Source organism: Capricornis sumatraensis, chromosome 1, assembly GCF_032405125.1.
Source record: "Capricornis sumatraensis isolate serow.1 chromosome 1, serow.2, whole genome shotgun sequence".
Classification (NCBI taxonomy): domain Eukaryota; kingdom Metazoa; phylum Chordata; class Mammalia; order Artiodactyla; family Bovidae; genus Capricornis; species Capricornis sumatraensis.
The window spans coordinates 177,033,789-177,105,877 of record NC_091069.1 but is presented as its reverse complement, the minus strand read 5'-3'; the positions used below and the strand labels follow the sequence as shown (position 1 = coordinate 177,105,877).

Below are 72,089 nucleotides of genomic sequence, written 5' to 3'. Positions count from 1 at the left end.
TTTTCTGTATTTTTTCTTTTTTTGAAGTGTAGTTGATGTACAATATTATATAAGTTACAGATATATAGTGATTCACAATTTAAAGGTTATTCTCTGCCTCTATTTATTATAAAGTATGAGCTATATTCCCCATGTTATACAATATATTCTTGTAGCTTATTTTATACCTTAGTTTGTAACTCTTAATCTCCCTCCCCTGTGCTGATGTTTCTCCTTCTCTTCCCCTACTGGGAATCACTGGCTTGTTCTCTGTATCTGTGAGTCTGCTTCTTTTTTGTTTTATTCTCTAGTTTGTTGCAGTTTTTAGATTCCACATATGAATGCTATCATATAGTATTGGTCTTTCTCTGATGATGTAACTTAGCATAATGTCCTCCAAGTCCATCCATATTGCTGAAAATGCAAAATTTCGTTCCTTTTAATGATCGAGTAGCATTCCATTGTGTGTGTGTCTATCACGTCTTCTTTATCCATTTATCTGTTGATATGCACTTAGATTGCTTCTATGTCTTGACAACTGTAAATGATGCTGCTATGAATATCAGGGTACATGCATCTTTTCTAAAGTATTTATGTTTTTTTGGATGTAAACCCAGGAGTGGAATTCCTGGGGCATATGGTATTCTATTTTCAGGGTTTTTTTTGAGAAAGCTTCATTTTGTTTTCTACAGTGGCTGCACCAGTTTACATTCCCACGAAGAGTGAGTACAGGTTCCTTTTTCGCCACATCCTTGCCAATATTTGTTATTCGTGTTCTTTTTGATGATGGACATTCTGACAGGTGTGAGGTGGTTTCTCATTCTGGTTTTGATTTGCAGTTCCTGCATGATTATTGATGTTGAGTATCTTAGGTGTCTGTTGGCCATCTGCATGTCCTCTTTGGAAAAATATCTGTTCATTTCTTCTGCGCATTTTTAAATCAAGTTACTAGATATTAATCCCTTATCAGTCATATCATTTGCAAATCTTTTCTCCCATTCAGTAGGTTGTCTTTTAGTTTTATCAATTATCTCCTTTGCTGTGCTCCTTACTTAGGTTCCAGTTTTTTATTTTTGCTTGTATTTCCTTTGCTTTAGGAGATGGATCCAAAAAAAACAGGATTTTCTATATTGTATTTTGAGTTTGTTCTTTCACATTTATGTATTTAAACTGACCAGAATTTTTTTGAGTGGGGTGTAAGGTAGAGGTCTTATTGTTTATATTAATTATAGACAATGCGTGTGCTTTCTAAACTCACACAGGAGCTATACATTTTGATTCTATAGGATTTTATCTAGTATCTACTGTGGGCCTCTCTAGAAGTAGGTTTTGTATAGAAACAAAAAGGGAAACTATAGATTGCTAAAATTTTGAATCATTAATTAGGAATTTACTGGTAAGGAGACCATCACATATTTTCTAGCTTCCTGATTCATTGTTTTCACTTATAGAGGTTTATAGAGGATCCATGGGCTGTTGGGGATTCCCAAACTCATGTTCTTTAGGATGTATGTGGGAAACTCTGCTATGTCATGGTGAGCCCGTGATTTTGTTCACATTCTGTTTTACTTATCTTCCTCCACAGAGATGTGCTGTAGTCCAGAAATTTTTCCTAAGATCTTAAAATCACCCTCTACTTTTTCACAAGTAGGATAGATATTTACAAACAGGTATGTTACCTATATGGCTATCAGTTCAGCTCAGTTCAGTCGCTCAGTTGTGTCCAACTCTTTGCGACCCCATGAATCACAGCACGCCAGGCCTCCCTGTCCATCACCAACTCCCGGAGTTCACTCAAACTCACATCCATATATGGCTATAATCATGGTTAAAACCAGTGGAGCCACATTTGGTTCATCAGGTCAAAACAGTTGTCTCTCCATGAGCCTACTACTACTGCTACCGTAGAAAAACCACTCAAAGCGGATGGCCTGTCATGTTTGGATTTTTAGAACAGAGGTTTTAGGGGAGTTCTGTCTCATTCAATATAAAAAACTCCTGGGAATTCCCTGGCAGTCCAGTGGTTAAGACTTGGTGCCCTCATTGCCAGGGCCCAGGTTTGATCCCTGGTCAGAGAACTAAGATCCCATAAGCTGCATGGCACAGCCAAAACAAAATACACACACATACATCTTATTCCTTTTATCTTTCAGTCACTAATTTGTATGTTTAAGCAGAGGCTTCTGGAAGGCCTTTACAGCCAGATTACTAATGCAGCAAAAATGGCACACACACACACACAAATATATATGATATATTATGTATTAATATATGAACAAAGGGGAAGAAAACATCTTAAATAAGACAGATGGCTATAAAATAAAAAATATTTTTTTCCCTGGCCCACTCTCTAGGGTTAATCATAATCAATAATATCTTATGTGTCCTTTCAGAAATTATTTTAAAATATATATAAGCAAAAAAAACCTCCTCTTTTATAACACAAATGGAATCACACCATTAATCTTGCCGACAAATACAATATCTCTGATATCATTTACCAGAAACGATTCCTTTTTAAATTCCTTTAAAAGTCACTGGACTTCAGTTTGTGCATCTGTATACTGTGGGGAGGGCTGAGAAGGCCACTAAAGATCTTTTTTTCCAGGCTCTGATGCTCAAGGGACCTAAATGGGTGAATAAATATTATGGGCATACATTTAAAATATTTTTAAAAATAACCAACAAAAAGGAACTGAGGTAGGAATTTCCCTGGTGGTGCAGTGGTTAACTCCATGCTTCTGCTGCAGGGTTTGTGGGTTTGATCCCTGGTCAAAGGAATCCTGCATGTCATGTAATGAGGACAAAAAAAAGGAACAAAGGCACTACAGATCAATAAATACTTGAAAAAGAAGGGTTACTTTGATATTTAATAAAGTATATAGTGCAGAGAAGAAATGACTAATACGATGCCTGCTTTCACTTTTCACTTTCCTGCACTGGAGAAGGAAATGGCAACCCACTCCAGTGTTCTTGCCTGGAGAATCCCAGGGACGGGGGTGCCTGGTGGGCTGCCGTCTATGGGGTCGCACAGAGTCGAACACGACTGAAGGGACTCAACTGCTGCAGCAGCAGCAGCAGTTAAGTAGTAAGCAAGTTCTAGAGCATACTTTAACAAAGTAAACAAACATGTGATTCTGGTATGAACCAAGGAAATAACAAAATCAAGTTATATCAAAATAAAGCCAGTGTGATCTTTTTTATGTATTAAACATTTACTTTTGGTTGCACTGGGTCTTTGTTGCCGTGCAGGCTTTCCTCCAGTTGCAGGAGCAGGGGCTGCACCTGCTTGTGTTTCCTGGGCTTCCCTTGTCGCAGAGCACGGGCTCTAGAGCTCTCCGTCTTCCGTGGCTGCAGCTCGCAGGCTCTAGAGCGCTGGCTCAGTAGTCGAGGCACTGGGCTTAGTTGCTCTGCAGCATGTGGAGTCCTCTTGGACCAGGGATCGAATATGTGTCCCCTGCACTGGCAGGCAGAGTCTTATCGACTGTACCACCAGGGAGATCTACAAGGTGATCCTGATAGTTAAAGTTTCATGTGTGAAACTCAGTGTCTGTTAAGCATTGTGTCAGTTGGAAATCCAGAATGTATCTTATCTGATAATAGGTTATCATGAGGAGCTTGGTCAACTGACCCAAGACCAGATTCCTTTAAGAAGAAATAAAGCTAAACCTAGCTGTGTGGACCAAAGGACTCTGAGCCATTTTCTTTCAGCAGCTCATCTACTTGCCAGCACCCACTCTGGCAGTTACACCCCAATAATATACTGGAGAAATTTTTTCCCAGGTAAATAATTGTCATTAGGATGATAGCCAAAAAAAAAAAAGTGGTAAAATACACATGTAAAAACATGTTCACACTCAAAATAAACATGTTCACATTTCATGGGTATACAATTATAAACTGTGTCAATGACACAGTTTATCTTTGAGGAATCTCTTTAGAAATTTAGAATAGCTGCCCCTGAGTTCCATAAGATTTACTACTACCTGGAAATGGCAACCCACTCCAGTACTCTTGCCTAGAAAATCCCATGGTTGGAGGAGCCTGGTGTCCATGGGGTCGCAAAGAGTCAGACACGACTGAGTGACTTCACTTTCACTTTCACCCCTCTCAGGGCTTCCCAGGTGTCACTAGTGGTAAAGAACCCACCTGCCAACGCAAGAGACATAAGAGAGGCCGGTTTAATTCCTGGGTCAGGAAGATCCCCTGGAGGAGGGCATGGCAATCCACTCCAGTATTCTTGCCTGGAGAATCCCATGGACAGAGGAGCCTGGCAGGCTATGGCCCATAGCCATGCAGAGTCAGACATGACCGAAGCGACTTAGCACGCACACACACCCTTCTCAACCAAACCACTACAGATGCATTTTTAAATTTTTTAATTTTATATTAGAGTACCGTTGACTAACAGTGTTGTTAGTTTCATGTGTGCAGCAAAGTGATTCAGTTATACATATAGTAGTATCTATTCTTTTTCAAATTCATTCCCCATTTAGGTTATTCCAGAGTATTGAGCAGAGTTCCCTGTGCTGTACAGTAGGCCTGTGTTGGTTGTCTATTTTAAATATAATAGTGTGTATACAGTTACTTTATTTTTAGTATCTATAGTTGAATCAGTGACCTGCAAGGTACCCAGGAGAGTAGGCATTAGTTAATATAGTGTTTTCACAGGTTACGCTTCATCTTGCAAACTGGAATTTGACATCTCTGTGTATGCTCCCTCTCTGCTCCAACCTAGGAAGTCACAGCTCCATCAAGGAGCTCATTATTTTATTAAAATTTAAACTCTTGATGAGTCTTTAAGATTCTTGCACAGTTTCTTTCTGGAGCAAACAATGGATTTTCCCATTTTGCTTAATTTGAGCTCGGGTGGTGGGGGCAGTGGGGGCAAAAAGCTCAGTTGTTTCTAAAGAGCCTTTCAAAGTGAAGCAACTTCAATGCCAAGTACTTCTGAGAAGTATAATTTGAATTGTTCCTCTTTAGTGGTTTGTGAAATTTTCTTTTTCATGTATTTGAGAAGCATTCGGATCCCAGCATTTTCTCCCAGTCTCCAGTTTTGATCACCTTCTATAGATTACCAAGTCTAGAGGCATCCCTGAGGGGACAGCGCCTCATCAGGGGAACTAGGAGGGTCCATGCCCATTGTGGAGATAAACACAGTAGACTGTCAGAGATGGGATGGGTTAATACTCAAACCTTACAACTGTCACAGGTAAGGTGTCAGGGAAACAGACCAAGAGGGAGCTTAACCCACAGGAATTTTCTAAAGACGCCCTCAGGATTAACGTCCACAGAAGGGGGGATGCAGCAGGATTGGGAGAGGTTGGCATGGGTTGAGGGTGTGACCAAGGCCTCAGCTGATCCTAAAACAGGAAGTTCGGAGCTGAGATAACCTTTTCCATTGGAAAGGTGTGACCTTGGGGAAGCAGGTCTCTTCAGCTTTGGCTACTCTCCAGAGAGATACTTCTCTTGTCCTAATTCCATTCTACCAACCACCCTTCTGATTACACTATGGTTTCTTCTGTTTGTTTAATGACCCCTGGTCTCCTGCACTGCAGGCAGATTCTTTACAGTCTGAGCCACCAGGGAAGCCCACTGTTACTCGTCTATCATTCCAAAAGAAAATTTGAGAACTTCCCTGGTGGTGCAGTGGATAGGAAATCTGCCAGGCAGTGCAGGGGAAATGGGTTTGATCCCTGGTCTGGGAAGATTCCACGTGCTGTGGGGCAACTAAGCTCTTGAGCCGCAGCTACCAAGCCTGAGTGCTGCAAATACTGAAGTTCACCCACCTGGAGCCTGTGCCCTGCCACAAGAGGAGCCAGCGCAGTAAGAAGCCCACACACCGCAACAAAGGCCCGACCGCCGATCGCTGCAATTCGAGAAAGCCCTCACACAGCAGCAAAGATCCAGCACAGCCAAAAATAAAACAAGTTGTTAAAAAAAGGTTTGAGGTGGCAATGGAGAATAAGTGAAACTTTAAAATTATTATATTAGGTATTTTCAACTGCAAATTGGCACTTGCCAAGAGCATTGCCAATGACTGAACAAGGCCTTTGCCATCTGCCTCCATGGAGATTGAACCCTGTGCTGCTATAGCTATTGACCTTCAACAACCCCCGGGGGAGTTCAGGGTGGAGTGAGGCACTCTGTGCTCCAGGGGATCTGATGGGACAGGTCTTTAGATAGTTGGGAGTTTTTAGGAACAGATTTGATGATCTCAATCCTTGCATCTCCTCATATCTAGTTCAGTTGGATGTGACTGAGTGACTGAACAACATGCAACACATATACGCATAGTTATGGAAAAGGAATAGAGGAAAAAATACCAAAAAGTGAATGACAGAAATTTTCTCATAACAACCCAGTGAGGTGGGTACTGATGTGATCAGCATATCCATTTTCCAGTTGGGAAAACTTAAGAGTGGTTAGGAACTTGCCCAACTTGTAAGGAGTACAGTCAGAATTTGAATCTAGATCAGCTGACTCCAGAGCCCATGTTGGGCTGTGCTACCATGGAACCTGCAGCCTGAGAGCTGGCTGGTGTTGGTTAATATCCAGGGTTCAGAGTGATGGCAGGGGAGTAGGTAGGCATCTCCGCTTGGCAGACATCCAGATCATGATCCCCTTGGGGCTTCTTGGTTCTCTCCAGAGCCCAACTACTGTGGAGCCATGGGGATGAGGCGGAGTCTGTCCTTCGTTCCTCAACAGGAAGCCCACTTCTTCCCGGGAGACAGTGAGGGGTGATAAGGCCATCGTTAACAGGGTCACTATATTGCACAACGTCCGTGTTTGTCAGTGGTGCTCCCCACTGACATTGAAGCTCTCTGGAGTTCCCTGGAGCTTCAGTGCAGAGGGTTGGTAGCTAGTGGTATAGTCTGTGAGATCAGATGGGTCCCAAGTGAGGGAGCAGAAAGGGCTACAATCTTGCACAACCTAGGCTCAGGCAGGACAAGTGAACCCAGATTTCTCAGCGAGTTGCCCTGTGCCCCAAGTGCATATGCCCCAATAGCTTCCCTGTGGCAACAGGCCCAAACCGGAGACACAGAGCCACCTCTGAGAGAGCGGTTCTTCTCAGAACTGTCATTAGTACCATGAACTCTAATTTAGCAATAATGAGAAAGAGAACACAGAGCTCTGACTTGGGGCCACGCTGTTGACATGTCAAGCCTTCACTAAATTCTTCTTTAGCATCATGCTGACTGCTTTCATTAAGAGACTTTGTCATGAAAAGTCATAGGAAACTCACTACTGAGCTTATCGTAAGGGCCATTAAGGAAGGTGGCCAATACCACATCATACCCAGGGTCTCTCTTATGAGGTTCTAGAAATTTTTCTAGGATTTTAGTATAAAAAAGGCTGAGCTTCTCCTCCTGATCAAAACAGAAATGCTGCTGTGAATCTTGTTCCTAAAGTGTTTTTTTAACTGCTATAGACTTAGGAAGTCAGAATCCATTCTGGGGTCCTATTCCAACAACTGTGCAAGACTTCAGAATGTGTATTTTTCAGACAGAGGCCCAGCCTGCCTGGTTTCATCTTTTCTCCTGTCATTCTCAGTAGGACCCAATGGATGAAACAACAGACTTGGAGTCAGTCCCACCTTGGGCATCAACTGTGTGATCTTAGGCAAAATACTTAACCTCTTTGAGCCTGTGTCCTTATCTGCTGCTGCTGCTAAGTTGCTTCAGTCATGTCCGACTCTGTGCGACCCCATAGGTGGCAGCCCATCAGGCTCCCCCGTCCCTGGGATTCTCCAGGCAAGAACACTGGAGTGGGTTGCCATTTCCTTCTCCAATGCATGAAAGTGAAAAGTGAAAGTGAAGTTGCTCAGTTGTGTCCAACCCTCAGCAACCCCATGGACTGCAGCCTTCCAGGCTCCTCCATCCATGGGATTTTCCAGGCAAGAGTACTGGAGTGGGATACCATTGCCTTCTCCAGTGTTCTTATCTACAAGATAATAATACCTACTTGACCGGGTTGTTCTGAGAATTAATAAAATTACTTGTGTAAAATAATTAGCCCAGTACACAGCCTATATTAGTGCTCAACAAATGATAGTGTTGGCTAAAAAAGATGCACAACTTGAGAGTTGTGAGTTAAGTTTTATTTGGGGCAAAATGAGGACTGTAGCCCAGGAGGCAGCATCTCATATAACTCTGAGAGACTGCTCCAAAGTGGTAGTGGGGGAAGGTCAATATATAAGGTTTTGATGAAGGGGGAGTTCAATACCATTAAGCAGTCATTTTACAAAAAGTTTTTGTTAGTCATGAGGATCTGATGTCACCATGGATGGATTTAGTGCTGCTCTAGGTATGAGGACTGGAGAAGAGAATGGCAAACCACTTCAGTATTCTTGCCTTGAGAACCCCATGAACAGTATGAAAAGGCAACAGGATAGGACACTGAAAGATGAACTCCCCAGGTCGGTAAGTGCCCAACACGCTACTGGAGAACAGTGGAGAAATAACTCCAGAAAGAATGAAGGGATGGTGCCAAAGTGAAAACAATGCTTTTGCAATAAGGAGTTCCTGATCTGAGCCAGAGTTAGCTCTGGTCTTGTTTTGGCTGACTGTATAGAGCTTCTTCATCTTTGGCTACAAAGAATACAGTCAACCTAATTTCAGTATAGACCATCTGGTGGTGTCCATCTGTAGAGTCGTACTCTTGTGTTGTTGGAAGAGGGCATTCTCTTGGCAAAACTCTGTTAGCGTTTGTCTTGCTTCATTTTGTACTCCAAGGCCAAATTTGCCTGTTGTTCCAGGTATCTCTTGGCTTCCTACTTTTGCATTCCAGTCCCCTGTGAAGAAAAGGATATCTTTTTTTGGTGTTAGTTCTAGGTCTTGTAGGTCTTCATAGAACCATTCAACTTCAGCTTCTTTGGCATTAGTGGTTTGGGGCATAGACTTGAATTACTGTAATACTGAATGGTTTGCCTTGGAAGTGAACTGAAACCATTCTATTGTTTTTGAGATTGCAACCAAGTACTTCATTTTGGACTCTTTTGTTGACTATGAGGGCTACTCCATTTATTCTAAATGATTCTTGCCCGCAGTAGTAGATATAATGGTCATCTGAATTAAACTCACGCATTCCAGTCCATTTTAGTTCACCTGATTCCTAAAATGTCGATGTTCACTATTGCCATCTCCTGTTTGACCACTTCCAATTTACCCTGATTCATGGACCTAGCATTCCAGGTTCCTGTGCAATATTGCTCTTTACTTTCACCACCAGACACATCCACAGCTGGGCATTGTTTCTGCTTTGGCTCAGCCTCTTCATTCCTTCCGGAGCTATTTCTCCACTCTTCTCCAGTAAAATATTGGACACCTACTGACCTGGGTGGTTCATTTCTCAGTGTCACATCTTTTGGCTTTTTATACTGTTCATTAGGTTCTTAAGGCAAGAATGCTGAAGTCATTTGCCATTCCATTTTCCCATGGACCCCATTTTCTCAGAACTCTTCACCATGACCCATCATTTTTGTGTGGCCCTACATAGTATGACTCATAGTTTCATTGAATTAGGCAATGAAATGTGTGGTCCATGTGATCCATTGTGATCCATGTGATCAGTTTGGTTAGTTTTCTGTGATTGTGGTTTTCATTCTGTCTGCCCTCTGATGGATGGGGATAAGAGGCTTGTGCAAACTTCCTGGTGGGAGGGACTGACTGTTAGGAAACTGGGTCTTCTGGCAAAGCCCTGCTCAGTTCAGTTCAGTCCCTCAGTCATGTCCAACTCTTTGTGACCCCATGGACTGCAGCACACCAGGCTTCCCTGTCCATCAGCAACTCCTGAAGCCTACTCAAACTCATGTTCATTGAGTTGGTGATGCTATACAACTATCTCATCCTCTGTCATCCCCTTCTCCTCCTGCCTTCAATCCTTCCCAGCATCAGGGTCTTTTCCAGTTAGTCAATTATTTGCATCAGATAGCCAAAATGTTGGAGTTTCTGCTTCAACATCAGTCCTTCCAATGAATATTCAGGACTGATTTCCTTTAGGATGGACTGGTTGGATCTCTTTGCAGTCCAAGAGACTCTCAAGAGTCTTCTCCAACACCACAGTTCAAAAGCATCAATTCTTTGGCACTCAGCTTTCTTTATAGTCCAACTCTCACATCCATACATGACTACTGGAAAAACCATAGCTTTGACTAGATGGACTTTTGTTGGCAAAGGAATCTCTCTGCTTTTTAATATGCGATCTAGGTTGGTCATAGCTTTCCTTCCAAGGAGTAAGCATCTTTTAATCTCATGGATGCAGTCACTATCTGCAATGATTTTGGAGCCCCCCCAGATAAAGTCTGTCACTGTTTCCGTTGTTTCCCCATCTATTTGCCATGAAGTGATGGGACTGGATGCCATGATCTTAGTTTTCTGACTGTTGAGTTTTAAGCCAACTTTCCCTCTCCTCTTTCACTTTCATCAGGAGGCTCTTTAGTTCTTCTTTGCTTTCTGCTGTAAGGGTTGTGTCATCTGCATATCTGAGGTTATTGATATTTCTCCCAGCAATCTTGATTCCAGCTTGTGCTACATCTAGCCCAGTGTTTCTCATGATGTACTCTGCATATAAGTTAAATAATCGGGGTGACAGTACACAGCCTTGACATATTCCTTTCCCTATTTGGAACCAGTCTGTTGTTTCACGTCCAGTTCTAACTGTTGTTTCTTGACTACTTGCAAAAGTAGGAAGTCAAGATATACCTGGAGTAATAGGCAAATTTGGCCTTGGAGTACAAAAGAAAGCAAGGCCCTGCTCAGTAAGTCTTTAATTCAAATTTCTGCTGATGGGTGGCGCTGTGTCCCCTCCCTGTAGTTTGGCCTCACTACGGTAGGGGTAGTTGTGACCTCCTTCAAAAGGAAGTCCTCCCAGGACTGTTGTAGTCAGTGCCCCTGATCCCACAGTGGGCCACTGTCGACCCATACCTCCGCCAGAGACTCCCAAACACACACTGGAAGTCTGGCTTGGTGTCTTGTGGGATCACTGCTCCTTTCTCCTGGGTTCTGATACGCACAAGATTTTGTTTGTGCCCTCCATGAATCTCTATTTCTCCAGTCCTGTGGAAGTTCTGTAATCAAATCCCATTGACCTTAAAAGTCAGATTCCCTGGGGATACTCAGTTCCTTTGCCAGATCCCCAGGTTGGAAAGTCTGTTTTGGGGCCTAGAACTTTTGCAGCAGTGTGAGAACTTCTTTGGTATAATTGTTCTCCAGTTTGTGAGTCGCCTGCCCGGTGACTCTATAGTGGGGCTAATGACGACTTTCTTCAAGAGGACTTATGCCTTGAACAGGCACTCAAAGCCAGTGCTCTGGGACAGCCGGACAGGTGGGGTAGGGAGGGAGGTGGAAGTGGCGTTCAGGAAGGGGAGACACACGCACACCTGTGGGTGATTCATGTCAATGAATGGCAAAAACCACCACAACAGTGTGAAGAAATTACCCTCCAATTAAAATAAATTAATTAATTTAAGAAAAAGGGAAATTATGCCACACGCTGCACCTCCCAGGACTGCTGTTGCCAGAGCCTCTGTCCCCATTGCAGACCGCTGCTGACTCATAGCTCCGCAGGAAACACTCCAACACTCAAAGGCAGGTCTGGCTCAGTCTCCTGTGGGGTCACTGCTCCTTTCCCCCAGTCCTGGTATGCACAGGTTTTGTTTGTGGCCTCCAAAGTGTCTCTGGTGGGTATGAGGTTTGATTTTAAATGCGATCGTGCCCCTCCTACCGCCTGTTGCAGTTTCTCCTTTGTCCTTGGTCGTGGGGTATCTTTTCTTTCTTTGTTGGGTTCCAACATTCTCTGGTCGATGGTTGTTCAGCAGCTAGTTGCAATTTTGGTCTTCTCGCAGGAAAAGATGAGCTCCCGTCCTTCTACTCCACCATCTTGAGGTTATATGTGTTGTATAATGTATGTCTAATTTTTAAGCAACTTTCAAATGCAGTACAGTATTATATAGTCACCATGTTGTACGTTACATCCCCATTGCTAATTTATGACTTTATAAGAGGAAGTTTGTAGCTTTTGACCTCTTTCACTCATATATATATTTTAAATAAACTTTTTTTTTTTCCATGATAAGATTTCATCCAGGATGCCTTATTTCCTGTAGTTGTGTTTCCTTAGTCATCTCCAGAAGGTAAATGTTTCTTAGACTTTTCTTTTTTGGTGAAGTTTACAATTTTAAGGTGTGCTGGTCATATATTTTGTAGGATGTCCTTCATTTGGGGTTTGTCTAATATGTCTTTCTGATTACATTGGAGTTACCATTTGTGGGAGCAAAACCATGGAAATGGTATTTTCATCGCATTGTATCAAAGGTGCTATCAACATTACTCATCTCTGTTGATGTTGGCTTTGGTTACCTAGTTGAGGTACTACTGCTTGTAAAGTTTTCTTTTATCTCCCATTTTTATACTGTACTCTTTGGAAAGAAGTTACTATTCACAGTCCACACTTGAAAAGTAAGAGGTTTGGCTCCATCTTCTCAATGGAATCATATCGCCATATATTATTTGTATAGGAATTCTTCTGTACAGAAGATTTGTCTATCTTTCCCACTTAGTCAATCATTTATTTATATTAGTAGGATCTCATCAATATTTATTTTATACTTTGGATAGTAATCTAGTATTCAGTTCAGTTCAGTTCAGTTCAGTCGCTCAGTCCTGTCCAACTCTTTGTGACCCCATGAACTGCAGCACGCCAGGCCTCCCTGTCCATCACCAACTCCCGGAGTTCACTCAAACTCATGTCCATCGAGTCGGTGATGCCATCCAGCCATCTCATCCTCTGTCACCCCCTCCTCCTCCTGCCCCCAATCCCTCCCAGCATCAGAGTCTTTTCCAATGAGTCAACTCTTCTCATGAAGTGGCCAAAGTACTGGAGTTTCAGCTTTAGCATCATTCCTTCCAAAGAACACCCAGGACTGATCTCCTTCAGAATGGACTGGTTGGATCTCCTTGCAGTCCAAGGGACTCTAAGGAGTCTTCTCCAACACCACAGTTCAAAAGCATGAATTCTTTGGTGCTCAGCTTTCTTCACAGTCTAACTCTCACATCCATACATGACTACTGGAAAAACCGTAGCCTTGACTAGACAGCCCTTTGTTGGCAAAGTAATGTCTCTGCTTTTCAATATGCTATCTAGGTTGGTCATAACTTTCCTTCCAAGGAGTAAGCATCTTTTAATTTCATGATTGCAGTCACCATCTGCAGTGATTTTGGAGCCCCCAAAAATAAAGTCTGACACTGTTTCCACTGTTTCCCCATCTATTTGCCATGAAGTGATGGGACCAGATGCTATGATCTTTGTTTTCTGAATGTTGAGTAGGCTATGTATTTTGTTTCTCTACTTGTTCTAACTTTGGCCACAGGGCACTCCTTCAGTTGGCTCCTGTGTTATGAGACACATTTCCATCAATTTGTTCCTTGAGCACATCCTTACTTTTGGCACCAGAGGATGCTCCAGATTCATCTTGTATATTCCCTGCCCCAGCCATTTCTCCAAGGAATCTGGTTTATTTTTGTTGAAGAATGATGTAAGAAACCGAGATCTGGGTACCAGATGTGCTCATTTTACCTGAATGTTGCTGCTTCTGTGCCCTCTCTGTAGCAGAGCTAGGAAATATACATGTGTAAAATAACAGTTTTTTTTAGTAGATTTATTAAGACTTTCTATAAGCAAAATCATATTATTTACAAAATATAGTTTTGCTTCCTTTCCTCCTATCTGGATCTTTTTTTTTTTTTTCCCTTTACTACTTTGGCTAGAACCTCCAGCAAAATGTTGAATAGAAGTGGTGAGCATAGACATTGTTGTTTTCCTCATCTTAGGACAATGCATTCAGGGTTTCACCATTAAGTATGTTATTAGCTATGGGTATTTTGCAAAATTGCTCTTTATCAGGTTGAGGTAATTCCTTTCCATTTGTTGAGTGTTTTTATATGAAAGATGTTGGAGTTTGTCAAATGCTTATTCGGCTGTCTGTTGAGATGATCATGTGGTTTTGATCTTTTATCCTATTGGTGTGGTATATTATGTTAATTGATTTTCAGATGTTAAACCAACCTTGAATTTCTGGGATAAATCCTGCTTGATCACTAGTGTATAATCCTTTTTATATGTTATTGATTTCAGTTTGTTAGTATCTTGTTGAGAATTTTCCCATTTGCATTCAGAAGAGATATTGCTCTCTTTTTTTGGTTAAGTCTTTGGTATCAGGGAGATACTCAGAGTGATTTGGAAAGTTTGCCCTATACTTTAGTGTTTTGGAAGAGTTGTTGAAGATTTTTATTCATTCCTCTTTAAACATTTGTTAAAATTCACCTGTAAAGCAATCTGGGCCTGGGCTTTAAATTGTGGGAAACTTTAAATACTAATTAAATCTCTTTACTAGATTTATGTAGATTTTCTGTTTCTTCTTGAGTCCATTTTAGCAGTTTGTGTCTTTCTAGGAATTTGTCAGTTTCATCTTATGTTTTCTAAATTATTGGCATACAATTGTTCAGTTTTACTTTATAGTCTTTTAAAGTTTCTGCAGGTTTGGTAATGATTTCCTCTCATTCCTGATTTTCATATTTTGAGTGAATTTTTTCTCTTTTTAAATTCAGTCTGTTTAACTAAAGTTTTGTCAGTTTTCTTAATCTTTTCAAAGGACCAACTTTGGCTTTGTTGACTTTCTTTTTTTATACATGTATACTAATCTGTGTATATCCACACATCATGATTATTACTATTATATCTATCTAATACATTAGACTAAACACACGCACACATATATATGTGTGTATGTGTGTGCAGACATATATACTGATGTCTGCAACTATCTAGTATTGCTTGATTCATTCTAGACTTCTCTCTCGCTTATCTGTCATTTCGCACTCCAAGAATGAGAGGTCTACCTCCCACTATCTGCCATCCATTGACTTATTTGTTCAATCACAGTATACATGTATAGTGGTCTCAGAGTTGTTAACCCATACACCTGTGGGCATCAACTTTGTTAATTAGAGCACAGTGCTTATGTACATTTCCTTTAATCTTGCAGCCTCTACTCATTTCCAAAGTCACTTAAGTCGGTACCTACCCTCCACTGTCTTAAGCGAGGTTATATAGTACATTTTAATAATACTTAAAAAAATCACAGTCTGTATTCCACTCTGAGATTTCCCTGTCCTACTAATTAATTTTTAAAATTTGTATACATTAAGGTTGAGTCTTTTTGCTGTAAAGTTCAATGGATTTTGACAAATGCAGTGTCATGCATCACACAGAATAGTTTTACTGCTCTAAAATGTAGTTCATTTATTAAGTCCTCCCCACTCCCCAAGCCCCTGGCAACCACTGATATATTTTCAGCCTCTATAATTTTGCCTTTGTCCACAATGTCATATAAATGGAATCATATAGTATGTAGTCTTTTAAGATCAACTTCTTTCACTTAACAATGTGCATTTCACTTAGCAATATTTTCCATGTTCTTGCATGAATTGACAGCTCATTCTTTTTTATTGCTGAATAGTATTTCATCGTATGAATGTACCAAAGTGTATTTATCCATTCACCTATGGAAGACTATCTTGGTTACTTCCAATTATGGGGGGAAGATTATAGATAAACTGCTCAAAACATTTGTGTGAGGACTTTTGTGTGGACCTAAGTTTTCATATTCACTGAATGAGTGCATAGGAGTGTAATTGTTGGGTTGTTTTATAAAACTGTGTTTAACTTTATGATAAACTGCCAACCTCTCTTCCAGAGTGGCTCTACCATTTTGCATACTCGCTAGCAATGAATGAGGGTTCTTATACACTATGATAGAGGACTTTTCAGCTGAAATGACCCAAGATCTAAATTTATGGCCCTCTGCTAATCTTGCTGTTACTGCTTGGATGGATCCAAGGCCATGGGAAACTGCAGGAAAGTAAGGGAGTGCCTAGAAGGGTGATATGGACCCTTTGATTAATTTTATCAGTCTCCTGGTCAATGGTTAATCTTATAAACACCGGGTGTCCAAGGAGGTCTCATTCTGCTAATAGTTACAGAGAGAAAGGATTCTTTCCTCACTAAACTGATAATGTCAACCTCAGGCCATATATTAATTTATTTTGCACCCCTCCCAGAAAACCAGATGCTACCATGCCATTGGGTACTACAGATGTTTTATTTCTCAGAAAATGCTTTACCGCTCCCTTTTGATTTTGTTTTTTATGGTAAGAAATGTGTGTATTTGGGTTGAAGTGTTATAGGATAAGATGGTCCTTTTCTTTTAAAAAAGTATTTATTTGTTTGTTTGTTTGTTTTTGGCTGCATCGGGTCTTAGTTGTGGCATGTGAGACCTCTGCTGCAGCATGTGGGATCTTTCATTGCAGCCCTCAGGCTTCTCTCTAGTTCAAGGGCCCAGGTTCTCGGTAGTTGTTGTGCGTGGGCTTAGCTGTCCCATGGCATGTGGAATCTTAGTTCCCCAGCCAGGGATTGAACCCATGTCCCCTGCATTGGAAGGAGGATTCTTAGTCACTGGACCACCATGGAAGTCTCCAAGATGGTCTTTTTCTTATTAAATTTGAATTCCAAGTAAATATGGACCTTGAGATAGAGCTCTGATGGGACAAATAAATATGGCATTGGGAGTGCTGGCTACAGGAAGACCCGGAAGAACCGACAGGTAGTAGGACAAGTGTGGGGAAATGGAGTGAGGAAGCCACGTCAGTGATGGGGAGAGTCAAAAAAGAGTAAGAACCCATTTGTGGAAGAGGAAAGGGGTCCATGGCAGAAGTGGGCAATCCCCATGGCAGAGAACCCCATGGGCCTGAATGGAGGAGGCAGAGAGAGAGAGAGATGCAAGAAATCAGCCTATAACGTCAAGATGGGGGGCAAGTGCAGTCTGACCTGAAGGGGAGCTGAGAGCGAGAGGCTTACGGAGAAGAAACTGGAAGGTAACGAATTTAGTTTAGGAGTCATTCTGACCTGAAGTTTTTGTATGTTTGTTTGGTTGGTTTTTGATTTTTGTTTTTCCAAAACTGAAATATGTTTAAATGTGGATTCCAATATGGCAAATTTTCACATATTTTAAAAAATTGCAGTATAGCTGCTGTACAATATTATATAAATTATAGGTGTACACAGCAAATAGATGTGGAAACAGTGGAAACAGTGACAGACTTTATTTTTTTGGACTCCAAAATCATTGCAGATGGAGACTGCAGCCATGAAATTAAAAGCCGCTTGCTCCTTGGAAGAAAAGCTATGACCAACCTAGACAGCATTTTAAAAAGCAGAGACATTCCTTTGCCAACAAAGGTCCGTCTGGTCAAAGCTATGGTTTTTCCAGTGGTCATGTATGGATGTGAGAGTAGGACCATAAAGAAAGCTGAGTGCTGAAGAATTGATGGTTTTGAACTGTGGTGTTGGAGAAGACCCTTGAGAGTCCCTTGGACTGCAAGGAGATCCAACTAGTCCATCCTAAAGGAGATCAGCCCTGGGTGTTCATTGGAAGGACTGATGCTGAGGCTGAAATTCCAATACTTTGGCTACCTCATGCGAAGAGTTGACTCATTGGAAAAGGCCCTGATGCTGGGAAAGATTGAAGGTAGGAGGAGAAGGGGATGACAGAGGATGAGATGGTTGGATGGCATCACTGACTCAATGGACATGAGTTTGAGCGAGCTCCAGGAGTTGGTGATGGACAGGGAGGCCTGGTGTTCTGCAGTCCATGGGGTTGCAAAGAGTCGGACACGACTGAGTGACAGCTGGACTGATAGGTGTACAGTGTAGTGATTCATAATTTTTAAAGGTTATACTCCACTTACAGTTTTTATAAAATATTGACTATATTCCCTGTATTGTATAAATATCCTTGTGGGCTCATTTGATATCTAATAGTTTGTACTTCTTACTCCTCTACCACTATATTACCCCTACTCCCCACTGGTAACCACTAGTTTGTTCTCTGTATTTGTGAATCTGCTTCTTTTATTATTATATTTGGTAGTTTGTCATGTTTTGTAGATTCCATATGTAACCGATACCATACAGTATTGACTTGGGCACAGCATATGCAACAGTTAACATGTTTTGAGCCTTTCTGAGGGGCCCATGCTATGCTACGCCCTTTACATGCATTTTCTCACTTAAACCTTTGAGGTGAGCATTATTATTCTCATTTTGAAGATTAGAGATCATAGAGATTTAGAGAGTTTAAGGTACTTACAGATGAGTATCTGTAGGATACTTAGAGAGCTTAAGTTGAGATTTCCACTTCAGCTTGTCTGGTTCAAGGCTGCCTTCTTAGTGTCTATGAACAAAGTTTTAAACACCTTCCATGCTCCAGCGTTGGGATATCAAAGTGCTCACAGCCTGCCCAAGACTCCCCAGGTCTGTTTCTTCCAGAAGCTTCCCCAAGAGCCTTGGTCACAGTCTTCCCTCCCCTGAACTCCCAGACGCTCTTGTTTAGTGACTCCCCAGACACATCTTCAACTCAATGGACATGAGTTTGAGTAAACTCTGGGAGTTGGTGATCGACAGGGAAGCCTGGCATGCTGCAGTCCATGGGGTCACAAAGAGTCGGACATGACTGAGTGACTGAAATGAACTGAACTGAGCCACATCTTGCCTTGAGTTTCAGCTTTTGCATTTATATTGCAATTCCTGAACTTTTAACAACTTACCTTTTCATTTTCCTTCCTACTCTTTTTTCCCTTTGTTTTTAAATTTTTTAAATATTTATTTATTTATTTGCCTGTGCTGGGTCTCAGCCGCAGTACGCAGGATCCTTGATCTTTGCTGTGGCATTCGGGATATAGCTCCTTGACCAGGGATCAAACCCAGGCCACCTGCACTGGGAGCACGAGTCCTAGCCACTGGACCACCAGGGAAGTCCGTCTTTTTTCCCTTTAAATAGACTAATTCTTAGAACACCTTTAGGTTTACAGAAAATTGCGAAGCTAGTACAGAGTTCCCGTGTATCCCCCATCCTCAGTATCCCTTATTATCTGTTAGTGTGGTGTGTCTCCCTTTCAGTTATTTTCTGTGCACTCACGTACCCACTGATGTACTTTGGCAAATGCAGTTCATTTAGGCGTGTCTCTGCCTCCTGGAGCTAAGCCCAGTACTCTGCAGAGAAACCGTCACTCACCGTGCGATGACGTCTAACTCAGGGCAGTCAGTTGGGGGCAGTTATCCAATAAATGAGCGGTTCCATGTGAGCCCAGGAGCAAACTGATGCCTGAGGAGCTCCGTTCAGTAAACACTGATTGAGCAGGTGGCTGTGGGGAGACTGTCCTCAGAATCTGGAAAGCGCAGTGTCAGGGAGCAGGGCAGACAGGAGGGAGGAGCACCAGATGTGGGGGGAAAGTGTCAGCTTCCCTTCGGGACAGATTGAATTTGAGCCGGTCATCCAGATGGGGACGTCCAGCAAGAACCTGGGAGTAAAGATCTGGCACTGAGAGAGAGCACAAGTTGGTATTTGTATAGTGAGCAGAAGGAATCCCACTAGGGAGGTGCAGATGGGAGCCTGTGGGTACCTGACCTTCAGCTCATCACTTACCTTCTTTCTGATAACTCATGGCATTTGCACATCTGTTGCCCAGCTTGTTTTTACAAAAATTCGTAAAAGTAGAGAACAGTGAAGCGCTTCTATGAGCACTGCGTGCTGGTCATTTGTCTGTTTTAAGTGGTGTCTCAGTATGAAACAAGGAAGCTTCTCTCAATGTTTCAAAGGCTTCTGATACTATAGAAGTAGAATGGTGGGCTTCTGGAAGTAAGTCATCACAGAGAACCCAAGGGAAGCATTCTGGGCAGCTCTTTATCAGCAGGTTCAGCATAGTGCCTGACACACAATAGAACCTTGGTAGATCCATCCACTACACTGTGAATAAGGTGACAAGAATGGGAACAAAGTTTCTCTATTCTCTGAACACGTGCAACATCAGAGGTATCCCTCAGACAGGGAGAGGGGACTTGAACAATGGCCCCAGAGCAAGCTCAGGCTTAGAAACAGGATGAGATAATGCAGTGTCTCTGGCAGAGGCAGCTGGTGCCATGCAGACAAGTACAGGGCAGATGCCCTCTGCCACTCAGGCTGGAGGCTGGTGTAGGGCCATTCATGACCCAGCCCAATGACTGAAGAAATATGTCAGGGCAAGGGCTTGCCTTCCAGGAGCTAAGCACATAGAGCTACCCAGACAGGCTGGAGTGGTGTCTGCAGGCGCTGTGAAGAGGGGCAGGGCCTCAGGGGAGGGACTAGAGGGTCACCTGGAGCTCAGCTTCTAGGGGAGGTCCTGGGTAGCCAGAGATACTTCAGGTCAGGGCAATCCCCATGGTATGGGGAAGGGCAGGGGAGGGGTAGGATAACCTTGAGAGCACATTCCTGGGTAAGAGTCAACCATGTCACCCACACTGTGCCAGCACCAACCCTCCCCAGCTCCAAGCATGAGTGTCCTTGCCCAGAAGCCACTCCCTCTCCAACTCAGAGAGAAGAAAAAGAAACAGGTTAAGGCTGGTGTCTCACTCAAACCGACCTTTAACTTGGCTCCAAAACTAGCCTTCCAGATGCAGACTCTGTGATCTGTTTCATATACTATGAATGTGTGAGTGGGTTGAGGGAGGAGGCAGAATAGTAATTTAGTATTGTGTTGGCCAAAAGTTTCATTTGGGTTTTTCTGTAACTCGTTAGGTCCTCAGTAAGAATTTTTGTGGGTTTGTTTGTTTGGGGTGGGGGTTCAGTTCAGTTCAGTTGCTCAGTCGTGTCCGACTCTTTGCGACCCCATGAATCGCAGCACACCAGGCCTCCCTGTCCATCACCAACTCCTGGAGTTCACTCAGATTCACGTCCATCGAAAGGGGTAGAGAAAATTGGTCATGGTGTTTGTCTTTGAAAATGTCTACATTTGTTCTAGGCTTCTCTGGTGGCTCAGTGGTAAAGAATCCGCCTGCCAATGCAGGAGACATGGGTTCAATCCCTGCGTCAGGAAGATCCCCTGGAGAAGGAAATAGCAACCCACTCCAGTATTCTTGCCTGGAGAATCCCATGGCAGAGGAGCCTGGTGGGCTACAGTCCATGGGGTCACAAAAGAGTTGGACATGGCTAAGCGAGTAAACAACAACAACGGTGCTTGTTCCCGCCCTAGCCCGGTCTCAAGAGAAAGAAGCTGCGGAGCAGAGTCTGCTGACACCGGTCCTCCCGGACCAGAGTCCTGGGTGAAGTTCACAGCACCCAGGTTGTTTCTCCATTTAGTTTCAGAGATACTTTTTTCAGTTCACCCAGGGTCATTAGGTAATCTGCTACCCGGGGACACAACGCTGATTCATAAGGCCTGCTTCATTTGTGTGGAGCAAGAGAACTACCACCTGGGACAGATCTTCACATCAGGGTCCAGGGGCTGCAAATCCTCTCATAACTTGGGATGAGTGGGTGGTTTGGAATTTGTGGATTGCCAACAAAGAAGTGGAGTGGCCTCCAGGGTTGTTTACTTAAGCTGCGAAGGCCCTGGTAATTTTGCCCTTGTCCACTGAAAAGCTCGGTAGGATAAGAGGCCACTATAGCCACAGAAAGGCAGCTGCCCTGCAGAAACCACTCCAATGCCAGCTGGCACAGAGTGTCCTCTCTGTGGGAGTACTGCTAATAGAAACCCTCCTCCCTCTAAAACCTACTCAAGTGTGCTTGGAAGACCAGCTGCCTGGCATCACCAGTGAGCTTGTTAGAAATGCAGAGTCATGGGGCTTCCCTGGTGGCTCAGTGGGAAAGAGTCTGCCTGCCAAAGCAGGAGACATGGGTTTGATCCTTGGGTGGGGAAGATCCCACATGCCTCGGAGCAACTAAGTCTGGGTGCCACAAGTGTTGAGCCTGTACTCGAGAGCCCTGGAGCCACTGAAGCCCGAGCACCCTAGAGCCTGTGCTCCGCAGTGAGAGAACCCGCCACCGCAACAGGGGCTGCTCTCTGCTCGCAGCTAGAGAGTAGCCCCTGTCCCATGCAACTAGAGGAAAGCCTGCACAGCGACGAAGAGCCAGCCCGGCCAAAAATTAAAGAAATAAATAAAAATTAAAAAAACAGAAGAAATGCAGAGTCATGGGCCCCTGCTTAGAGTAAGAAGCTGCATTTTAACAGACCCCAGAACACTCATGCTCTTCATAGTTTAAGAAGCCCTGGGCTGTAAAAAAGGAACAAATTTGAGTCAGTTGAAGTGAGGTGGATGAACCGAGAGCCTGTTTTACAGAGTGAAGTAAGTCAGAAAGACAAATATCATATATTGACTCATTTATACGAAATCTAGAAAAATGTACTGATGAAACCTATTTGCAGGGCAGGAATACAGATGCAGACGCAGAGAATGGACTTGCAGACACAGTGAGGGAAGGAAATGGGAGACGAATTGAGAGAGCAGCACCATGTGCAGAATGGATGGCTAATGGGAGCCTGCTGTGCAGCACAGGCAGCTCATCTTGGTATCCAGACTCCATGTGGATCTCAAAATCCACTTTAGCTTGATTCATCTCAGCACCCGCAGGGAATCTTTCCTGTCCATAGGGTCCCTCAAGGCTGGACCCAAGGTCTCCCGCCTGAAATGGGGAGGGCACTGGGCTCAGCAGGGCTGCCTTCTATTCCGGATTCTCTTTCTACAGCTCTCGGCTCCTATTGCCTACTTTTGAGTCCTGGCATGGATTTTATTATAGGAGTGGGTCTCTTCAAATGCTTCTCTGTTTGAATCCAGTCTCAGAAGCAGTCATCTTACAACATTTAGAGATGGTTTATCATGATTAGCTGCTTTCTGATTACCTGGCTGGGGGCTGTGAGCTTTCATGTCATCAGTTAAGCAAGTTTCAAATTTCACTTTGGCACAAGTGTACTTCTAGGACACATTGTGAGAGATCATTATCCCAGGCACATTGCATGTCGTGACCTTGTCCTTATATGTTGGGATCTTTAATTTTGTGCCTGTGGCATCGAATTCCACTATAAACTGGACTCAAACCCTCCTAAGATGGCTGTGGTTACTAGGTCCAGGCTGGAACTTGGAAGTAAGCATTCTGTTCTGGGCCCAGGGCTTCAACCATCTGCCTGCTGGTTAGTATTTCAGTGTTTCAGTACCTGAGATGCAGTGAAGGGTGGTTGTAAGATCAAAGATCTCAAATATCTGAAGCTAAACTATGCCATTTAAAAACTGTGTCCCTGGGACTTGAGAGGGAGCGAAGATGGCGGAGTGAAGCACATTGAGGCTATCTGGCCTTTGGGCCAGGGGGCGGGCCGGCCCCTGGGCGCTGGAGTGCTTTGCCCGTGCGAGGAAGAACAATTTCCTTGCCATTTAGGTGCTTTTATATTCATCTCAAAAAGAAAACAAAATGCTGAACTCGGTTTTTGGCAAGTGCTTCTACATTGTCTCCTGGAGTGGGGTAGTCCTGCTTCTCTTATCCAGTCACCTCCCCTGTTGAAATGTGGGTGTTTCTTCTCTACACGTTGCCTCCGTGACTTGCACTGGAAAGGCTGCTCTTCTTTTTGCTCCCACTCAGATTCAGCACAGAGAAGCCCTGGGCACAGTCCTTCCGCCAGGTTCTCCTGTAAGAGAGGAGCAGCTGAATCACAAAGAAATTATTCAAAAGCTGAAGGCTGATATCTCGTTTGAAGCAGATGCTTTGATGGTGATATTTGTGAATTCTTTACCTTTTGTTCCAAACAAGAAGACTGAATATAAATAGCAGGTATCGGTATCACATCAGGGTTCTGGGGTTTTTTTGTCTTCCAGTTTTAATCACTATCATGATAAGCACAGTTAAGACTTAAAACAGTAAATTCCAGATATATGTTCTAATTTGAAATGAAAGAGATGCTTAAAGAGATGGCTTACATATGTATCTAAATCCTGGCTTATCCTTTGACATGGATTTACTAGATAAGAACAAAGGTCCCGATTTGCAATAAAACCCTTGATGTGATAAAGAAGTAAAAAGACAAGATATCACAAGGTTATTTCCATATGTGAATAAACCATCACAAACCTATAAATAGCTGTTTTTACATGTGTAAGTCCACAGTTTGGGATGATAAGAGGAATTTTTCTACCGGAGAAGGAAGCTATGGTTGACTTCATTCTCAGAAATCTTTGGATATTTGGTATTTTTAAATGTTTTTTCATTCATCTAAGGAATGACCACATTGTTGAGATGCTAACCTTATGAATGCATGCTTGGGTTTAATGAAAGACTGGTAAAAGGAAACAAGTTTTGACTCCAGTGATGGAACCCTCTTTACTTCTGGAGCATGAGAGACCTACTGTATTACAAAGTGTTTCATTCTTTTTTGTGGAGTCTTATATAGCGCTTGAGACTTGGTTTTACATGCTGCTAAGGCTGGAAGAAAAGTGGCATAAGTGGATTTTCTGTCCAGGGGATGTGATGGACCCTACAGTATGACCTGCCTCAGCTGTGGACATAGAGGAGTGGAGGAAAAAAGGAGGAAACTTTCCGTATTACTCCTTTCCCTTGGAAAAATAAGTGAAAATGCTTTATGCAGCTCTGAGTTTATGGCATTTCACATTCTTACAGCTCTGTTTTTTGTAAAAGCATAAATAACTTTTTTCCTTTGAAAAAAAATAAAAATAAAAATAAAAACTGTGTCCCTTGAAATTAATTACTCTGTGTTTTTTGCACTCTCACATATTTGTCTATAAAATAAATATGGTACCTACTTGACAGAATTGTTCAGTTCAGTTCAGTCGCTCAGTCGTGTCTGACTTTTTGCAACCCCATGAATCGCAGCACACCAGGCCTCCCTGTCCATCACTAACTCCCGGAGTTCACTCAAACTCACGTTCATCGAGTCGGTGATGCCATCCAGCCATCTCATCCTCTGTCATCCCCTTGTCCTCCTGCCCCCAATCCCTCCCAGCATCAGAGTGTTTTCCAATGAGTCAACTCTTCGCATGAGGTGACCAAAGTATTGGAGTTTCAGCTTTAGCATCAGTTCTTCCAATGAACACCCAGGGCTGAACACCATCTCCTTTAGGATGGACTGGTTGGATCTCCTTGCAGTCCATGACTGTCAAGAGTCTTCTCCAACACCACAGTTCAAATGCATCAATTCTTCAGCGCTCAGCTTTCTTCACAGTCCAACACTCACATCCATACATGACTACTGGAAAAACCATAGCCTTGACTGGACGGCCCTTTGTTGGCAAAGTAATGTCTCTGCTTTTGAATATGCTATCTAGGTTGGTCATAACTTTCCTTCCAAGGAGTAAGTGTCTTTTAATTTCATGGCTGCAGTCACCATCTGCCGTGATTTTGGAGCCCCCAAAATAAAGTCTGACACTGTTTCCACTGTTTCCCCATCTATTTCCCATGAAGTGATGGGACCAGATGCCACAATCTTTGTTTTCTGAATGTTGAGCTTTAAGCCAACTTTTTCACTCTCCTCTTTCAGAATTGTTAGGAGGCTAAAACTGATACAGTGTAAGCGAACAGGGTTCTCAGACTGACACCTGGGAACCTTAGCTCTAGGACCATAGCTTCTCTACCATTCAGGAGACTGTGTGAGATGAAGCAGGGGAGCCAGGCCAACTCCCAAACAGTCTCCTCCTTGACCACATTTCCATGTACGAGAAAGAAAACTTTTGGCAGGATCATTTTGCAAACCAAGGGAACATTTGTTTACTTGCATGTATTAAGCTGAAGAAACCAAAAAGTTTCTGATGATACAATATTTTTCCAAACACTGTATTTGCTGATTTAGGATTTGGATTTAATCATCTGTTTGCAACTGTTTTGTTTACACATTTGTTCATGTTTCTCGTTTATATTAGCAACTACCCAGAACTTCACAGCCTCTTTTTTTACCCCCTTTTTTGAAGACCTCAACTTATGATAAATTTGGCCATACTGCACAGAGTTTATCAGAATTGTGTGTTGCTATTTAAAGATGCCAGATTTACACCATAGAGAAAGGGGAACTAAGATACAAATTAAAGTGGTTCCAAATAGGAAAAGGAGTACGTCAAGGCTGTATATTGTCCCCCTGCTTATTTAACTTATATGCAGAGTACATCATGAGAAACGCTGGGCTGAAAGAAGCACAAGTTGGAATCAAGATTGCTGGGAGAAATATCAATAACCTCAAATATGCAGATGATACCACCCTTATGGGAAAAAGTGAAGAGGAACTAAAAATCCTCTTGATGAAAGTGAAAGACGAGAGTGAAAAAGTTGGCTTAAAGCTCAACATTGAGAAAATGAAGATCATGGCATCTGATCCCATCATTTCACAGCAAATAGATGGGGAAACAGTGGAAACAGTGTCAGACTTTATTTTTTGGGGCTCCAAAATCACTGCAGAAGGTGATTGCAGCCATGAAATTAAAAGACACTTACTCCTTGGAAGGAAAGTTATGACCAACCTAGACAGCATATTCAAAAGCAGAGACATTACTTTGCCAACAAAGGGCCATCTAGTCAAGGCTATGGTTTTTCCTGTGGTCATGTATGGATGTGAGAGTTGGACTATGAAGAAAGCTGAGTGCCGAAGAATTGATGCGTTTGAACTGTGGTGTTGGAGAAGATTCTTGAGAGTCCTTTGGACTGCAAGGAGATCCAACCTGTCCATCCTAAAGGAAATCAGTCCTGGGTGTTCATTGGAAGGACTGATGCTAAAGCTGAAACTCCAGTACTTTGGCCACCTCATGCGAAGAGTTGACTCATTGGAAAAAGCCCTGATGCTGGGAGGGATTGGGGGCAGGAGGAGAAGGGGACAACAGAGGATGAGATGGCTGGATGGCATCACCAACTCGATGGACATGAGTTTGGGTAAACTCCGGGAGTTGGTGATGGAAAGAGGCCTGGCATGCTGCGATTCATATGGTTGCAAAGAGTTGGACATGACTGAGCGACTGAACTGAACTGAAACTACAGATGTCAAAAGGAGGAAGGTGAAACTGATTTATTGATATTTTGAAACAAAGTTAATATATTTATTTTAATTCAGTTGCTCTCCATGGGACTTCCCTGGTGGTCCAATAGTTAAGACTGCATTTTCAGTGCAGGGGACATGGGTTTGATCCCTGGTTGGGAAACTAAGGGGGATTCCCAGGTGGCTCAGTGGTAAAGAATCCTGCCAATGGAGGAGACACAGGAGACGTGGGTTTGATCCCTGGGTCGGGAAGATCCTTTGGAGAAGGGAATGGCAACCCCTCCAGTATTCTTGGGCTTCTCTGGTGGCTTAGATAATAAAGAATCCGCCTGTAATGTGGGAGACCTGGATTCAATCCCTGGGTCAGGAATATCCCCAGGAGCAGGGAATGGCAACCCACTTCAGTATTCTTGCCTGGAAAAATCCCTTGAACAGAGGAGCCTGGCGAGCTACAGTCCATGGAGGTCACAAAGAGTCAGACATGACATGTGTATGACTGAGTACATACACATGCACGCACGGGGATCTAAGATCCCACATGTGCACAGCATGGTAAAAAAAAAAAAAGGAAGCTCCTCGTCTTGGATAAGTACACATACTAAGAATTTAGTAAATCTGTTTGTCTTGTAGAGATAATATGAATGCATTGCAATTCTATTAAACCTGTACTTAGATTTCTTTGATGGGTTGGTGGTGAGATAAGTAGGAGTCAGCATCATCAACCTTCAGGTTCTGCCTGGTCTGGAGCCTACATGCTTATGGGAATCATTAATTTCTCCCACCTTGAGGGGACTTCAGTATCTAGAAAACAGCTCAAAACTATTTTTCCTGTGTGGAGATAGTGAAGGACAGGGAAACCTGGCATGCTACAGTCCATGGGGTTGCAAAGAGTCAGACACGACTGAGCAACTGAACAACAACAATCCATTGATGGGAACCAGGACTCTGCCCCAAAGCTAGACTATTGTTTCTCTTGACCGTTTCTCCTTTGTCTCACATTCTCTCCCTTTCCAGGCTCCTCTATTCATAGGATTTTCCAGGCGAGAGTACTGGAGTGGGTTGCCATTTCCTTCTCTCGGGGATCTTCCTGACCTGGGAATCGAACCCTGATTTCCTGCACTGCAGGCAGATTTTTTACTGACTGAGCTACAAGGGAAGCCCTTTCCCTAATTAACAACTGCTTAAATCTGTCCATTGGAACTCAGGGAAGGTCATGGAGGCTGTGGTGGTGGTGGTTTAGTCACTATGTTGGGTCCGACTCTTGCAACCCCATGGACTGTAGCCTGCCAGGCTCCTTTGTCCATGGGATTCTCCAGGCAGGAACACTGCAGTGGGTTGCCATTTCCTTCTCCAGGGATCTTCTCAACCCAGGAATCGAACCCAGGTCTCTTGCATCGCAGGCAGATTTTTCACCAACTGAGCCATGAGGGGAGACCCTTTGGAGGCTGAATGCAGGCTATTTCTGATAATCACAGAAACGGGGGACACAGAAAAGCTTTGTGCCCGGGAGTCACACAGAGCCCTGCTGGATCTCAGGGCCCTGTGTGAGATAAACGACTAGAATCATTTTTAGCACACTCAGTTCAGTTCAGTTTAGTCGCTCAGTCATGTCCAACTCTTAGCAACCCCATGAATCGCAGCACGCCAGGCCTCCCTGTCCATCACCAACTCCCGGAGTTCACTCAGACTCACATCCATCGAGTCAGTGATGCCATCCAGCCATCTCATCCTCTGAGGTCCTCTTTTCCTCCTGCCCCCAATCTCTCCCAGCATCAGAGTCTTTTCCAATGAGTCAACTCTTCGCATGAGGTGGCCAAAGTACTGGAGCTTCAGTTTTAGCATCATTCCTTCCAAAGAAATCCCAAGGTTGATCTCTTTCAGAATGGACTGGTTGGATCTCCTTGCAGTCCAAGGGACCCTGAAGAGTCTTCTCCGACACCACAGTTCAAACGCATTAATTCCTCGGTGCTCAGCTTTCTTCACAGTCCAACTCTCACAGCCATAGGGTTTTTCTAGGTTTACCTTCTCTTCACATGTACTCCTGGCTTGGCTTTGAAGTGAAGTGAAGTGAAGTCGCTCAGCCATGTCTGACTCTTTGCTCACCCATGGACTAGAGCCTACCAGGCTCCTCTGTCCATGGGATTTTCCAGGCAAGAGTACTGGAGTGGGTTGCCATTTCCTTCTCCAGAGGATCTTCCCCACCCAGGGACTGAAGCAGGGTCTTCCACATTGTAGGCAGATGCTTTACCGTCTGAGCCACCAGGGAAGTCTTTTAGCACACAGTAGATGCTTAATAAATCTTAGCCGTTATCTGTCATTCAGCTATAATATCAAGGATGTTCCCAGCCAAAGACTAGATTCTTCTGCATCATTTGCTAACTAGAGTAGCAATAAACTGGGGAAGAGAGTCTGTGTATAGTGTATCAGACTGCAATAGTATGTGGATATTACGTTACCCACGGAAAAGAGAAAAACAGGGAATAGTAGCACAATTAGCTAGTACATGCAAAACTAGATTCTGAACCCAGGTTTCTCTGCTCCAAAGGCCCGCCTGTCCCCTTTGAATTCTTGCTGAGAGCTCAGCATGAGGTTACAATGTGCAGTGGCTGTTAAGGCAGAGACTGAGGTGGCTGGCAGATGGCCTTTGTAAAGGCCTGGAATAGAGGAATGGTAGTCCCGCTCCATTCTTCTGTTTGACCGTCTGGATTGGTCAAACTATGCTTCCAATACTGACTAGTGAGTGGGGAAACGTAGAATCGTGTCCTGTGGTGGCCTTTAGAAGGGATCAGGATATTTCGCCCGAAGGAAAGATGATAGCTGTGGACATAAGAGCAGTCTTCAAACAATAACCAATTTATCAAAAGTAGAAGGGAAAGAGAATTAAGTATAATGTGAGTGAAAACTTTTTTTTTTTTTTTGCCACACCGCATGGCTTGCAGGGTCTTCCCTGACCAGGAATTAAACCCAGTTGGCAGTGAAAGCTGAGTCCTAACCACTGGACCACTAGGGAATTCACTAGGTAAAAACTTTCTAATAGTCTGAACTTCCCAAGGCTCTCCCAGACCTATTAAGGTTTTGGAAGCGATAAATTTGCTCTCATTGGAATGGCTGAGTAGAAGCTACACAAGCACTTGATGAGATGAAGTGGAGACATTTTGTTAGATGAAATCTCCATATGTTTAGTGGACATCTGTTATAGGCTGTGTATGGTACATGAGTTAAAGTTCCTTCCAGATTTGAAATTCTGTTATGAAACTAGAAGGGCTCAATAGGACCTTATATCCTGCTCAAAACTCTGACTTTGAGCACTGTATTCATTGGCATAAATAATCTTCTAATTAATGTTAAAATTAATTATGTATTCTGCTTTCCCGCCCTGAGTAACTTTTACCACTTGCTATAAAGTAGGGGCAAATTCCACCATATTAACCTGGATTGCTCCTGCTCCATGCTCTCCCATGTGAACTTCCTCTTAGCACAGAATAAGTTAGTCAGGAGTATTAGGACTTGAAACTGAAGGTTTTCAAGTACATTTTAAAGGGGAAAAAATGAAAAATAAAGTGGAAAATAGTAGCAACCTCAAATATCAACCCTCAAATATATTAGCTGACAATCCTCCTTCATTCTCTGAAACAATCCTGTTTCAGTGTGCAGAACTCCACATTTTTATTTTTATGATTCTAGTCTAAGGTGATTGCCCTGAGCTTAGGATTCCAAAGTAAAGAAAGTGGATACAGGTTGTCAAATAGGAGCTGTGGGCAGAGCCAGTGTAGGTTGGAATGGCATCTATAGTAGTTACTGGGAGGACCTATACTGTGTGTCCAGCAGAGTTCTGCCATCATTGACCAAAGTGTGTTTGAAAGCATTTGAAAAGACTTGATCTGTGTTCTCTAACAGTGCCTTCCCACTCAAAAAACCTCAGTCAATATTTGCTCAAGTGCAGGATGGTAGAAAGTTGAAACAGTGGGCAAAATAACAGGGAGAATCCTTTCAAGTTGATGTTTAACTTTGAGCAAGTTGTTTGTCCTGTTCGCTAGAAAGATTTATGCTTCGAGAAGGGAGATGGATTAGGACGGCGGTTTTCAAACACAGGTCATAGCTCTCTGAGAAATTAATTTAATAGGTTGAAATCAGCATTTTAAAAAATTAAATAGAAAATTCCAGACTGCTTTGCACACAGCAAGGGTATTATTTAATGAAACTTTTACTTGTTTTATGTGAACATATACATATACCCATATATACTGGCTGCAGTCCATGGGGTCGCAAAGAGTCGGACATGACTGAGCGACTGAACTGAGCTCAACCGATACTGGATTGTTCAGTCAAGTGAACCTTTTACCATGGAGCCGTGGAGCGCAGTCAAAAATGTCTGAGAAATGCCGACGTCAGGGAACTCATTTAACATTTGGGCCACAGAGAGGACCCCAGAAAAAGCAAATGATTTTGAATCTTCAGTTTCTGAGTTGACAGATTAATGTATTTTATAAATTGTGATAAAATATACATAACATAAACAAGGTAAGGGGAAAAGCACTAAATGCCTTTGTCTAAAAACGAAACACCTCCCACTCCCAACCTGCATCATCTTAGAGGCTTGGATTACAGTGTCTCCCATCCTCCTTGGGTTTCCCCCCAGGTTCTTGATCTCTATCCCCTGGAAGGGGTGTATGTTTTGATTTTGATATTGTGGGGCAAGTAGCAAAAGTTCCCTCTTGTACTTGTGCCTGAGTTAGAGATGAGAGTGTTTATATTCGATTGTACTTTTACATTACAAAATAGATGATTAAAAAACAGGTAGCTAACTAGAATGTATTAACAAATAAGCATCCATGGGCTTCCCAGGTGGCTCAGCGGCAAAGAATCCTCCTGCCAGCGCAGGAGCCATAGGAGACCCAGGTTCGATTCCTGGGCCAGGAAGATCCCCTGGAGGGGGGCATGGCAACCCACTCCAGTATTCTTGTCTGGAGAATCCCATGGACAGAGGAGTCCATGGGGTCACAAAGAGCTAGACATGACTGAGCACGCATAGGCATATAATTTGGAACAAGATTTAGAGTAGAGAAGTACAGTCTGCCTTAATAAACACACTAAAACCTTACCTTCCTTTTCAGATCTGGGCAGTTGGCTGTCGCAGACCTTGATTCACTTTTATTTTTGCTTGCATTTCATATTTGGATTCTTATTATTTGTTCTTTAAGTATAAATTCTATTTCCCCAGCCATGTTGTTTGCATTTTCAGGGGTACAGATTCCTTTCCTATCTCTATACATGTCTTTCCTGGACACACAATGCTGTTCTGTGCTGTGCTTAGTCACTCAGTCATGTCCCACTCTTTGTGAGCCCATGGGCTGTAGCCCTCTAGGCTCCTCTGTCCATGGGGATTCTCCGGGCAAGAATACTGGAGTGGGGATCTTCCCAACCCAGGGATCGAACCCGGTTCTCCCACATTGCAGGCAGATTCTTTACCATCTGAGCCACCAGGGAAGCCCACAATGCTACTCAATGAGCATTATTGTATAAATGCAATAAATGGTAATTGATTACCTTTTCCTCTCAGCCATTATCAATAACGGAGTCATTGACAGACTGGACTCAGGGCAGTCAAGTGCCACTGAAGATGAGAGAGTCAATTCCTAGGCAGGTTGATAAGAAGTCCGGGGTCCCTAAGGAGGAGAAAGAGGTCTGGGGCTCTGAAAGAGGAGATAGGGGTCTGGAATTTTCAAAGAGAAGGAAAGGACAAACTTTTTTTCCTGTATTCCTTAGTAAGGATTATATAACAACAATGTATCCTGCTTGCTTCTCCTTCCTGAAAACCTTCTGACTAATCCTGATATCTTAGAATGTATATTATGGGAGTGGGTCTGGTAAGATCTTTCTGTTGTTAACTATAATCCTGTCATCTTAAAATGTAAACTGTGGGAGTTCAGTTCAGTTGCTCAGTTGTGTCAGACTCTTTGTGACCCTATGGACTGCAGCACACCAGGCCTCCCTGTCCATCACCAGCTCCCAGAGTTTACTCAAACTCATGTCCATTGAGTCGGTGATGCTATCCAACCATCTCATCCTCTGTTGACCCTTTCTCCTCCTGCCTTCAATCTTTCCCAGTATCAGGGTCTTTTCCAATGAGTCAGTTCTTTCCATCAGGTGGCCAAAGTATTGGAGTTTCAGCTTCAGCACCAGTTCTTCCAATGAATATTCAGGACTGATTTCCTTTAGGATGGACAGGTTGGATCTCCTTGCAGTCCAAGGGACTCTCAAGAGTCTTCTCCAACACCACAGTTCAAAAGCATCAATTCTTCGGCACTCAGCTTTTTTGACAGATTGTGGGAGTGGGTCTTATAAATTGTGGGTGTGGTTCTGGTAAAATTTTTACAACCTTGAGATATTCTTTTGATTTATTGTAGTAACTAATGAAAAAGTATTTCATTCCCTTGCTAAGACTAGCAAAGGGGGCACTCTCCATCTCCCTTCTGATGTCTATGTCAGAAGCTTTCTCAGTCCCTTTTCATACTTTTATAAAACTGCTACACAAAAGCTCTTGAGTGATCAAGCCTGGTCCCTGGTCCCAAAGCTAAATCTGCTTCTTCAGAGATCAAGAATCTGACACTGTTCACCATAAGCTATCAAAGACAATTTTCCTTTTCTGGACAAATAACATCATTGCTAGTTGCTTAGAACTTTTCATTTTCCAGGCCACATTTACTCATTTGGCTTGGGCTCTGAACTAGCAGCACCTCGTATTTGTATAACTGTGTAGTTTAAGGAGCTTTCCTACTTTTTACGGGGAAAAAAACGTTATTTTCTTGGTGAAGAAAATAAAAGCATGTTATCTCTGTGTGGCCAACGGGAAAACTGAGGCATAGAGCGCCATTAAGCCCATCGTTCTGCAGCACAGTTGGGACAGCACTGGACTAGTTGGTAACTTTGAGGCTGGGGCCCTTTTCACTTCATCAGTGACTTCTCTGCTCTACTTTTTCCTGTTATTCCTCTCTCACTGAAAATAGGAAGATTCCTGCCTTCATCTCAAGGTGAAGAAAAGGGAGGGAAGGAGAATTTTGCAGCTAATGATTCCTGTAACTCTCTTCCACCACTGGTTTCCCTGAGGTATTTACATAGAGTAGGATTTTTTAATACACACCACAGGAAGCTGGTCTCCTCATCAATCTAAGTCTGGCCTGAAGACATCTTCCATGTTACTTTTCCTGCCTGATCCTGCTCTATTCCACCCAGACAGACTCAACCAAAGATCTTCTCTGTGCCAGAGTAGACTGTAGTTTTAGGAGACTGCACCTGCCTTATCTCATTTAAACACACAGAAAATCTGTGAAGCAAGTATTTTTTTATTCTCATTTAAGAGCTGATACAACCCAGGCTCAAGAAAGTTGAGAACTCTAGTTGCTTAACTTCAGTTTTTGTGCTCTTTCCCCAGATCTCCAGGGTTTTTATTTATTTACTTTCTTGTTCATTATTTAAGCACATTGTACACCCCTCTCCAGTCTCCAATTTCCTTTATGCAAACTTCTAGTATACATGATTTTAAAACAAATTTTGTGTGCCTTTTGGAAGAACTGCATGGATTTTAGGTCTTATGTAGGTCCGTGGAAGGTTGGAAATTGAATAATATCCATTTCAGTTATGATGAATAGTTTAAATAAAGTTACCAAAAATTTATTTCATTGCAAACATCCAAGTTATTGGTCTCCAGAAGTGGGAGCTAATGCTATGCAAAAATGGCAACAACAACAACAACAAAACTCTGATTTAAAAAAGTAAAATCTTTGAACATATGTATGGAATATTAGACAAAGCAGAATTGCCTCTCTGTATGGTTCCACAACAAAGCATGACAAATTAATTTTGATCTACTTGAAATTACAGAGGAGGGAGATCCCGCAGAGGTTCTAGGGAGAAAGGGATAGTGAAGGGAATGTAATTGCATTGTATCCCTTGTTACTAGTAAAAGCATGAAAATAAACATATAATTGACATGCTTTTTAGTGTCTTCTTTATGGTTTCATTAGGAGCCTGGTAGGCTGCAGTCCATGGGGTCACTAAGGGTCAGACACTACTGAGCGACTTCACTTTCACTTTCTAGTCAATGTAAACATTTTAATTTGGATTTTTATAGATTATATCCTGACCTGCAGTCTCCTAATTAAATTTTCTCCACATGGTTATAAGATTTTCACCTGGATATCAGCATTGTTTGTTTCTTTTCTTTTAAAGTCCCACCAGCCTGGGAAGGAGAAGGGACTCAGTCGACCTGCTGTCAGAATTTCAAGTTGGCCCCATCAAAACGAATCTGTTACATTCCTTGCTTTTTTTCTGTGCAGATCCACTAAGGTGCAGCGATATTACTACATAGGAGATTTTAAAATACTTTTCCTTAGCGAGACTTTAGGTCGTGGCAGTATAGAGAAGGGCGGTGCACAGACATCCCTGCGGGTAGTAAGGGGAAGAGCAGAATCTCAAGGCCGGGAAACAAATTTGCATTACAGAGGACTGTTGTTGTCTCCCCTAGGCTCTGACCTGCAGAGCGCTTATCTGTAACCCTTTTTATGGCCCAAGACTATTCTCGCTTAGGGGCTATTTGTCTAATCTCGCTCACTGTATATTACCGACCAAAGAGAGGGAAACGGTGAGAATGTTTGCTAAGACTTTAGAAAGTGATAACAGTCCATTTTATTTTATTACGCATTGCACAATCCTATAATAACAACAATGACAAAGAACATCAAAGTTCTATTCTATCACCCTAATAAATCGTTTGTTTCTATTTTCTCTTCCATTCCCTCATGCATTAAAATATTCTGCAAAGTTCTATGCCCGTCTTAGTGATTTATGGGCAGCTTTTATACATCCGAAATACAAATTTGCATTTTCCTTTTTAAAATATAGTTGCTTTACAATATTAGGTGAGTTTCAGATGTACAGCGAAGTGATTTGGTTATACATATATACATATCTATATTCTTCGATTCTTTTCCATTAAATATTATTACAAGATATTGAATATAGTTCCCTATGCTATACAGTTACATTTTGCTTTTAATTCTGTTTTGCTTATCCTATTTCTGAAGCTGCAAAACATATATTCACAACATGGCTTTAGTGCCTACTTAATATTCCAGCAACGACAGACACTTTCAAATAAACATTTCAGTTTAAGTATCCAGCATTTAGGAGTAAACGCTAACACCATTTGACCTTGCGCTGCACAGCCAGAAGATTGGTCAAGGTTAGACGGCGGGCTCCGGGAGGCAGGGCTACGGCTGCGCGCCAGCTGAGGACGCAAGGAGGAAGTTAGTGCACCACTCGCCCAACCCCTCCTACACCTGCAGTCTGGCGCCTTTTCCCTCCGACCTCGCGTCGCGGGGTCCCGCGCTCCAGCGGAGGGCCCCCAATCCGACTGCCTGCCCACTCCTAGCCCCAGGCTGTCTTTTTCCTGAGCGCCTCTGAAGGTGTACGTGATATAGGAAGTGACGCAAGGGGGCGGGGCCGAACTATAAACTGCAGGTTGGGGGTGGTTATCCCACCAGAGGGTGTCGGCAAAGACTGGTGGCGGGCCGGCAAGCAGCGGACGGGGGAGGCGCCTCTGTGAGTGACACGCGGCTGCGAGAATCCCGCCGACTCTCCTACCCTCCCCTCAGCTTGCGAGGGGCTGCTCGGAGCGGGCTTGGGTGCGACCCTCCTCGGTGCGGTCCAGCAGCCTGGGGAGCCGCGCGGGGCGCCGGGAGGCTGCCGCGCCTCCGGGTTGGCGGGCGGGAACGTAGCCCGCGTGGCGGCGGGAAAGGGGCTGTGGCGGGGAGCGGAGCCAGGCTGCAGGTGCAAGCGAGGTGCAGCGGCGCTGCGGGACGGGCTGCCCGACCTTTCCCTTACCCGTGCCCTCCCTTCGGCCCCCAACCCTGCGAATAGGTTCTGTTAGGGTCCTGAGGGCGAGATGAGGGGTGTTCCACTGTCGTTCTACGCCCTGCTATTTTGCTCCCGGCTTCCCAGGTCACCCGGATCCCTTGTCCTCACTAGCTCGCCCTGAGAAGATGCAGGCCCTCTTGGGACAGCCATAGGCTGCAGGCCCGGGAGCAAGGCGTCAGCCACGCTGCCGCAGCGCTGAGCCACTCTGCGGGGAGCACGTGGCCCTTTCAGGAAGTGTTCCCAGGGAACGGCTGTCGGGATGCGTAGATGACCTTGAGCTCGTAGCCCTTGGATTCCTCGGGGCCCGCCGGGGCCGTGGTCTCATTGTTGAAAGGGGCAAAGCTGTCCTCAACTGCATTACGACTGTGTCCTGGGCATGTAGACAAGGGTTTCTGTAAGCCGTATATTTGAACTCCAGTACAACCTGATCTTTCCGCGCTGCCTGTTGGCCTTGTGTGTGGGTTCTCAGTTTTTCTAAGAAGCCGACTGAATCCTTTAGGTGTTCATATTTACGAGTATTCGGATTGCTAGGCTCTTCTAACAGATGGGAGACCGTAGAAATAAGACTTCTACTTTGTGAAAGCTGTGGTCTAGGGGCCAAGTAAAAGCTATTTGGATTGGAATCGGCTTTTGCCTTCAGGAAATTAGCGATATGGTATCAAAGGGCTGTGCTTGATGATATAAAACGGCTTAGAGGCCTATTGTATCACTGTTGGCGGTGGACAGCTTTGTAGGCTAGTAATGGGGTGGGTGGGCCAGTTGTGACTTGACCCAGGTTAACATTTTGCCATAGGCTAGATTGTGGTGACTGGGTGTGCCAAGGAAATTGATTGCTGGTGCTTTTTCTGGTAAGAAGGTTGAATAAGGAGATAGTTATCCTGTTACAGAAGTATTTGGGTACCTGATACCTTTATTTGAGGCTTAGATAGGAGTCTGGAATACTAGATGCTGATTCCGTTGTCTCTGAGCTGGGGAATTTGACCTTATTGACCAAGACATTTAAGGTGATTTCCAGAAGTGGTTTTCTGTTTTGTTTTTAATGGGATATTAGTTCCCCAGGCCAGGGCTGAAACCTGTGTCCCTTGCTGTGGAAGCCCAGAATCTTAATCACTGGACTGCCAGGGAAGTCCCTCCCTGATTTTTCTGCTTTGAAAATTAAGGTTAGGCTCCCTGAAGTACTGACTGGTCCTGCCAGGTTTTTTGTTTGTTCTGCTTTGGTTTTTTCCCTCAGTTTTGGATTATTGTTGTTCAGACAGTTGCTAAGTCATTGCTGACTCTTTGCCACTCTATGGACTGCAGGACCCCAGGCTTCCCTGTCCTTCACCATCTCCTGGAGTTTATGCAAACCCATGTCCATTGAGTCGATGATGCCACCCAACCATCTCATCCTCTGTCACCCCCTTCTGCCCTCAGTCTTTCCCAGCATCAGGGTCTTTTCCAAGTTGGCTCTTCGCATTGGGTGGCCAAAGTATTGAAGCTTCAGCGTCAGTCTTTCCAATGAACGTTCAGGGTTGACTTCCTTTAGGGTTGACTGTTTTTGTTGTTGTTTTTCTCAATTTTGGACTGTAATAGACTCAATATGTTACACAAAATCCAGAATTAAAAATTTTGTTGTTGATATGAAATGTTTTCCAACAGTCTATATGTAGCATAGTACCATTCAACTTGTCTTTGATGGAATGTTCTTGTTAAGTAATGGTGGTGGTGAAACTAGCCTGTGCGGAAGACTGTTGGATAGTGAACAACTCAGCTAACTCTGCCCTAAAAGGAGTGGTATTTACTTGCCTTTGATTACGTTAGTGAAGTCGCTCAGTCGTGTCCGACTCTTATGGACTGTAGCCTACCAAGCTCCTCTGTCCATGGGATTTTCCAGGCAATAGTACTGGAGTGGATTGCCATTTCCTTCTCCAGGGGTTCTTCCCAACCCAGGGATCGAACCCGGGTCTCCCGCATTGTAGACAGACACTTTACCATCTGAGCCACCAGGGAAGTCCTTTGATTACGTAGCTATCTGTAATGAACAAAGCTCCCAGTTCACCTTGAATCAGACAACAATTGAAAGCTCTTAAAAGTGACTCTGAGGCCTTTTAGAACTCTTGTGTGTGTGCCCCTTCTGTCTGTTCTCTCAGATGACCACTACACAGACTGCAGGGACTTCAAGTGGTCCTGACCTTCAACTTGAGCAATCTTTTTCTCAGAAAGCTAAATAAGAATGAACATTTTGCTTTGTTTTCTTTTATTCCTTCCACTAATTTTTCATTTTAGGCTCATAAAGTTAGTCTCTTAAATAGTAAAAAAACCTTGACCAGCTGTCTCTTTATAAGGCATTCTGGGTGTACACAAGTTATGTGTTCTAAGGGCCATGCAGTTTTGTAAGTTCCGGTAATCTTTTCATTTTCACCTGCAAATGCATAACTGTCTTGGGAAACTGTTTAGAAAATGGGTATCTATAACCAATTACTTGACATCTTGGAGCTCTGCCAGGTAAAGGTTAAGGTTTTTCTACTTTTTAAAATTTCTTACCTGTCCAAGCTTTGCCCAGTGTTTTCAGGATAAACCAAAATAGTAGCAAGGATGGGAAGATCCCACATCCAAGGTTTTCATTGTATTCCTTTTCATATAATTTCCAAATTATATGAAACGTGAACCTCATGTACAATAAAGTTATCTTTACTTTGTTGATTACCACATAATTCCACATCAAATTTTATGGGATAGAGAAATCAGTCAGAGAAGGCTTCATAGAGATGGCCCTTGAGCTGATCCAGGAAGAAATGGGTAGGACTTTAAGAACAAAGGAAGGATGTTAGTGGGTACAGGCGGGGGCTGGATTTTGTCTCATTCTGGAGAAGGTAGAGGGCAGTGAAGTTATTAGGTGGTGAAGGTCTCTAGAACAGAGCCTCAGAAGCAGAGAAACTTCATTTATGTGAGCTCCAAGGACTTGAAACTGTGGCTTGTTTTCTAAATTGAAATGGGGTTGTCAGTATTAAAAAAACGCGTGTCTTATTTTTATTTCAGGTAAAGTGGAGTAGTAGCTTTAAATATGTTTTCTATGTAGGTGAAAGTGTATTTTGGTACCTAATCCCATTAGCTATATATATTTTGTACAGACCTATGATTTTAAGACATCCCAAAGTAGCATAAGACCTCAAGATAATTACCATATTAAAAAATTAAATAGAAAATTAATGCCACATATCAAGAAAGTAGGAATAAGATGATATGAATTTGAAAGAAGCTTGAGACTGTAGTCTAGCTATTACCTTTGCCTGCCTCTGTCTTCTATCCCAAGGCTCAGTTTAAAACATTTCTTCCTTCCATTTCATGTTCAAAACATGTGGGGCTCTGATTTTGCTTACCTGAATTTTCATTAGTGTGAGAAACTGAATATTTTCCCCAGTTATCATTGAGAACACCAAAAATACACAAGATGCTAATATAAGTAAAAATCAAGGTGATTTTTGGGTTGTCTTTTGTAATAGATTGTTAGCACTGATGATGACATCTTGAAATAAGCTAAGTAAGAGTTGTTTGGCTTATATGTGTAGTCTTGTAACAGAACTACTTGTTTATAGGTTGGTATGAAAAGTTTTTCTCCCATGCTTTTAGAGCACATAGTTGTTGCAGTTAGAAAATACATTAAGGGATTCTTTTAAATAGAAAACTTTACTAATGGGTGAAATTATTTTGAAAGAATGACTCAATTTTGTTATGGGTAAAACTTTAGGAAGAGCCTTTGTGGATATCATTTTAGATAGAATGAAATTGTGGATACAATTGTGTTCTTCACAGTTGTGGGGTTAAATGATGGAGTTAAAATGAGAATTACCAAGGGTGTGGAGAAAAGGGAACACTCTTCCGCTGTTGGTGAGAATGTAAATTGATACAGCCACTATGGAAGACAGTATGGATATTCCTTAAAACACTAGGAATAAAACCACAATGTGACCCAACAATTCCACTCCCAAAATTGAAAAAGACACATGTGTCCCATTGTTCATTGCAACACCATTTACAGTAGCTGGAACACGGAAGCAACCTAGAGGTCCATGGACAGATGAATGGATAAAGAAGTTGTGGTACATATACACAATGGAGTATTACTTAGCCATAAAAAGGAATGCATTTGAGTCAGTTCTAATGAGGTGAATGAACCTAGAACCTATTATACAGAGTGAAGTGAATCAGAAAGAGAAGATAAATACTGTATTCTAACACATATATATGGAATGTAGAAGAATGGTATTGAAGAACTTATTTACAGGGCAGCAATGGAGAAACAGACATAGAGAATAACTTATAGACATGGGGAGAGGGTGAGATGTATGGGAAGAATAACATGGAAACTGACATTACCATATGTAAAATAGATAGCCAACAGGAATTTGCTGTATGGCTCAGGAGACTCAAACAGGGGCTCTGTATCAACCTAGAGGGGTGGGATGGGGAGGGAGATGGGACGGAGTTTCAAAACGGAGGGGGTATATGTATACCTATGGCTGATTCAAGTTGAGGTTCAATAAAAAATAAGTTAATTTAAAAAATGAGAATTACCTAGGTCATACTTTTTTCCTCCTCTGACTTGATTTCTTTAATGTTAACAGTCTTAATTTTGTGTCTGGGGATTGAAATAGAAATAGTATATCTGTTTGCTCAGTAAAAAATATACTTATATTTTAACTATGCAAAATCATGACATGTACTATTAACATCTGTTTCTTTAGGCTTGCACTCAATCTCCTTATTGTTTATTTACACCTTTTATTTAGATCACTTATTTGAATGTGTTGTCAGTCTTAAAATTCATTTAAAACTAGAAACCTTGAGGAGTGGCTGAGTCAGATGAATATGAAGCTGATAAGCTGTTTTTTTCCTAGAAAAGGGTGATTAAAATTGGTTCAGGGTGTTCAGGGTGGAGCCTTCCAGTTCTGGCTCTAGTGATTGGGTTTATACAGTTGAGTGCAGTGATAGTGATAAACTTTTTGTACCAGATGGGGTCAGATTGTGCTTCTAAGAGTATGAACTTTTGCTTATTGGCTCTGGTCTTTAAAGCCTGAGGATTATAAATTGGTGTTTTTTTTTGTTGTTGTTAATAGAGTTTGATAGGAGACTTTTCTAATGCCAGTTTGTATAGTCTTTGTTTTACAATCTACATATATATCACATCTTGCTTTTTGCTGTGTGGGTGTTAAATGTGCTATGAGTATACTTTTAGAGGAAAAGCTTTAAAATAGTGTGAAATAAATGTCTTTTTATACATCTCAACATATTTTCAAGCATCACAATGCACTCAAACCAAATTAATTAGAAGAATCTAGATTTCAGTTAATACCTGTGCTTAAACTTTTAAGACTCTTGGTTACAGGCATAGTTTGCTTTGAAAACAGTTAAAAGTAATTTCTTAAATTTCTGGAGATGAGAACATGCTGTCTGTAAAACCAGTTTTATAGACAGCTGTTGGACCTCATTTTTAGGTGATCAGTTTTCGGCCTTGAACAAGTCGCTTAAGGGCTCAAATAATTGGCCTTTTCATCTGTAAAATAGCATACTCTGTGCTTTTCTTTTATCTCTTCTTTTTGCATCAAAGATTGATCAAATCATTTGTTAGAAATTGTTCATTTAATTAGGATTGGGTTTTCTCTCCTTTTCTATTGGCATGTTTGTGTGGCATAACCAGTCTTTGGCTTAATTTTACTTTTGTTAGTTTTTTTTTTTTTTTTCCAGGTGCCAGTTTACTGTCTTTTGTATTTGCCCCTTTTCTTTGTCTAGTAAATTCAGTTAAAGTGAACTATTTGAAAGTAAGTGACAGACATCACAATACTTCATCCTTTCGTTGGCATTAATCTCCCAGCAAGGACATACTCCTCCAAAAAATGCAATACCGTATCTAAATCTAATATTGATACAATACTGTTGTCTAGGATATAGTCTGTATTCAAATTTCTTACTTCTCCCAGTAATATCCTTCAAGTTGTCCTCAACCCACCTCATCCCTCTCTCAATTCAGTAGCTAATCAAGGATCACCCTAAATTTAGTTGTCATGTTAAACTATCTTGGTTAAAGATCCTTTCTAGAAAAGTGATAATATATTTAAAAGTAAACTTGATATATAATACTTAATGGAAAGTCCTCACTAGTCTAATACAGTGGTATCTGTGTTAGATATCTCATCATGCTAATTCTCTGTTTTGTGTTTAGGCTCTTCTGTGTGGCAGCTCAAAATGATGGATCAAGCCAGATCAGCATTCTCTAACTTGGTATGATTTTAAGATGTATTTCTCTGTCACCAGTTTGCAAGAGTCTGAAGCATATGAGGATGCTTTTCACCCAGTAAGCAAGAAAAAATACCCAAAGCTATCATCAGTTACTCATTTATGTTTGAAGTGGTGGTCTTGAGGTGTAATAGATCTCACAAAGGAAGGTTATATTCAGTCTTGAGTAGAGTTAATTATGGAAAATCATGTAAGAAGTTTCAGGGCATAGTGAAGAGATAGTCAGGTAGTTCAGATGAACTAAAGAAAGCACTGGTCAAAATGTCTATCCGTAGACATGATAACAGAAATTCTGAATGAAAAGGCTGAATGAGATGAAGGCGAGTGTATGAACCAGCCCTCTTCTGCTGTTGACAGAACTGGGCACAGGGAAGTGTGCTAGCTTGAAAAGGGAACTTCTTTTTCCTTGAGAATGTACAGCAAGTCATAGTAATGGCCCAATAACACCTGATCAAGCTTCCTTTAAATGTCTCAGTTCCCTTTCTTCTCCTTCATAATGCTTTCTTTCTTTTTTAAATCTCAGTTTGGTGGAGAACCATTGTCATATACCAGGTTTAGTCTGGCTCGGCAAGTAGATGGTGATAACAGTCATGTGGAGATGAAATTAGCTGCAGATGAAGAAGAAAATGTTGACAGTAACATGAGGGGTAACCAAACCAGCATCACAAAACCGAAAAGGTTAAATGGATATATCTGCTACGGGATCATTGCTGTAATCATCTTTTTCTTGATTGGTAAGAACAGCCATTCAAAACTTTAAAAATTCCTTGTCATCGACTCTAGGAAGTTTGTTCATCCAGCTCAGCGAACATTTATGTAGTGCATTGTGCAAGATACTAGGAATACAATGATGCCTAAGATTTTACACCTGCCTTTGAGGTTAGCTTGGTGGGAGAAGAGCAACACAGGAATCATTTCCGGGTAATGTGCAAATGTTACACGAGAAATTTGCACAGGTTATTTGTAGCATAGATGCTGGACCTGAGGATTCACAGAAGGCTTCTGGGAAGAAAAGTTACCTTTGCTTTAAAAAGCTAACTGTTTAAAATGAAATTATTATATAATAGATTGAATGGTTTAAAATAGACAAAGCTGAGATGTGTTATTTACTTTCAGATGCCTTATAGTTTAATTAATGCCAGCATTTTCAAGGGATAACTGAAAATATTAACAGTTCTTACCGGAACAGAGTATAAATGAAATTCTTTGAGTTCAGCTCTGAAACTTTTTATCCTTAGGATTTATGATTGGCTACTTGGGCTATTGTAAACGTGTGGAACCACAAGGTGATTGTGGGAAACAGGCAGGAACACAGCCTTCATGCCCAGAGGAGACAGAAGCTTTCGAACCCGAAGAGCAGCTCCCTGGAGTGCCTCGCATATTCTGGGCAGACCTCAAATCAGCGCTGTCAGAAAGACTGGATGCCGTAGACTTTACCAGGGCCATCAAGTAAGCCTGAGCTGCTTCACAAGTTCAACCTCAGTGCCTAAACAAATACTATTAGGTGCCATGGAATAGAACAAGGGTGATAGTCTAGAGGAAAAGCTGTTTAGAATAGGCAAGACATTTTCAGTTAAAGGGTAGTCAAAGTGAAAGTGTTAGTTGCTCAGTTGTGTCCATTCTTTTCGACCCATAGGTTGTAGCCCACCAGGCTTCTCTGTCCGTGGAGTTCTCGAGGCAAGAATACTGGAGTGGGTAGCCATTCCTTTCTCCAGGGGATCTTCCCAAACCAGGGATCGAACTCAGGTCTCCCGCATTACAGGCAGATTCTCCCCCGCCCACCCCCCGCCTTTTTTTTTTAAAAAAGAAAATTCATAGGCTCTTGGTCTTTTTGTCATATGGTTCTTTGTAGCCTATTGCTTGCTGTCAGACTTTGTTCTTCTCTGATTTTCCATCTCATCCCCCTGTAAGTCATGCTGAGCCCTGCTCAGTTCAGTCGCTCAGTGTGTCCGACTCTTTGCGACCCCATGAATCGCAGCACACCAGGCCTCCCTGTCCATCACCATCTCCCGGAGTTCACTCAGACTCAAGTCCATCGAGTCCGTGATGCCATCCAGCCATCTTATCCTCGGTCGTCCTCTTCTCCTCCTGCCCCCAATCCCTCCCAGCATCAGAGTCCTTTCCAATGAGTCAACTCTTCGCATGAGGTGGCCAAAGTACTGGAGTTTCAGCTTTAGCATCATTCCTTCCAAAGAAATCCCAGGGCTGATCTCCTTCAGAATGGACTGGTTGGACCTCCTTGCACCTTCTTCACAGTCCAACACTCACATCCATACATGACCACTGGAAAAACCATAGCCTTGACTAGACGGACCTTAGTCGGCAAAGTAATGTCTCTGCTTTTGAATATACTGTCTAGGTTGGTCATAACTTTTCTTCCAAGGAGTAAGGGTCTTTTAATTTCATGGCTGCAGTCACCATCTGCAGTGATTTTGGAGCCCCCCAAAATAAAGTCTGACACTGTTTCTACTGTTTCCCTATCTATTTCCCATGAAGTGATGGGACCAGATGCCATGATCTTCGTTTTCTGAATGTTGAGCTTTAAGCCAACTTTTTCGCTCTCGTCTTTCACTTTCATCAAGAGGCTTTTTAGTTCCTCTTCACTTTCTGCCATAAGGGTGGTGTCATCTGCATATCTGAGGTTATTGATATTTCTCCCAGCAATCTTGATTCCAGCTTGTACTGCTTCCAGTCTGGCATTTCTCATGATGTACTCTGCATATAAGTTAAATAAGCAGAGTGACAATATACAGCCTTGACGTACTCCTTTTCAGTTCTAACTGTTGCTTCCTGACCTGCATATAAATTTCTCAAGAGGCAGGTTAGGTGGTCTGGTATTCCCATCTCTTTCAGAGTTTTCCACAGTTTATTGTGATCCACACAGTCCTGCCACTATCCATAAAGGGGTCCGCAGCTTTTTTCATCCTCTAGCTCAGGACTAACTGACAGCCCAAGTCTCAAGTATTTCTTGATTTCTTCTGGTTCTTACTCAACCCATACCCTAAGAAGTGTCCTTCAGGTTTCTGTCTTTAGACTTTTCTTTTTTTGGCTGCACTGGGTCTTCAATGCTGCGTGCACAGGCTTTCTTTAGTTGGAGTGAGTAAAGGCTGCTTATCTTTTACCTTTCGTTAACCCCGAATAGTTTCAATGGGACAATAATTCTTTTGGTCTTAAATGAGAAATCTTGGCATTTATACTTCTTCTGGTGAATATTTTTGTGTGTACTGTACACTAGGCATTATGGATAAAGTGAGGGTGAGGCTATAGTCTCAAAAAAGATCATATAACTAATGTGATGTGTGTATTTACAAAGAGTCATGAGATATCAAAATGAAGAGGAGTTTTGCTTCTGGGATATTCAGAATGCTTCAAGAAGTGAAATTAAAGCTGTATGTCTTGAATTCACCAACAGTAACACTGTCTTTCATTTTGCTTACAGCAGATTTTATGGAAACTACTCATTCCCCTAAAATTACCCTAAGCAGATATATAGGGATGAGGCTTTACAGTAGATAAAGAGGTTTAATTTCTTCAAATTTAGATGCCTTTTTTTCCCTCCTCTTCTAAGCTTGTCTCTATCTGGTTAATCCAGAATTTTTGGTCACAGTTGTTTTATTGAGTTATGCTTTTAAGGCAACTTGCTTGATACTTGAGTTCAGTGTTTAAGTTAAACTTTAGTTCATTTAACAGTGAGTTTTTTCCCCTCCAGGATGCTGAATGAAAATTCTTATGTCCCACGTGAGGCTGGATCTCAAAAAGATAGCAGTTTGGCTTTTTATATTGAAAATCAATTACGTGACTATAAACTCGACAAAGTCTGGCATGATGAACATTTTGTTAAGATTCAGGTCAAAGGCAGGTATGTTGAAAGATGGTAACCTCATTTTATAGAATTAGCTATTCTCAGGTGTGCTAATTATTGTCTGACTCTTTGTGACCCCATGGACTGTAGCCCACCAGGTTCCTCTGTCCATGGAATTTTCCAGGCAAGAATACTGGAGTGGGCAGCCACTTCTACCATCTTGCCAGGTAGGATCTTCCCGACCTAGGGATCGAACCTGGGTCCCTGCATTCCAGGTGGCCTCGTTACCATCTGAGCCGCCAGGGAAGCCCTAATTATAGCAAAAATGAAGTCGATCTGTCGTGTCCGACTCTTTGCAACCCCATGGACTGTAGCCTACCAGGCTCCTCAGTCCATGGGATTTTTCTAGGCAAGAATACTGGAGTGGGTTGCCATTTCCTTCTTCAGGGGATCTTCCCGACCTAGGGATTGAACCCAGGTCTCCCACATTGTAGGCAGACGCTTTTACCATCTGAGCTACCAGGGAAGCCCCAATTATAGCAGAGACCTTCAAAATGAATGCATGTCAAATGCTAAATGTATTAAATTCATTTAATTTTTTCTCAAAGATGCCTTCGCTTCATTTTCCCTTAACCTTTCTTTTTTTTCTCGCAGTTCTCAAAACTCGGTGTCTATAGTGAGTACAAGTGGTGACGGCAGTCAGGCATACTCAGTGGAGAATCCTGAGGGTTACGTGGCATATAGTAAGGCTGCGACAGTTACTGTGAGTAAGGCAAAGCCATGCATGAGACTTTTTCCCCTGTTGAATAGCTCGCAAACTCATTGTCTTTCCTGTTCTTAGTATAAGTTTACTTGTAAAATGTAGCTGGTCATGGGATATTTTTGTTCTCATCCGTCCTATGCCACAGTTAAAATCCCGAGTCCTCAGCTTGGTCGGCAAGGCCCTAAGTAATTCTACTGCACTGCTCTTCACTGACTCTGCTGTGGCCACTCTCACCTCCCTGCTGTTCCTCAAACACTCTGACTCAAACATGCTCCCACCTCAAGGCCTTTATAGATTGCTTTTCCCTTTGTCTGTCCCACTCCTCCCTTAAATATCAGCATGGCTTCTTCCCTCCCATTGCACTGGAGTCTCTTCTCCAGCATTTCCTCCCTAGGGAATTCTTCTTTGATTATCTTATCAAAAATGTCCTTCCTCCAGTCCCTTCTCCTTACCCTGTAAGTACAGAGCCTGACATTATTCACTTGTTTCCACACTAGAATGTAAGCTACGCAAAGGGCTAGGGGTTAGTTTCATTTTCTGCTATGTCACAGAGCCTCGGACAGTGCCTGACACATGCTACTATTTACTGAATGAATTCATGTATTAGATTCACCCTTATGTGGAGGCAGATATAAATAACCATCTTGGCTGGAGTCCAATGTTAGTTTGATGCTTTAATGCTTGATCTTTTAAAATTTAGGCAACTTTGGCCAAACTACTATAGAAGTTGAAAAACAGCTAGCTAGATCTATCTAGGTTTTTTAGGTTAAAAACCACATATTTATATGCCAGAGTCTTATCTGAAGACTGTCTTCTGAGCCAAATGAAGTTTCATGGTTATTCTCTGTCTTCCTGGTTGCCTGTGCTATATCACTTTAACTGGCCACCCACAAGCCAGTGTTTTGGAGGTAGGTAGTGATAGTTTACAGTGAACAATGGCGGATTCCTGATCTCTGAAGAAGATTTAGCTTTGGGACCAGGAACCAGGCTTGATCACTCAAGACCTTTTGTGTGGCAGAAGTTTTATGACAGTAAAAAAGGACAGACAAAGCTTCTGACATAGACATCAGAAAAGGACAGAGCATCCCCACTCTCTAGTGGTATCAAGGCCTTATATATGTTTACCAGACCCACTCCCACAACATGCATCTTAAATTAACAAGGTTAGAACTAACAATAGAGAGGTCTTACCTGACCCATTCTCATAACATAAGTCTTAGTATAACAAGATAACTGAGATACAGAGCTTAAGGAAAAACATAGCCTTGAGCAAGATGAGCTTTGTTGTGTAATCATTTGGTTTAGTTCAGTTCAGTTAGAGCAGTCCTGTCCGTCTCTTTGTGACCCCGTGAATCGCAGCACGCCAGGCCTCCCTGTCCATCACCAACTCCCGGAGTTCACTCAAACTCACGTTCGAGTCGGTGATGCCATCCAGCCATCTCATCCTCTGTCGTCCCCTTCTCCTGCCCCCAATCCCTCCCAGCATCAGGGTCTTTTCCAATGAGTCAACTCTTTGCATGAGCAAATTACTGGAGTTTCAGCTTTAGCATCATTTCTTCCAAAGAACACCCAGGACTGATCTCCTTTAGAATGGACTGGTTGGATCTCCTTGCAGTCCAAGGAACTCTCAAGAATCTTCTCCAACACCACAGTTCAAAAGCATCAGTTCTTCGGTGCTCAGCTTTCTTCACAGTCCAACTCTCACATCCATACATGACCACTGGAAAAACCACAGCCTTGACTAGATGGACCTACGTTGGCAAAATGATGTCTCTGCTTTTCAATATGCTGTCTAGGTTGGTCATAACTTTCCTTCCAAGGAGTAAGCGTCTTTTAATTTCATGGCTGCAGTCACCATCTGCAGTGATTTCAAGCCCCCCAAAATAAAGTCTGACACTGTTTCCACTGTTTCCCCATCTATTTGCCATGAAGTGGTGGGACCAGATGCCATGATCTTCATTTTCTCAATGTTGAGCTTTAAGCCAACTTTTTCACTCTCCTCTTTCACTTTCATCAGGAGGCTTTTTAGTTCCTCTTCACTTTCTGCCATAAGGGTGGTGTCATCTGCATATCTGAGGTTATTGATATTTCTCCCAGCAATCTTGATTCCAGCTTGTGCTTCTTCCAGCCCAGTGTTTCTCATGATGTACTCTGCATATAAGTTAAATAAGCAGGGTGACAATATACAGCCTTGACATACTCCTTTTCCTATTTAGAACCAGTCTGTTGTTCCGTGTCCAGTTCTAACTGTTGCTTCCTGACCTGCATGTAGGTTTCTCAAGAGGCTGGTCAGGTGGTCTGGTATTCCCATCTCTTTCAGAATTTTCCAGTTTATTGTGTAATAATTAGCTCTGGGAAAAACATTTTATGTGACTAAGACTAAGGAATGTAGAAAAAGTTTGTCCTTTTCTTCTCTTCAAGAGACCCCCTGGGTGCCCTGGATGCCTTATCAACCTACAGAAGAATTAACTCTCTCAGTACGTAGTTCTGTTAAAGAATGTGGAGAGGATTGGTTCACCTGAATGCTATCTGTGTTTAGATATTTGGTTGTTAATGTCAGTTTATTCATCTGAACTCTGATAGAATTTAGGAGTATTATGATGACAACTTGTATAAACATCTAAAAGTTGATCTCTGCATGTTTATTTTATTCTAAAACAACTTTTGGATGGATTAATTATCACAACTTTCAGTTAATTCTTATGTCCTCAGTTATCTGCAGTTCAAGTGTAGGAACATTATGTAATTGGTTCTGCCTTGGCTAGTCTACAGTGTTTTTATTGATAGATATCGGTTTGCTTAAGCATATTTTATTATCCTTTCTCTTTCCTGAAAATATCTGAAGCAATGTAAATTAACATAAACAGTCAATGTTAATTAAATGAAAGGTATCATAAGGTAATGAAAGATATGAATACTTAGTTCAGTTCAGTTACTCAGTCGTGTCCGACTCTTTGTGACCGTGTGAACTGCAGCACGCCAAGCCTCCCTGTCCATCACCAACTCCTGGAGTCCACCCAAACCTATGTCCATTGAGTCAGTGATGCCATCCAACCATCTCATCCTCTGTCGTCCCCTTCTCCTCCTGCCCTCAATCTCTCCCAGCATCAGGGTCTTTTCCAGTGAGTCAGCTCTTCACATCAGGTGGCCAAAATATTGGAGTTTCATCTTCAACATCAGTCCTTCCAATGAACACCCAGGACTGATCTCGTTTTGGATGGACTAGTTGGATCTCCTTGCAGTCCAAGGGCCTCTCAAGAATTTTCTCCAACACCACAGTTCAAAAACATCAATTCTTCGGCCCCAGCTTTCTTCACAGTCCAACTCGCACATCCATACGTGACCACTGGAAAAACCATAGCCTTGACTAGACGGACCTTTGTTGACAAAGTCATGTCTCTGCCTTTTAATATGCTGTCTAGGTTGGTCATAACTTTCTTCCAAGGAGTAAGCGTCTTAGTTTTGTGGCTGCAATCACTATCTACAGTGATTTTGGAGCCCCAAAATATAAAGTCGGCCACTGTTTCCCCATCTATTTCCCATAAAGTGATGGGACCAGCTGCCATGATCTTCGTTTTCTGAATGTTGAGCTTTAAGCCAAATTTTTCACTCTCCTCTTGGTGACCAGATATCTTGACTTCATTCCTGTTAACCCTGAACACTTTTTTAAAAAAGAAATTTATGTATTTGGTTGTGTTGGGTCCTAGTTGTGATATGTGGGATCTAGTTCCCCAATCAGGGATCAAACCCAGGCCCCCTGCATTGAGAGTGCAGAGTCTTAGCCACTGGACCACCAGGGAAGTCCCTGACCGCTTCTGACTTTAGAACTCTGATACTTTTTCTAGGCCTTGGCCTTCTTTTTTTTTCTCTCTCTCTTGGGTTTGATCTGTAAAATATTTGGTGGCAGACTCTGTCATTGTTCTAATACCATAATGCTCACTGAGTCTAATGTCTTTATCCTAGGGCAAACTGGTCCATGCTAATTTTGGCACTAAACAGGACTTTGAGGATTTAAATATGCCTGTGAATGGATCTTTAGTGATTGTAAGAGCTGGAAAAATCACTTTTGCTGAAAAGGTGAGTATGAGGTATTAAATATATAAAATCATTTTATAGCTAAATGATATTGTTAATTTTCTTACATTCTGAAAACCGTCAGTCTTAAACTCTCATACCTGATAATATAATTTATTAAAGTACTCTACAAATCAAATAAGTTCCTGTTATCTAAAGTTATAGGATACTTCTGAAACTGGCATATCTACTTGGAGTACTTTGCAATAATTGTTCTCCAGGAAAAATGCAGTTATGAGAAATGCTTAAGTGAAAGAGATTTAAATTGTGTGATCAAGTTATATATATAGATAAAAACAAGGTTTATGTGTGTATATACACACATACATTCTCTCTCACTCTCTCTATATATTAATGTATATGATTCAGTTACAACTGTTTTATAAAAAGGAAAATTAAAAGTCACCTATACAAGGGCTTAGAATGGAAAGACAGTGGTTGTTCTGGAAGGGTTTTTATTATTTATATTTTGAATTCTCTTTAAGAGTTAGTTAAGCTTTATTGTGCAATCACATTGATGTGGAAGTGTTTTTTACTTTTTCAATTGATGTATAATCCATATACCATAAAATTTACTCTTTATACTATTCAGTTTTTAGTATATACACAGGTTGTACAACTACCATCATGATCTAATTCTCGCATATTTTCATTATATCCTAAAGATGCCCTATACCATTTTCAGTTACTCCCTATTCTTCCCTCCTTCTAGTCCCTGGCAATCACTAATCTACTCTGTTGCTATGGATTTGCCTCTTTTGGACATTTTATATGAGCAGAATCATACAATATTTTGCCTCTTTTGATTGGCTTCTTCTCACTTCGCATAATGTTTTCAAGGTTCATCCATGTGTACCATGAATCAGCACTTCATTTCTTTTTCTGACTGAATAGTATTTGATGTAAGGATATACCACATTTTGCTTGTTTATTTGTCAGTTGACAGACATTTGGGCTGTGTCTACTTTCTGGTTTTATGAATAATGCTACAATAAATATTCATTTATATGTTTTAGGTGAATAGATATTTCTGATTATCGTGTGTGTCTACCTAGGAGTGAGATTGCTGGGTCGTATGGTAACTCTATGTTTAGCTTTTGGAGTATATAACATTTTTGAAATGACAACATTTTAGAAATGGAAGAGAGATTAGTGGTTGCCAAAAGTTGAGGGTGAAAACAAATGGCAACTGGAAGAATCTTTGTGGTGTTAAAACTGGTTGTTTGGTATTTTGATTGATTGTTTAGAACTTAATACATACAAACACATGAATGAGTGCAGGTAAAACTGGGGCAGTCTGAATGATATATGTAGATTGCATGGTATCAATGTTAGTATTCAGGCTGTTAGTTCTGCAGACTTTGACTAAAAGAAAACTGGGCAAAGTTTACAGTGGATCTCTATTTCTTAAAACTACAAATGAATCGACAGTTATCTTGTAAACATTTCAGTTAATTTCTTTAAAAAAGTTCCATTTTAAGGCGAGTATTTTTTCCTATACATGTTAGCTATTGAAATGTTGGAAGTATTGGTGTAGTCTGCTGTAGCCCTTTGTCTTTCAGTATATGTTCAGTATGTATTCTTTTCATTTTTTGTTGATTAGATCTTCATTTTCTGAGCTTTATGTGTTTTTCTTTAGGTGGCAAATGCTGAAAGTTTAAATGCAATTGGTGTCTTGATATACATGGACCATAGTAAATTTCCCATTGTTAACGCAAATCTTCCAGTGTTTGGACATGTGAGTTTTTATTTCTTGACTAAATAAGTTACTGGCTTCTACAGATTGATGCTGGGTTCCATCTACATTAATAGCAATAGAACTATGCCTTCCTTAAATACTTTTTTTGCCCTTGGAGAATTTTAGCAGTAAGTGAGAAGACGAATTGCATGACTTTGAAACCTAATTATTACTTACTGCTAAAAATACTTTACCAATAGTACCTTGAATTAAGAATTTGATGTATGCCATTATAGTTGTACATATACTCAGACTTTCAGACTATAAATGTAGGTTATAGCCTCATACAGAATTTGAATCTTATAGGGATTTCTTGAATAAATGTGTGAGCTAATTACTCTTTTGTTTTACTAGGCTCATCTGGGAACAGGTGACCCTTACACACCTGGATTCCCTTCTTTTAATCACACTCAGTTTCCACCATCTCAGTCATCAGGATTGCCAAACATACCTGTCCAAACAATTTCCAGAGCTGGTGCAGAAAGGCTATTTCAGTAAGTTCTTATTTGAAAGCCATCTTGCAGGGTCAAGTTTTATGATTAGGGAGAAATAATAATCTGTTGATTTGATAAAATCTTAAAACAATTGGCTGTAATTTTCCACATGTTGGGTCTTTGGGGGATGGTTAGCTGTTAACTTGATGTATGTAAAAATGAAATTTTTCCTTTATAAAGTGATCTTAATAGACATTTGATTCATTAAACTTGAAGAGACCTTGTTCAGTCCACCCAGTGAATTTCTTGTGTAATATTGTTGGCTTACCTTCTGCTTGAGTACTTCCTGTGGTTAAAGCATTTTGTTACCTATGGCAACATTCAGTTATTGGAGAAGATCTGTTAGAATTTGTATTGGGCTGAAATCTTATTCCCTGGAATATCCATTAGTTCTGGACTTTCTTTTTTAGCAACAGAATGATTTGTTTCCTTGTCTGTAGATTGAATATCCTCAGTTCTCATGACAGTTTCCCAGATGCTTTATAGTCATAATTAGCCCTTCTAGATATCCTCCCTAGGGTATTAGTATTTCTGTTTAAAAATAGAAGCCGGGCTGGTTAGAGTACATGTCATTAATTTTTATCTTGATCTGGATATATCCCCTCATATTGGCAGGGGATGTTAGTCTATTTTCAAACATTCATGTGAGCATTTATTTGCTATGTGACATAGAATAAGTTACTGTAACCACATTGATGATGTTTGATGTAATTGTATAGCTGAAGTGAATTCTACTTAGGATTACTGATATCAAATGAAGAGCCATCTATATGCAAGGACTTTATATATGACTATTAATAATGTGTCTAAGAGGTTTTTGTAATAGGTGATTCTTTTTGACTAAAACCAAACTTAGAATCAGCTACTTCTTCCTACTACCTACAAGCCTTTCCTAATCTGTGAAGCCAGCCCTTTATCTTGTTCTTACATACTGGGGAGTTAATAATGTTTTGACTTATTTATGTAAGTAAGCCCTTTTTGAGCAGTCATTATTTGGATAACACATGCGGAATCAGAAGGGGGAAGCTATCTAACCTAACTATAGCAGCATGAGAGTATTCTTTCATAACTGAAATAAGAATGTATACTTGCCTTGTTGGGCTTTCCTTGTGACTCAGCTGGTAAAGGATCCGCCTGCAATGTGGGAGACCTGGGTTTGATCCCTGGGTTGGGAAGATCCTCTGGAAAGGGAAAGGCTACCCACTCCAGTATTCTGTCCTGGAGAGTTCCATGGACTGTATATGTATAGTCCATGGGGTCTCAGAGTTGGACACAACTGAGCGGCTCTTACTTTCACTTTTCACTTTCACTTGCCTTGTTAGTGGAGAGTTAGGAAACATGAGAATGTATTAAAGCACCTTTATAGATAAAGACATTTTTAATCCATTTTGGAGTCTATTTAAAATGTAAATTATAGCTATTCTCTGGCAGAAACACATATCAGGTGGGATAGGCAATTTTTTAAAAATTCATTAAACTAGGAAGCAACTCATAATTTTCAAATGACTGCCTACAGATGAGAGTAAACACAAGTGTTTGGTCACTAGTGAGTAATTTTGTGTGTTCTCTCTATTTGTCCTCTTAACCTCGAAAGTCACTGATTTTGTAAACCTAGAGGAAGTTAACAGTAACTCAGAACTCTGATCTCTACTTTCTGTTTCTAGAAATATGCAAGGAGATTGTCCTGGCACTTGGGGAACAGACTCTTCATGTAAGCTGGTATCGTCACAGGATAAAAATGTGAAACTTAGCGTGAACAATGTGCTGAAGGAGATAAGAATTTTTAACGTCTTTGGAGTTATTAAGGGCTTTGAAGAACTAGGTAAAGATCCTTGGGGACTTTTTGTTTGGTTTTCCTCACTAAAGATGTGGCTAGAGGGAGCGAGGGCAGGAGGGCTGACTGGGCTTAGTTTCTTGAAATGCTAAACCATATCTGTCCTAAAGTGAACTAAAGTTCAAGTGCCAGCTTTAGTAGGAGGTAATAACAGCCTAGAAAGTTAACTTCTTGAACTGACTATTGTGCCTAGGAAATCTCTTTTTAAGTTATTAAATAGACCAGAGGTAAGCAAATTTCTTCTTAAGGGAGCAAATGATAAACATGTTGTAGGCCAAACAGTCTCCATTGCAACTCTTCAACTCTGCCACTGCAGCATGAACTCAGCCATGGACAATATTAATGAATGGGCACACAGGCTGTAGTTTGCCCCTATATCTGTTTGCTATCAAACAGTCATATATCATTTGGTAAGGAAAGCCCTTGGACTTCAGTGCTTACTAGACAGTTAGCGAGCACAAATAAGTAGGCAGTGAGTAACCTTAATTAGTAATGTAGAAAAAAGAGATTAGTATTATCATATGAATGTTTAATCCCTGGAGTCCTAAGTCAGATCTGAAGTAAGGATCTCTTACCCTTACTACATATACTACATTTTTTACCCTTCTACTAATGTGCTTATTCTAGACTTCACTATTAGAAAACAGTTTAAAAGCTGTTTGAATAATTTATCTTTTTTTTTTTTTAATTAAGATCGCTATATTATAGTAGGGGCCCAGAGGGATGCCTGGGGTCCTGGAGCTGCAAAGTCCAGTGTAGGAACAAGTCTGCTATTGACACTTGCCCGGATACTTTCCGATATGGTCTTAAAAGGTAGAGTGCAAATTTTGAGAACTTGAGCATCTATGTACTGTGCTTCTAAATGTTATAATGTGCTTTGCTCACTTTTACCTATGTTGTTATGGTTCACTTGTGCTGGGCCCTAGGATCCAAAGATTCAAGAATGTGATGGGGGTTTGTATGTGTGGGTGGGTGGATATAAGAGTGGCAAGTACCACGGGAGAAAGGCTTAAAAGTAAGCCTTTGTTACATAAACATTCCTTAAAGTTTATTTTATTTATTTATTTTTGGCTGTGCTGGGTCTTCATTGCTGCACAGGCTTTCTCTATTTGAAACGAGTGGGGGCTACTCTTTGTTGAAGTGTGTAGACTTCTTATTGCCGTGGCTTCTCTTGTTGCAAAGCATAGGCCCTAGGACTTGGGGCTTCAGCAGCCACAGCAAATGAGCTCAGTAGTTGCAGCTCCTGGGCACTAGATCGCGGGCTCAATAGTTGTAGCACACAAGCTTAGCTGCTCTGCGGCATGTGGGAGCTTCCTAGACCAGAGATTGAACCCGAATCTTCTGCATTGGCAGGCGGATTCTTTACCACTGAGCCAACAGGGAATCCCTAGACCCTGAATTCTTAAGTACAAAGTAGGTTGTCTTTTGTTGTATCTGCCTTTGACTTTGAAACAGTTTTCTGTGCAGTGTCTTCATCGCACTGGGAATCATGAGTTTCCCTGAGACCCTGAAAAGCATTGTATTGGGCCCTAAATTCTCTTTGACATATCCAGAATGATACCGCAAATCTAACATGGTCCCTAAGGAATCTGTTTGAAAGCAAGCAGTGTCATTCCTCTGCACTATGTTTTATAGTTTGATTATAGAATGATAATATATAACTTTATAAATAAATAAAATATTCTGTATTTGATTTGTAAGTATATTATATAGTATATGTGTATGTAAGAAAGGCTCACTTTCAAGCCTTTGTCATATGGTACTCGCCACTCTTTTATATCGACCCACCCACACATGCAAACCCCCATCACAGTCTTGAATCTTTGGGTCCTAGGGCAAGTTGCAGTGCTTAACTCATATACAAAAGTAAGTTAATGCAGAAAAAGATGTACCCGGGGGAGGGGGTGGAGTGGAGTGGAGAGTAGTGGCCCATAAAAGCCCCAAAGGAGCTATCATTAATTTCTCTGAAAACTCCCTCTTTCCTAAACTTAAATTTGTGAGTTTTAATTCTATCTCAAATATTTGTTTTTAAAGTAATCTGGTATTTTAAGTTACTTCTAGGCAAATCGTTTTCAAAGAAGATACTTTGGTTGTGATTTCAAATAGCTCTTGGTCTGGAAGTTATGGGACTCAAAGAATGGAATGTAGAAGTGAGGTCTAGTAAGCTGGTCCCTACTGTGTACTTAAGGTCTTATTTGCAAATGATCTATTACTTTTAACATTTATTTCTATTTCTTCTTTTGGTTCTTTTCACTTGGGGCCTCAAAAGGAAAAGAAATAGTTTTGAATCTGTAGTCTGTAACCTGAAATTTCTGATGCATCTTAAGTCAGTTACCAACTTGTAACCTTTCCCAAGATAGAACTAACTTTTTGTTGTCTCTTAGGTCAGTTTAAACCCAGCAGAAGCATTGTCTTTGCCAGCTGGAGTGGTGGAGACTTTGGAGCTGTTGGTGCCACTGAATGGCTAGAGGTATTATCTATATCTCATCCATGCCCAGAATGGGCCTCCCACTTGTAATTGCTTATCTTCCGAAAACCATACTCTTTTAGATTTGTTGTATCATTTTTTACCTTTGTATATTTAGTTTCAATAAAATCCAGACTTAAACAGAAATCCCTAATAGTAGCTCTGTCGGTGATAACTGGATTAATACATACTAGTACATTCGTATTTTTCCTTTTCCAGGGATACCTTTCCTCATTGCATTTAAAGGCTTTCACTTATATTAATCTGGATAAAGCTGTTGTTGGTAAGTGTCTTCTTTAGTATCTTTTAATGATAAATTTATAAACTACTTATAATATAGAAGAAAGCTTTCTAAAGCAGTACTTGTTGTTTTTTACAGTCTACACTGGACATAGCCAGATCAAAAGATTGACATAGCTTTCTCTTAAATAATACATTAAGTTATATGGGTGTGGAATGCCTTGCCTAGAGCAGTGGTTCTTTACGTGGTCCCAGATCAGCAGCAGCAGGATCACTTGGGAACGTGAGAAATGCAAAATTTCAAGCCCTACCCTAGACCTTTTGAACCAGAATCTGGACCATACCATCCAGCAAACTGTTCTAAGTGCTCTGGGTGATTATGATGCACTAAAGTTTGAGAACCATTAGTTACCTACTTTGGACCAGGAGGAAATAAACCATACCAATAGAATGGTACTTCTGGAGACTGATTCACAACTTGCTAGATTGTGGCTTCATGGGTAGAAATATAAGACAATCAAACTTCTGAAAGAGTCTGGTGTTACTGAAAATACAGATGTAGCCAGTGGATGAAGTGGAAAGTAATGAAATGTCTATTTGGGGAAGAAAAAGGAAGGAGTTACAATTAAACTAAATTTTATTAGTCATTATTGCTATTTTACCTTTGCAACAAAATGTATTGAATATAACAAGCTTGTTGTAGCTACTAGATGACCGCCCTAACATGGGTGAACCAAAAAGTTACAAAAATGCAAATCGTTAATATTAAATATGCAAACTCAAGGACTAAGAGCTTCAGTTGAATGAAATTTGGTGTTTAGCAGTCACTCCAGAGCTTGACTCCTCAACCACTTTTTTGTCTACTTCATAAAGAGGGATAGTTGTTGTATATGCCATCAATCTAGGTTATTGTCCTCCTGTTTGCCAAGTAGTTTTAGCTGTAGAAGTAGTAGTGTGCAAACTGCTTGACTAAAGGAGGAGCAATGTTAATCTCTTTGCAGGTACTACCAATTTCAAAGTTTCTGCCAGCCCACTGTTGTATTCACTTATTGAGAAAATCATGAAAGATGTGAGTATATCCTTGGTCATGAAAGTGTAATGAAAGTTAGACAAAATATTAGGATGACAAACATTTATATTGAACTGTAGGTGTCTATGAGAGTTGTCTAGAGTCAGAATGTTAAGGATGGGTTCAGTTCAGTTCAGTCGCTCAGTCATGTCCTACTCTTTGCGACCCCATGAATCGCAGCACACCAGGCCTCCCTGTCCATCACCAACTCCCGGAGTTCACTCAGACTCATGTCCATCGAGTCAGTGATGCCATCCAGCCATCTCATCCTCTGCCGTCCCCTTCTCCTCCTGCCCCCAATCCCTCCCAGCATCAGAGTCTTTTCCAATGAGTCAGCTCTTCGCATGAGGTGGCCAAAGTACTGGAGTTTCAGCTTTAGCATCATTCCTTCCAAAGAAATCCCAGGGCTCGTCTCCTTCAGAATGGATTAAATGAACTTAGACCATACCTGAGACTTAAATAAGAAAGCCAGATGAAATACTCATTGAATAAAAACAGACATATGAATGACTATAGTTTTGAATGAGCAGGGAAAAAACATATTGGAGTGATTAAAGCTGGAGACGAAAAAGGGTCAGGGAACTTGACCTTGATTCCATGGGAAACTGGGGAGTTACTATAGGGTCTCCCAGCAGGGCAGTAATGTGTTTGCAGATTAGGCTGGCAGTAGTATAAAATGTGTTGGGAGGAAGAAACTAGAAAGAAGATAGTAGGCAGAACATAAAGGCTAATAAGCACTGTTAAAACTGGGTGAAGCCCCCTTTAAAATGTTACAAAGGAAAACTTTTTATCTCATAACTAAAAAAACTAACAGCACAAGCCTAGAAGGAATAACTTCAGAAATTATGGATTAACTGTTTAAAGAAATTTTTTTCAAGATGATATAATGAAAAATTTAATGTTTTAAATAAATGTTTATAGAGAAAAATGTTAGTGACTAGTCGGAATGAATAAATCCAGAAAGGTTCATTTTAATCATAATTTATTTTACAGGTGAAACATCCACTTACTGGGCTGTCTCTGTATCGGGACAGCAACTGGATCAGCAAAGTGTAAGTTGAGAAAGGTGAATGAATAGCTAACAGGAAAGCAGGGTCACTCAATAAATAGCACCTACTATGTCCATTTGAGGTTTTTTTTTTTTTTTTTTAAAACCAGGATGCCCTTTTATTAGTTTATAATGAAAAAATAAGTATCCCCAAAGATGAAGTATTCCAGATCCTTAGTCTTTTCCTATAGGAGACCTAACCTAATCTCAGGCTGTGTGGTAAACACAAGCATAGCAAGAAGAACCAACTCAGAGGCTTCCAAATGGCATGGCTATAAGCTGTCTGTGAAAGTGAAGTTGCTCCGTCATGTCTGACTTTGCACTCCCCCCATCCATGGGATTCTCCAGGCAAGAATACTGGAGTGGGTTGCCATTTCCTTCTCCAGGGCATTCGAGGTTTAAACATAACCTAGCATTGAGTTTACCTGTACCTGGAAAGATTCAGTTTAAGAATTTACTTGAGGGTAGGATAGGGGTGCATGTAGCATAGTCTGTTCTTTAGAAAACTTTCTAGACACTTTTTGGCTCTTCTTGTAGGAAGAAACTTTCTTTGGATAATGCTGCTTTCCCTTTCCTTGCGTATTCTGGAATCCCAGCAGTCTCTTTCTGTTTTTGTGAGGTAAGTCTGAAGAATGGTACAGCACTATATCTTAGATCTTCTTTGGTCAGTTTTGAGACCAAGTTTCTTAGAATGCTTAGTATGTATTGAGAAATTATACATGTGCAGTTACTGTAATCTTCCTTATTGTCAGTCTTAACATAGAGTTTTACTCTCAGCTTAGTTAGCATTTGAGTTTATTTGCTAAAACTTCTTCAGTTTTATATAATGACTTTTAGTAACAAGGCTGTCTATTGGAGAGTGCAAGTACAGAATATTTCCTTCAAACAAAGTTCTACTGGATAATGCTGTTCTTGATGCCTGTTGAAATATAATTGTAGATGTTTGTCCCAAGATGTTAGTTAGTCTCTTAGGCAGGGATTATAGATAAAAGCACACACACAAAAAAAAGGCAAGCTTTTTAAGGGACAGAACTTTGAACTGACCAAGTTGTTGGAAAACCAAGATTGGCTTGGTACAAGAGCCAATTAGAAGACACTGAAATCCAGGCAGACTGAAAATGAAGGCCTCTGTCTTGGAGTTGAAAAACTAGCTCTGTAGCAGGCTCTTGCAAGGTGTGAAGAGATACCAGAGTTCTTAACAGGGGTTCAGGGTAGAAACTGCTGACTTTGGCATCAAATTGTTGACCCAGTAGAGGCCAGGTCCTTACTAGACTTCTTCTCACTGGGTGTTTTAGCCTGGGATTAGGACACAAAAAGTGAGGAAGTGATGAAAGGTGTGGATTTAGAGATTAACATAGCTGGAATTCCCCTGAATGGTATTGAAATATTAGGTCATGATGTCTATTTAGTACCCTAGGAGGAACTGAGTGTCAGGTCCCAGGGTTGAGGAAATTTATGGATGATCTCTGTTGACCTTCAGAAGTCTTTTTTTTTTTAAGTTGTTCAGAGGTATAGGTAATACCTATACAAATAACATACATACCTATACAGATGTATATGTGACACATACAGATAAGCATGTACAGTCTGAAAGTTAAGGACTGAGGTCAAACCAAAGGACTGCCAATGAGATTGTCACCAAGGACAGTGGTAGAGTTGAAGAAATAGTTACCAAAGTTGTCCAGTGAAAGTAGAGAGTTCTTGTGAGTGTCTCGTCAGAAAGGTAGCATGAATGGATGAAAGGTAGCATGAATGCATGATGGGAAAGAAGGTAAATTTTTGGCTAAAAGTAACACTTTATATTGAAAGTACATTTCAGGCATGCTCTCCTCTTCTCTCATGCCAAACTTCTCAGGGAGACAAGAACAAGGATATAACCTGTTCTGGCTACAGATCCATTCAGGGTCTGTGATGTGATAAACAGGGATTCAGTACAGCTTAGGAGAAAGTAAAATCATTCCAGGAGTAGGTTAGGTTGAGAGGAACAAGCAAAAGCTGTATCTTCTGAAAGTAGTGGACAGGAGATAAAGTTGGAGAAGGAATATATTAGAAGCAAAGGAAGAATTATAGTTACTGTTACCTTGATGGGGGAAACTAGAATGTGAAGCTCCTCGTCTTATAACCCACCTTTGTTTCCCAGGACACAGATTACCCTTATTTAGACACTCCCATGGACACCTATGAGACATTGAACAGAGAAGTTCCTCAGCTGAACAGAGTGGCACGTGCAGCAGCAGAAGTGGCTGGTCAGCTTGTGATGAAACTTACCCATGGTGTCGAGCTGGACCTGAACTATGAAATGTATAATGACGAAATACTTCGTTTTGTGAAGGAAATGAACCTATTCAGAGCAGACATAAGGGTAAGCACTAATTAAATCAGGTTCCTACTGGTAAAGTATCAAACAGTCTGAAGAATACTGTTTAGCTATTCCTGGGGAACAGGACAGGTAGCCAAAGTATGTTTTAAAGTGCACTGAAGTATAATTTTGCGTAGAATCCACAATTCACTTGAGAGGAAGCTCAGAGACTGCAGTACATAGGACAGACCACAGCAGGTGTTTCAGAATCTACAACAGTGTTACCTCATTCATCTGAAACAATTCTCTCACTCACGTATTCCTAGCACCTCATAAAGAGGCTGGATGTAAACCATATGAAGATCTCAACTATGAACTTTTAAGTTTGGGCCACAAATAGTTTTCAGAGATCACATGGGTGGAGAGAGGAACATAGCCAGTGGGTTTATTTAGTGTTGATCCTTTTTGTCGAATATTCAAAGTTTTGATAAAACCAAATTAATATTAATGAGTGGCTTTTGTAGTACCAGAAGGCAATTCAACAGATCCCTTAAATAAAGTAAATCACTGATAACCGAATCTTAATTATAAGGATTGACTTTCTTGAAACTTGAAACTAATTGTAACTGATCAGAAACTGGGACGTAAGAATGGATAATAGTACTATTTGCTGAGCTTAAATATGAGTACGTTACTTAGCTTATAGAGCCTGGAACCTTGTATACGATATGTTTATATCTGGCTTTTGCTGACTTGAGCTTGTTTGTGAGTCTCGCCCCCTTTTATCAGAATCATTTCAGTTACTACACCTAAATTTAGACAGGTATGTAGAATAACACCCTTAGAAATATAACGTCTAATAGTGACTTTCATGTCTTTCTGTTTCAGGATATGGGTCTGAATATGCAGTGGCTGTATTCTGCTCGTGGAGACTTCTTCCGTGCTACATCTAGACTAACTACGGATTATAAGAATGCTGAGAAAACAGACAGATCTGTGATGAGGGAAATCAATGACCGTATCATGAAAGTACGTAATCCTTAGAAAAAGAGGAAGTCAAGTTTGTTCATTTCTAATTGGTAAATCTTGTGTTTCTAAAAAGTAGATTTTATAATTCTAGGAGCCTGGAATCCTTTCCCGCTTTAGAATTCAGCACAAATTTTAAAAAAGATCTAAAGCTATATAAACTATAAACTAAAGCTATATAAACTAAGTAAACTGAAAATACAGAAGACATTTGACCTAGTATTAGTTTTTTTAGGCTCTAAAATCATTTTAAAGAAAGGATCAGTAATGATTTTCATCTGCCATTTTCTCTGTATTTCTGTTTAATTCAGCCCTTAGCTGTTTTATTGTAGTGGAAACTTCCATATGGAGGCTCCAACCAAAAAAGAAACAAAAAACAACCCAGTGCAGTTAGAATTTACAAAGGAATTGACAGCTTTCCTTACAGTTTTAACATTAGAAGGTTAGTAGCTTGGTTCTCAACATTCTTAAAATTCAGGGAAATTTAAACATGCAAGTGAGAATGATGGTGGCTTTACTATACCAGGTCGTTTTCTCACGGCAAAAGCTGTAGCATTGTGTAAGGTCTATGTTTTGTTTCCGTAGGTGGAATATCACCTCCTCTCACCCTATGTGTCTCCAAGAGAGTTTCCTTTCCGACACATCTTCTGGGGCTCTGGCTCTCACACTCTGTCAGCTTTACTGGAGCACTTGAAGCTGCGTAAGAAACTTAATGGTGCTTTTAATCAAACACTGTTGGAAAACCAGTTGGCTCTGGCAACTTGGACTATTCAGGGAGCTGCAAATGCCCTCTCTGGGGACATCTGGGACATTGACAACGAATTTTAAATGTGACACCCGAAACTTAATACGAGAACATCAGGGTAGTGTGGTTTCTAGACTTATATTGGTTATGCTAAATTTTCAGTAGGGCTAAAAAACTAATATTAAAAATCTACCCAGTCTTGGTACTACTAGATGTTGGTCTTTAGGCAGCAGCTTTTAATACAGGGTAGGTACTTGCATTTCTAGTTAAATTGAATAATTTTTTAAAATGTTCACAGTAGAATATTTTCTGTGATTATCTCTAGACTTTTTAGTGCTTTGTAATGGTAACTGCCTCTTTCCTGTCATAGTTCTGAAAAAGTCAGAACCAGTTATGTGAACTATGGGTCTAAATCCTAAGGACGTGGGCTGGTTATCTTTTGAGCTGGAGGAGGAAGGTGGCTTAGAGTGATCTTCCATCTTCATTTGATGCTAGACAGACACCAGGCTGTAAGGCTTTACTCTCCACGTGGGGTCTCTGCCTTCTGTAAGGATTTAGCTGGTTTCCACCTCTGAAAGTGGAACAGTTCACTTTCAGAAGAGATGGGACATGTTTTCTTGCCAATGAGGTCTGAAATAGAGGGCCTTCAGCTGCATAAAACGAGGTTCAACTATTTTATCACAGGAGTAAGGCCTTAATGTGGCAACCTCAAGATTATCTATGAAAAGAGGAGACCAGAAAGCCAAAGACCTAGTATATTTTATTTTCCTCTATCCCTTGTCCCATAAATCTTTGTTAGTTTTTTGTTTTCACTTATTCCAAGGTATTTTGAAAGAGAACCAGGTTTTAGGTGTTTAATTTCAAACTCAATTTATCAGACTTTAGAGAACACAATGCCAAATTTTGGCCAAAGTGTTAATTTTTTGGAAAAGTTTCCTGTCATTTTGGCACTGAGATATTTATTGTTTATTTATCAGTGACAGAGTTCACTATAAATGGTGGTTTTTTTTAATAGAAGATAATTATCGGAAGCAGTGCCTTCCATAATTATGACAGTTATACTGTCGTTTTGTTTTTTTTTTTTTTAATAAAAGCAGCATCTGCTAATAAAACCCAACAGATACTGGAAGTTTTGCACTTGTGGTCAACACTTAAGGGTGTTAAAAAATAACCGCAAGCCAAATAAAATTATAAACCTCAGTCTTGAGAATTAAATTTAATTAGTGGTTGCTAATCAAGTTAAACTTCTATTTAGCTAACCAGATAAAACTGGCAGTTCTACTAAATGCAGTGAATTGTGACCAAGTTATAAATTAATGTCACTTAAAAGCTGTGGTTGTATTCATACATGCAAAATTTTACAGTTCAATTTCTCTAAGATGTAACTTCAATTTGAATTTTGCAAAATTTCCAGTACCTTTGTCACAAACCTAACTCACATTATCGGGAGCAGTGTCTTCCATAATGTATAAAGAACATGGTAGTTTTTGCCTACCACAGTGTCTGTATCGGAGACAGTGATCTCCATATGTTACACTAAGGGTGTACGTAATTATCGGGAACAGTGTTTCCCATAATTTTCTTCATGCAATGACATCTTCAAAGCTTGAAGATCGTTAGTATCTAACATGTATTCCCAGCTCCCTATAATTCTCTATCTTTTAGTTTTAGTTGCAGAAACATTTTGTGGTCATTAGCATTTGGTGGCTAACTTCAACCACTGTAAAATAAAACTACTTCCTTCAAGGTTCTTTGTTTTTAAACCTAATGTGTTTTGTTATGTTTGTGGTCTCTCCGGGCCTTCTGTTAGGCAGGATAGTAGCATACATTTATAATGTTTGCTGTTTCCAGGTGAATTTAACTTTATCCCCTTATTTGCATGTTATCTCCTATAAACGTAGTTCACACAAGTTTGAATCCAGAATTAACCTTTTAGCTTAAAGCAGTAGAAACTTGTACCAGAGTTTGGGGGGAGGGGCAACTGCAGGGTTGAGGGAGGTAAAGTTTGCTAAAAGGTCTTTGATCATGTCTCCCCAACCATCAGTATTTGGTGGTTATAAGTTAAACGTAGACATGAACAAGTAAGTTTGAGACCACATCAGTTAGGACTTTTTTTTCTACTCACCCATTTTTATTATAAACCTGATAATCAGCTGTTTGTTCTAAGGCAGTTCAATACTGTCAGCTAAAAAAAAAGTTCATAGGGTAATCTTAAGATTCTTAACTTTAGTGTCATTTATGTAAATTAAAATAGATCTAGATTAATATAGCCTCACTGATTTGTTTGACTATTCAGTCTGTTTCAGTCTTCCAGTGTTTTATCTTGAACTGATACTTAGTGTGAGTGAAAAGGTCAGAGTTGGGATTCCTGGTTTGAGTATCATGCTTTGTCATTTTAATGAAAATTCAGTGACTTCAAGGCATATTATGAATAACGGGTATACATTTTACAGCAGTAAGTTTCTTCAGAAAATTTTTCTGTAGTTAGGATTAAGTTATTTGCAATCAAACAAGTCATTATGTGGTAAGGGGCTTAATATTCCTGGAAGAAATGGATATCTGACTAATGCCAACCAGCTGGTCAGATTTTTTCCGGTTTTAGATGTCACATGTATTTTGAAGGTAAAAGGATAAAATGAGGGAGCTTTGTCATGATTCACTGTTCTAGAACTTGCATGACCTTTATTGTGTTTCCTCTGGAATGTTGTTGAAATCTTAGTTTACTAAAAATAGTGTATTAGCCAGTTTACTGCTCAGCTGTATGTTTGTGAACAAGTGATATGCCCTTAAAATTGTATACAGTCTGATATGTGCAACAATGTGGAGATTCCTCAAATGATTTAATAAAATGCTTGAACACTGAGTTGTCGTTTTAATAGATTTCACTTAGGTTCCCAGTAAAACTGAGCGGAAAGTACAGAGTTCCCATATACTCCCTGCCTGCACACTATCCCCATCCCAGTTTCTTTGATTAGCAATACTCTGAGAGTGCCCCACCCCCACCAAGTACATTTGTTATAGTCAGGGACTCTATCTTGACACATCATTATCCTCCAAAGTCCATAGTTTACATTAAGATTCACTCTTGGTGGTTTACATTCTATGGGTTTGGACAAATGTATAATGATATATTTACTGTTATAGTACAATACAGGATAATGTTACTGCCCTTAGTATCCTGTTCTACCTCGTCAGCTTCCCTTCCCAGTAACCTCTGGCAACCACTGATAATTTTTAGCGTTTCCATAGTTTTGCCTCTTCCAGAATGGCATGTATTGGGTTGGCCAAAAAGTTCATTCAGGTTTTTCCATTACATCTTAGGGAATCATACGGTTCATTCAATGTAGCTTTTTCAGATTGGCTTATTTCAGTTAGTAATATGCATTTAAGCTTCCTCTGTCTTTTCATAGCTTGATAGCTTGTTTATTTTTAGTGCTGAATAATATTCCATTGTCTGATGTAACAGTTTATTTCTCCATTCACCTACCAAAGAACATCTTTGTTGCTTCTAAATTTGGGCCATTATGAATAAAGACATGAACAGGCGTTTATGTGGACATTGAGTTTTCAGTTCATTTGGGTAAATATCAAGGAATGCAATTGCTGGATCATATGATAAGAGTATCTTTTTGTAAGAAACTTCTAAAATGTCTTCCAAAGTCACTGTGGCATTTTGCATTCCCACTAGCAGAGAATGAGAGTTCCCGTTACGCCACATCCTAGGCAGCATTTGGTGGTGTCAAGTGTTTTGGATTTTGGCCATTCTAGTAGGTATGTAGTGGTGTTTCATTTTAATTTGTATTTCCCAAATCCTGAGACGTTGAGCATCTTTTCATGGTTTTATTTACCAAGTGTATGTCTTTGGTGAAGTGTCCAGATTTTTTGCTCCTAATTTAAGCAGGTTGTTTGTTCTCTTATTGTTGAGTTTTAAGATTTTTTTTCTTTTGGTGTATTTTAGATAACAGTGCTTTATCAGATATGAGTTTTACAAATATTTTTCCCCCAGTTTGTGGTTGTCTTTTTATTCTCTTGAAAGTATCTTTGCAGAGCAAAAGTTTTTAATTTTAATGACATCCAGTTTATCAGTTATTTCTTCCATGTATCACCAAACCCATCTAGATTTTCCCCTATGTTATCTTCTTGGAGTTTTATAGTTTTCCATATAAAGGATTTTTGTAAAGAATATATGGTTTGTTCATTTTTTTACATATGGATGTCCATTTGGTCATTGGTTTTCATTAAGAACACTCTAACAGGTCACATCATTTGCAAGTATTTTTTCCCATTCTGTAGGTTGTCTTTTTGTTTTAGATTAATTTTCAAATATATACAAACAACTCATACAACTCAAAATCATCAAACAAACAACCCAATCAAAAAAATGCACAGAAGATCTAAATAGACATTTCTCTGAATAAGACATACAGATGGCCAAAAGGTGCATGAAATGATGGTCAACATCGCTGATTATTAGAGAAGTGCAAATCAAAACAATGGGGTATCACCTCACATCAGTCAGAATGGTCATCATCAAAAAGTCTACAAATAATAAATGCTGGAGAGGGTATGAAGAAAAGGGAACCCTCCTAGACTGTTGGTGGGAATGTAAATTGGTGCAGCCACTGTGGAGACTACTACAGAGGTTCTTTTCAAAACTAAAAACAGCAATTCCACTCCCAGTCATATATCCAGGGAAAAAATACAATTCAAAAAGATATCTATCTATCTATATGCACCCCAGTGTTTACAGCCACACTAATTACAGTAGCCAAGACATGGAAGCAACCTACATGTCCATCAACAGATGAATGGATAACACACACAATGGAATATTATTCACCCATTAGAAAGAAAATGCCAGCAACATGGATGAACCTGGAGATTATCTTACTAAGTGAAGTAAGTCAGAAAGACATATTTGATATCACTTATACATGGAATCAAAAAAAGGATACAAATGAACTTATTTACAGAACAAACAGACTCACAGACATAGAAAACAAATTTACAGTATCCATGGGGGAAAGATGGGGGAGGGATAAATTAGGAGTTTGGGATTAACACAACTATATATAAAATAGATAAAACAAGGACCTACTGTAGAGCACAGGGAACTCCACTCAATAGTCTATAATAACCTATAAGGGAAAAGAATCTGAGAAAGAGTGGATTTAATGTATAACAATCACTTTGTTATATACCTGAAACTAGCAACACAGTAAATCAACTATAATGTGAAATGAAAATTAGAGATGCCATGTGGGAAAACATTGATAAAATGATTTCATATGAATTGTAATATGGAAAAAAAAAAAAAACACCTGATTTCATACCAATTCTTGCATGGCAAAAAATAAGCATAACCAAATTATAAGGTAATTGGCAAAAAATATTTTATTCATACATAAAAGTCTTCCTTAATACCTAAAGATACATAACGCATTTTTGATGTAGCATCATTCCTGCAGCCCTTTCTCTTTTCTGTACTGTTTCCCATTCTCCCTGCTTTGAAAAGTATTCTTTGTAAGTGCTCACACCAAGAACCAGGAACCTTGTCAGCTCAAAGTGTGTTTGCCTATTATTCATGCAGGCTACTAGTGCTTAGGAAAAAAGTATGTGAGGGTATGTTCATGCATGTACAAGCTGGAAGGTAAGAAAGGAGGCATGAAGGTCTGACCTGTTCCCATGCTAGAACTCAGCCCTAGTGTTCCTTGATATCCAGTTGGTCCCCTCAACTAATTCCATAACCCCCAACCGAGTACATAGAAACTGCCCCATATCTAATTTCTATATGTAAATTCCCAGAACTCACTAAATATTTCACTCTCTTCTGTTTTAGCAGCCTGGCTTTGGTATGGTATATATGCATGTGCTAGAGAGGCAAGAGACTTGGGAAAAGGAATTAGGAGACCAGGAGCCCTGAATTTGTATCTAGGTCATGGAAATTCTAATCCAGTCACTACCCTTAAGTTGCCGGATGTCCTCGGGTAATCTGCTATACCTCTCAGACCGCAGTTTCCCAACTTCTAAATGCAGGGGTTAGGCCTGATGTTCCTCTAGGAGCCTTTCTAACTTTAACATAAAATCTGTCTTCCACTGAGAATGTATGCTTCCTCCCTCAAATTCAGATTTGATTCTATCCTTTTAGGGTACCTTTACAATCCTTTCCTACCCATCCAATAGCTCAGATGTGCTACTGATGAGACTTAATTTGTTCTTATCTTGGAGACATTCTTCAGACACTTATGCAAGTGCCCTAGATCTCCCCAACTAGTATTCCTATTGGTTTAACCATCTGATCACCTCCTTTGGGGCTTTGATATTGAGGTGTCCTGGAGGACTAAACTAATATTCCAGAAACTTGTCTTTTTACTATAAGCAAGCTGACCAACAACATATACAAAAATAAATATGAAATGGATTAAATACCTAAATGATATAAGACCAGGTATTATTAATATAAAACTCCTAGAGGAAAATAGAACACCGTTTGACATAAATCACAATATATTTTTTGGATCTCTCTCCTAAAGGAAATAAAAGCAAAAATAAATAAATGGGGCCTACTTAAACTTAGAAGTTTTTGCCCATCAAAGAAAACCAACAACAAAACAAAAAGGCAGTCTACTGAATGGGAGAATATACTTGCAAATGATATGACCAATAAGATTAATATCCAACATTATTAACAGCTCATACAACTCAACATCAAAAAAACAAACAACCTGGTTAAAAAGTGAGCAGAAGAACTGAGTAGACATTATTCCAAAGAGGAAAGGCACATGGAAAGATAATCATTGTTGCTAATCATCAGGGAAATGCAAATTAAAACCACAATGAAATCGCACCTCACACCTGTCAGAATGGCCATCATTAAAAAGAACACAAATAAGACACGTTGGCAAACATGTAGAGAAAAGGGAACCCGTACACTGCTGATGGGAATGTTAATTGATGTAAACACTGTGGACAACTGTATGGAGGTTTCTCAAAAAAAATAAAAAGAACTGCTTTATGACCCAGCAATTCCACTCCTGGGTATGTATGAAAAAAACCCAAAACACTTATTTGAAAGATACGTGCACTCCAATGTTCATAGCAACACAATTTACAATTGCCAATATAGTGAAACAATCTAAATGTTCATCAACAGATGAAAGGATAAAGAAGATGTGGTACCTACACACAATGGAATACTACTCAGCCACAAAAAGAATGAAATTTTGCCATTTGTGCAATGTAGATGGACTTAAAGGGCATTATATGAAGTAAAAAACAACCCAATCAGAAAGTGGGCAAAAGAACTAAGACATTTCTTCAAAGACATAAGGATGGCTAATAAACACATGAAAAGATGCTCAACATCACTCATTATTCAGTTCAGTTCAGTTGCTCAATCATGTCCGACTCTTTGCAACCCCATGAATTGCAGCAC

General features: G+C 40.8%; 1 protein-coding gene across 1 annotated transcript; it reads left to right on the top strand.

Annotated features, from left to right (window-relative positions):
* Nucleotides 1-36,429: 36,429 nt before the first annotated feature.
* Nucleotides 36,430-67,501, top strand: TFRC (transferrin receptor). The gene is made up of 19 exons (XM_068981413.1): nt 36,430-36,467; nt 42,982-43,040; nt 43,579-43,789; nt 44,294-44,504; nt 46,765-46,914; nt 47,512-47,620; nt 51,584-51,697; nt 53,334-53,432; nt 53,787-53,926; nt 55,591-55,748; nt 56,454-56,573; nt 58,145-58,230; nt 58,447-58,510; nt 59,469-59,536; nt 60,530-60,588; nt 61,122-61,203; nt 62,725-62,946; nt 63,772-63,912; nt 64,495-67,501. Exons 2-19 carry the CDS (start codon nt 43,005-43,007, stop codon nt 64,735-64,737), a joined length of 2,313 nt encoding a protein of 770 aa, XP_068837514.1. The 5' UTR covers nt 36,430-36,467; nt 42,982-43,004; the 3' UTR covers nt 64,738-67,501.
* Nucleotides 67,502-72,089: the final 4,588 nt, after the last annotated feature.

Coding starts and splice junctions, on each gene's coding strand:
- TFRC (XM_068981413.1), top strand. CDS start 43,005: ATGATGGATCAAGCCAGATCAGCATTCTCTAACTTG. Junction 43,041..43,578: donor GATCAGCATTCTCTAACTTG/GTATGATTTTAA, acceptor TTTAAATCTCAG/TTTGGTGGAGAACCATTGTC. Junction 61,204..62,724: donor TCTCTTTCTGTTTTTGTGAG/GTAAGTCTGAAG, acceptor TTTGTTTCCCAG/GACACAGATTACCCTTATTT.